Source organism: Erpetoichthys calabaricus, chromosome 1, assembly GCF_900747795.2.
Source record: "Erpetoichthys calabaricus chromosome 1, fErpCal1.3, whole genome shotgun sequence".
Taxonomy (NCBI): Eukaryota; Metazoa; Chordata; class Cladistia; order Polypteriformes; family Polypteridae; genus Erpetoichthys; species Erpetoichthys calabaricus.
In genome coordinates, this window is record NC_041394.2 from 327,608,284 (window position 1) to 327,666,747 (window position 58,464).

At 42.1% G+C, this 58,464-nt stretch overlaps 1 protein-coding gene across 1 annotated transcript; it reads left to right on the top strand.

Moving 5' to 3' along the window:
• Window positions 1–558: 558 nt before the first annotated feature.
• Window positions 559–43,435, top strand: LOC114664683 (oocyte zinc finger protein XlCOF6-like). Its single transcript, XM_051927917.1, has 4 exons — window positions 559–1,203; window positions 5,606–6,047; window positions 14,763–15,848; window positions 42,341–43,435. Exons 2-4 carry the CDS (start codon window positions 5,657–5,659, stop codon window positions 43,063–43,065), a joined length of 2,202 nt encoding a protein of 733 aa, XP_051783877.1. The 5' UTR covers window positions 559–1,203; window positions 5,606–5,656; the 3' UTR covers window positions 43,066–43,435.
• The last annotated feature ends 15,029 nt before the right edge of the window (window positions 43,436–58,464 follow it).

The window sequence follows — 58,464 nt, forward strand, 5'->3', positions numbered from 1 at the left end:
AGCAGCTATGGCGAACAGGGCAGAGGCTGGCTAGCGTGTTGTGGTTAACACCCCTGTTGTTATCAGAGCTTATGAAGCTACTGGAGTTCTGTGTTACAATGTTAGCCCAAAAGTAACTATTTCATTTTGAATACATGTTACTACAGTAACATGCTCAAAGATCAGGTGGATTAGTGACTCTGAATTGGCACCTTCTGTATTATTTTCCAGGATCGTGAATGACGATGGAACACCAGCGGCCTTTAAGCCAAACGGCTTTTATTGTTTGCTCCACCAACAAAGCCAACTTCCAAAAACTGCAACTCTGTACGCCAACTAGCAATATAATAAGCAATGTACAACGAGGGAGATAGCTAGGACTCTCACACTTGATTGCCCAATAGTGATAACCCATTTACACCTTATTAAGATTATTTCACTGCCTTGAGCCAAATGCTTTGTTAAAGTAGAACATTTCCGAGTCACGGCTTTTAAGGATTACACGAATATACGGTTTATCAATGTGTTTATTAAATCCTGTAACACCTGACCTCCAAAGAAACCACACTGGTGAGGTCCGTACAGCTGCTAAGGGAAAGGGCGGAGCTGTGACCAATGAGTTGCATAAGAAGGGACCAGGACAACTACCTGGAGTCGACTCCTGAAGAGCGTTTGCGAAAGTGAGCCTACGCGATTGGTACTGCACTGCCGGACAGCGACTAATATTTGAAGCCCATTTGATCACCGGCGGCGACGTCGTCTTCCGTAGCCATACAACGGGAGTTAGAGACGGCGATTTAGCATCTAGCAAAGCATACAATAAAGAAAGCTTTTAATCATTACTGTTGTCTCTTCAGCAGTCTGCTTTGCTTAGTGCAGTAAAGGGAACTCGTGAACAGAATTAAAACGATCGATGTGAAGGTACAAGAAAGCGCATCCAAGTAATGCTAAATCCAAAGGCGACAGCTTACGAGCCAGACGGGAGCCGGTCTCACCAGTTATATGTCGTCATCAAGAGCGACGGAAGTACAATTCGAAGCGCGTGCGTATTTTTGAGCGGCGTGTCACTACCTGCTCTGACAGTACAGAAAAAAAAAACATTTAACGAAGAGCGACACCGGGCAGCAAGCTGCGAAGTTCAAGTGTCGGATTGTACACTAGTGGTCAGCTTGTGTCGGGCTGAGAGCAGTGATCGAGCGTGGGGAGAATCCTGAAGCTACTGGGGTAAGTTATTGGAGTTCCGGGTTTTCATTTCTTTGCATTTATATAGCGCTTTTCCCACTTCTCAAAGCGCTCATCAATTGCAGGTTAAGGGCCTTGCTCAAGGACCCAACAGAGCAGAGTCCCTATTGGCCTTTACGGGATTCGAACCGGCAACCTTTCGATTGCCAGTGCAGATGCCTAGCCTCAGAGCTACCACTCCTCCTTTAATAAAATTCAATGTGTATACTACTGCCAATAGCCTTCCGTCAGATTTATTTAATAGATCTTCTTATACTTCAGTGGAAGAGTGATACGTGTAGAATAGTTGTTCTTTATCTTTATTTTAGTGCCCATGTCCCACCATGCCTCTTTGACTCGACTCCATTCACTAAACACATCTGAATGTTCAACCGCTACCTTAACGCTCCCCGACACGCACGCAATACATCGACAGTACAGGTTGCTCCTTTTCACAGTTCGAATATAGGCTTGGTGCACCGTGATGGCAGGGATGCGAGGGATCACAAATTACCAGTGGAAGAGAGAAAAAGAATCGTGTCACACTAGGCGAGAGCGAGAGGCACATTGAATGTTTTTCGCTTCACACTGTCACGTTTGGGTCACAGAATTGCACAGAAACACAGGAGATTGTAGAGACAGGAACTTTATTCAAACACGTCAAACGAAATGTCTCTTTCAGAAGTAAAATGAGCTCAGTATGCAGTTAGTTCTCGTTTAAAAGAATAGGCAAACATCATATGGGATCACAACTTGGAGCGGGACCCGCAACAAGAGCAGAGTCTGGGGCTTTTTCAGTATGCATACCGCCACGCGAGAAACATATCACGCGACAGAGCAGCCGCAAGAGAGCCCATCAAGTAAGGGAGCAATATGATGGTAGTATATCAGCGTTTTAAGAGGTTTTTTTTTTTTTGCGTTACAGGACATCAGCATTAACGTGCTCAGAGCCAGGTCGATGCCTGACAGTAAAACTGTAAGGTTGCAAGCTCAAAAAACATCACGTGAGACGAGAGTTCGTATCTTTCTGAAGGTATAACCATTGAAGTGGAGCGTGATCAGTCACTAATGTGAAATTTCGACCCCATAAGGAATAACGAAGTGCTTCCACGGCCCATTTAATCGCCAAACATTCTTTCTCAATAGTCGAATAATTGCGTTCCATTTCAAGTAATTTTCTTCTCATAAAAGTGATGGGTTTTTAATGAGGAAGAGCACCTTGAGACAGGACGGCGCCTAAACCAAATGCACTTGAGTCCGTCTGTAGAACAAAATCCTTAGAGAAATCGGGATTCCGCAAAACCGGAAAAGAAGATAGTTTTCAAATCACAAAAGGAACGTTCAATAATTTCTGTCCATAAAACAGGGCGGTCCTTTCTGCTTCTAGTAAGATCAGAAAGAGGAACAGCCCTTTTTGCAAAGTCAGGGATGAATCTTCTATAATTACAGACAAGCCCCAGAAAAGCACATACTTGTTTCTGCGTTTCTGGACGTGGGTAAGCAAGCAAGCAAGCATCTCTTCCAGTTTTCTAAATTGTGGCCTGAGTAAACTCCTGCCCATTGTATAACCCAGATGAGTCTCAGGCATACCCAACTTACACTTCTTAGGGTTAGCTGTCAAGGACAGCCTGAAGATTTTCTAAATGCGTTTGCCAATCATTGCTGAAAATCACGACATCATCAAGGTATGCTCCGGAATATTCGGAATGAGGACGCAATATCTGATCCATCATACGCTGGAAAGTTAGAGGCGCCCCATGAAGACCAAATGGGAGTCTAGTAAATTTATAAAGTCCGTCAGGAATCGCAAATGCTGTTTTCTCACAATTGCCAGCCTCAAGAGGCACCTGCCAGTAACCTTTCGTGAGATCTAGCGTGGAGATATAGGTCGCCTGACTGAGTTTTTCCAACAGTTCGTTAACGCATTTTGAGATCCGTCTTCAGACTTTGGGAACATCAGCGACTATAAACTCGAAACAAATCAAATCCAGTATCTTACTGGGGTAAGATTCTCAATAAGATTTAGGTATGAACCGGAATGGGCAATATGTCGGCGAGTTTTTTTTTTTTTTTTTGGTTTGTTTCGGGTGCAAACCTCGCGCGTAACATTCCATATTTACCGACCGGTGTTGTAAAGGTGGCGCTGAAGCTAAACGCAGTCACGGGTGCCTGGGAAGGTCGAAAGACAGCTATAAGGGGAGTCCGTGTTGGATCAGTAATGTAGGTGTACCATAATGTTTCCGTTTGAATCTTAGTAACCTCGAGGTTAGGTATAAATAATGGTGTTGTTTTATTATTTAGTGTTTTATTATGTGTATTTTGTTGTCGGATATTTTCAGTTATACTTGAAGTGTATGATTTCCCTGGCAGGCCCGAAATGGTATCTCCCTATGTTTAGGCAAGCCGACCCTGGGAATTGAGAAGCCTTTATAAGTACAGTTGTGACCGCAAGGCGGGGACGATCATTCCGAGAGATTTGAGAAGAAGGGTTAGGTAGTGGCACGGTGGCGCAGTGGTTAGTGCTGCTGCCTCGCAGTTGGGAGACCTGAGGACCTGGGTTCACTTCCCGGGTCCTACCTGCGTGGAGTTTGCATGTTCTCCCAGTGTCTGCGTGGGTTTCCTCTGGGCGCTCCGGTTTCCTCCCACAGTCCAAAGACATGCAGGTTAGGTGGATTGGCGATTCTAACTTGGCCCTAGTGTGTGCTTGGTGTGTGGGTGTGTTTGTGTGTGTCCTGCAGTGGGTTGGCACCCTGCCCGGGATTGGTTCCTGCCTTGTGCCCTGTGTTGGCTGGGATTGGCTCCAGCGGACCCCCGTGACCCTGTGTTCGGATTCAGCGGGTTGGAAAATGGATGGATGGATGGGTTAGGTAGTGTGAGGTACGCCAGGCTCAGAGGTGCCTGGTGGCTGAGCTGCTGGTTGATGTGAAGAAGTGGGTTAGGCTCCTGAGGACCAAAAACGGCTCCTGAGATTATTTTTTTGAGGAGTTGTATTTATGACGTGGGCTGAAACAGAGTCCAGTTTTGTTTTATTTATATATAATTTATATATAATATTAGGGTGTATTTTTACAATTTCTATTTTTTGTCTTCACATTTTTCAAAATTAGATTTGTTTTGTCACAGGATTATTTACATTTTTTGTGCATCCTTTTACATCAGCAACTTTTTTTTTCTTTACCATGGGATAATAAAATTGCCTTTTTTAAACATCTGCCTCTCTTATTACCTCCTCAGTCCTGGTTGGTCCCAAACTACTAGCAGGCCACCTGCTTTAGTAAACGGCTTATGACACCAGGAATTCTAGTTTTCATCCCACATTCAAGAAGAAATGTAGCATAAGTTATTTAATGTAAAAATGGGCCCTATGATGAACTGGCATTCCATTCAAATTTGTTTCTGTCTTGGGTATGGTGCTACTTGGATTGTCTGCATTATACATTTTTTTTTTCTGTTGTCAAAAAAAATAAAAATAATGATCTGGAAAACCATAAATGGAATGTTGGGCAAGGTTGGCACCAGGGAAAAATGTGTAGCCGGGCATCTGAAATTCTGAGAGGGATGGTGACATTTTGGTTGAAACAAGAGCAGCAGCATTACAGCACTGCTGCTGTGTGAAACTTTAGCTTCCCTATCAGTCCCAATAAATGGTGACGTGACAAGAACTCTTCGTTAAAATGAAATTTTTGGAATTCTAAAATTGGTCCCATTTGTTTCTTTAACTGATATTTCCACATGCCACTTATATTCTCTGCTCAAGAAATGTAATAAACTTATATGTTTGAATTCCTGACGCATACAACTGCCATAGCTGATAACTAGATCCTCTGAGTGTCTTCATATATGCCAATGCAGGATGAATGCACTCTCCATGGAATTTGCACGACTATTATAATTAGTAAGCTTATTTTACTTAATAAACAATGCAGGCTCAGAATAAAACTAAATTCATCACTCACACACTTTACTCCATAACTGATACACAAACATTGAGAAATTTCCACAAAGGATTGTTTGAAAAATTCAAAAGCTGCTGTTTTTTCTTCCCTCTGGTGATGTTTAAATGTGGAATGGAGTCCATGTGAATTGCACTAAGCTGACGTCGCTTTTGTGAATATTTATTGTGAGTATTTTGTTACCCCCATTGTATTTTGCGCCTCATGTTGTTTTATAATGCTAGCCCAGAGTTGTAGGAGATTGCCCAGCATCAGCCTGCTTTATTTTCACTACATTTCCTAAGTAGTTTAATATGAAGCACGATGAACTGCTGTTTACTTGTTAAAAGTATGGCAGGCAGAAGCTTCAACCTTAGCTATACCCCTGTAAGAAGCACCTGAAATGTTTAAATCTTTTTTTGCACAATTCTAACCTCTCCTTAATTAAATTAAACTCTGTTCTTTTCAAACAGATGAATAATGCTGTTGCCATTCCAGTGAACTTGTAGAGATATCTGCACACCATGGAGAAGAGAGTCATGACCATTAAAGAAGAGGACTGTGAATGTGAATCTGAACTCTACAGTCAGCCGTGTTTGCACATTAAGTCAGAGGACTGTGATTGGGAGTCAGTGGGCATTACAAAAGACTTGGAGCAGACAGCTATGTGTATTGATGTACAGAAATGTGAATTTAAAGACATCATCAAGGAAGAGGACCATAAATCAGAGTCTATATCTCGGTATGGTTTTCAAGATGAAGAAAGGACTGGAGTAGCCTCCTTGCAAGACTGGCACTGTTCTTTTCAGAGACATTCTGTCAATGTGAAATCTGAATTTTTAATGTTGGACATGGAGAAAGTATCAAGGAGAACAAAGGGAGACCATCCAACCCCTTCAAGTCCTCCTGGAGAAAGTAAGTCTAAAATGTGGCTTGTGTTTCTTACTTTAATAACTCCATTTGTATGTTATGCGTTTAAGCTTGAAAATTTTATGATGCCCATAATTGTGGCGAAAATTGAGAATATTTTTAAAATTGTGCAATTGTGCATCACCAGAAATGGGTAACATTTATCCTTGAATGCTTACGGAAGAGGAGGAGGGTTAAGGAGCATGCACTGATACAGCAAGTTGCTGCACCTGTCACACAACAAACCACCTCATGATCCCAAATTAGGACCTAAGCGCAGCGGGTGACACACTCCATTCAAACTAGTGAGGCATTGAGGTAACTGGGGGATTTTTTCTACGGCGGATTGAGTGCCAATACTGCCACCCAACATCAAGTTTTCCTTATTAGTTGGAGGACCTGCTTGCAGGGCTGGATGCAAGGTAACGTCATACCCAGGACGGAGCAATGGCAGGTTTAGGGCCTTACTCAAGGGCCCGGCGGAGTGGAGTTACTTCTGGCATTTATGGGATTTGAACCAGCAACCTGCTTGCAGGTTAATGTCAGGTTATTGAATGCATATATAAATCTTTGTCACATATATTTTGACAATCTGTTATCTCATTGTACATAAAAGGTGATTGGGCAGTTCTTAATAACTATAGGTCAGCAAGCTTTATGTGTATCATGGGTGAACTAATTTAGGAGCAGTTATTAAGGAAAAGCATCACATACCTAGAGGTGTATTAGTGAGCAGCCCACCTGAACTCAGAGGGGGAGGTCCAGATTCATGAATATGCTGGAATTCTGTGAGGAAGCAACCAAAGCATACAATAAGCAAGGGTGCATATGTTATTATTTATCTGGATTTTCAGAAGGCTTCTGATAAGGTGCCACCTGAAAGGCTAGCGATCAAAGTGAAGAAAGTGGCAGTTGAAGGCACTGTGAGTAAGTGGGAACCAAACTGGCTCAAGCGCAGGAAGCTAAGCCTTAGGGTAATGGTAGGGGGAACTTTTTAAGAAATACCGTATATACTCGCATTTAAGTTCTCCTGCGGATAAGCTGGGGCTTGACTTTACCGTATATAATTTCCAGTATTTTATAATGTTGGTCATATAAGTCGAATGTGGAAAACTCAAGCTGTTGGTCCAAGGGATTACAATATGCTAACGCTCACCTGAGAGAGTAACCACAGAGCACATGGCCTTTTATCTATGTATGGTGCCAACGTGACCACACAGCAATACCTGAAATATTCTGAAGTGACGTTTGCACTGATTTTTGTTTTTTGTATCTCACACCCTCATACACCTTTATCTTAAGAGCATCCCTTATCTACGATGGAGCATTTGATCAGAAGAAAATATGAAGCTGGTTTTAAATTAAAAGTCGTTGAAGTGGCAAAAAACATTTGTAACTGCGCTGCTGCAACAAAGTTTGATGTGTCTGAGAAACTGATGTGAGATTTAAGGAAGCAAGAAGATGTAAAAAAAAAAATATATATATTGTTATGATATTTTTGAACGGGCATATAAGTCGGGTCTGATTTTATGATCAGTTTTTTTGGTTTCAAGACCCGACTTATACACGAATATATATGGTAGGTTACCCCGTGTGAGTGAGTGCTGAGGCTCTTTTTAATATACATACATGTATGTGTTTGTGTGTGTGTGTGTGTGTGTGTGTGTGTGTGTGTATGTGTATATATATATATTTGTGACAGATAGGGGGCGCTCTCGCTCCCTTGAACCATTGAATCAGACACCACATAAAAGTCCAATATCTTGACCTTTTATTATAATAATGTGCACCAAGCACCCTCCACTCCACAATACTCATAAACCAATACAAAATCACTACAATACACAATCTTCCACTCCCAGATGCTTAGTCACCCTGCCTCCCAACTCAGCTCGCTTTGCTGGGGTTTCCCAGAGTCCTTTATAGTCCTTGACCTGGAAGTGCTTCTGAACCTTCAGTCCATGTGACTTCCTAGCACTTCCGGGTCACATCAAAACTCTTCTTTTTCATTCCGGAAATACATCATTTCCTCTGTCCATGTGCCTGGGACGTACTTCTGGGGTGTAGTGAAAATAACAGTCCCTGGGCCTCCCTGCATCGAATCCTGGCGGCCCCATGGTATCTAGCAGGGCTATGTATTAAAACTGCATTGTCCATGATTCCCTGCTGGCATTCGGGGAACCTCCATTCTGCAGGGAGGGCTCCATCTAGCAGCCTGGGGGTGTTGGCCGGGATGAATGGCCGGCCATATCTCAGAATATTATATATATAATTACAGTTGTGCTTGAAAGTTTGTGAGCTCTTTAGAATTTTCTATATTTCTGCATAAATATGACCTAAAACATCATCAGGTTTTCACTCAAGTCCTAAAAGTAGATAAAGAGAAACCAGTTAAACAAATGAGACACAAATATTATACTTGGTCATTTGTTTATTAAGGAAAATGATAGAATATTACATATTTATGAGTGGCAAAAATATGTGAACCTTTGCTTTCAGTATCTGGTGTGACCCCCGTTTGCATCAATAACTGCAACTAAACATTTCCGGTAACTGTTCATCAGTCCTGCACACCGGCTTGGAGGAATTTTAGCCCATTCCTCCGTACAGAACAGCTTCAACTCTGGGATGTTGGTGGGTTTCCTCACATTAACTGCTTGTTTCAGGTCCTTCCACAACATTTCGATTGGATTAAGGTCAGGACTTTGACTTGGCCATTCCAAAACATTAACTTTATTCTTCTTTAACCATTCTTTGGTAGAACGACTTGTGTGCTTATGGTCATTGTCTTGCTGCATGACCCACCTTGTCTTGAGATTCAGTTCATGGACAGATGTCCTGACATTTTCTTTTAGAATTCTCTGATATAATTCAGAATTCATTGTTCCATCAATGAAGGCAAGCTGTCCTGGCCCAGATGCAGCAAAACAGGCCAAAACCATGATACTACCACCATCATGTTTCACAGATGGGATAAGGTTCTTATGCTGGAATGCAGTGTTTTCCTTTCTCCAAACATAACGCTTTTCATTTAAACCAAAAAGTTCTATTTTGGTCTCATCCATCCAAAAAACATTCTTCCAATGTCCACTTGATCTTTAGCAAACTGCAGACGAGCAGTGGCTTTCTCCTTGCAACCCTACCATGCACACCATTGTTGTTCAGTGTTCTCCTGATGGTGGACTCATGAACATGAACATTAGGCAATGTGAGAGAGACCTTCAGTTGCTTAGAAGTTACCCTGGGGTCCTTTGTGACCTCGCCGACTGTTACACGCCTTGCTCTTGGAGTGATCTTTGTTGGTCGACCACTCCTGGGAAGGGTAACAATGGTCTTGAATTTCCTCCATTTGTACACAATCTGTCTGACTGTGGATTGGTGGAGTCCAAACTCTTTCGAGATGGTTTTGTAACCTTTTCCAGCCTGATGAGCATCAACAACTCTTTTTCTGAGGTCCTCAGAAATCTCCTTTGTTCGTGCCATGATACACTTCCACACATATGTGTTGTGAAGAGCAGACTTAGACAGATCCCTGTTCTTGAAATAACACCGGGTGCCCACTCACACTTGATTGTCATCCCATTGATTGAAAACACCGGACTCGACTTTCACCTTTAAACTAACTGCTAATCCTAGAGGTTCACATACTTTACGACTCACATTTTCCTCAATAAATAAATGACCAAGTATAATATTTTTGTCTCATTTGTTTAACTGGTTTCTCTTTATCTACTTTTAGGACTTGAGTGGAAATCTGATGATGTTTTAGGTCAAATTTATGCAGAAATATAGAAAATTGTAAACGGTTCACAAACTTTCAAGCACAACTATATAACATAAGAAGCATGTAAGCATAACAAAATATATATATATATATATAATATATATAGAATCCAACGTCTCTTTCTCTGTCTGCTTTCAGGAGAGAACTACTGAATGGATTTAGATCGGGTTTTTTTTTTTTTTTTTTTTTCTTTTCTACAATTTGCTTGAACATTCTGGTTGATTTTGCTACTTCTGTCATCGCGCTATGTATCATAGTTCGCTTGCAGTACCAATTTATTTGAACAAATCCAAGAGAGAGACAGTGGGCTGGGGGGGGGGGTGCAGTGCCTCCTCACTTATGTGCCAGGCACGGGGTATCTTACATCCACTTAGCTAGCAAACAAGAGAACTACTTCACGGATTTAGATCAGGCTGTTTTTCCTAGAATTTGCTTGAATATACTGGTTGATTTTGCGACTTCTCTCATCGCTTTAACAGTCATAGTTCGCTTGCAGTTGCTTGCACTGTCCTTGCACTGTCCTGTTTCAAATTTACACGGGCGGAACAGTGGGGCATGGCTTGTAATCAATAAACTGGTTAAGTGTGCAGATGATGTCAAACTATGTGGAAGGACAGATCATGCAGAATCAGCTAAATTGTTAACACAGTGAGAAAAGGAGAGGCAGTAATGGAAAATGAAATCAAAGCTGAGGGCATAAGGAGGATCGTAACCAGACAGACTAGAATAACTGAATGACTTTAGCCATTCAAAATACAGGACAAATAAGAAACAAAGTCAAGGATTTGTCTTTTGTTTTTAAAGAACTCAGTCCAATCATGGACACCGGGTGCTACATCGTCTCTGTATTTATCGTGTTGTACTAATGACAACATTTTCATGCCACGCAGGGTTAAGCCCCCTGCAACCAGGGAATGCACCAGCATCAGAAAATACAAAATGGCAATGCAGTAAATAAACTTTATAATAACAATATTTAAACTCTTCCCAAGAGAGGAATACAATTACAAAACCCAACCAGAATGATAGTTTATAAGAAAAAATAACAATTCTTCACAAACAAAATAAATTTTGTCCCAAAAATGGGACAAGAAATACATTTTACAAGCTGATAATTCATAATGCTTGAACAAAGGCTTAGGCAGTTTTGTGTCGGATGAAGCTTAATGTAAACACAGTATGTAAAAAAAATGTAATTCCTTCAAATATTTTTCCAATAAATATTTAAATTGTAGAAATGAAATCCATATGTTTCAAACCCCTCAAATAGAGGAAGAAAGGTAAGAAAATGTGTAAAATAAGGCCCAAAAAAAATAAAACCGATCTAACTCCTAACAATTACCAGATTGGCTCAGAGTGTTCACGCTGCTATCACGTCACCATCAAGTAGACCAAATGAAAAAAAAAAAGGCAAACGATGAACAGGAGCTCCGTGTGAATGGAACTGAATAAACACTGTAAACGAATGAGTCTCGACACACAGATAAAGGTTTGGGGCAGCCACCCGTATTTTGTCAATGGCTGCAAAAGGGTTTAGAAATAAGCAATGACATGCTCTGTTTGAGTTCCAGTCTGAACTGACTTGAGTTGTGAAATGATGGTAGCTTTAAAAGCCAAAACTGGAAATGTCATCTGAAGCCAGAACCTGAAATGACGTCAGTCTGGCCACCAGAACCGGAAGTGACATCGTTGATGTTGAATCAGGTAGGTTTTCCCTTATTTGGCCTGCAGAGACAACTGAAGTAGGTTTAGCGCACTCTGCCACCCCCTGGCCTGGCATGGTAATTACCTTCCACTTGGTCCACTCAGCTTCCTCCTAATTGCACGCGTGTGACAACACCATATACCAGTGTTTCCCAGCCATGAACCAACACCATTTCGTTAAAATTGTTTGTCAGTATATGAATATAAGGCATGACATGGATATTAATGTTGTCATTTCCTACTGCCAGGCCACAAAAGTCAGGCTAGGAATGTTAATGTCCACTATTAATGAATCTAGAAGTGCGAAGTTTGCTGTCTGGTATAATGTTCTAATTGTTGTCCCTGGAAACCCCCATTCTGCAATCTAATTTAATTGAAAGAAAGAATGAATCTAATAAAACAACCTGCTCAAAATTTCATGCAGCACATACTCGGTTTATCAATTGAGCTGCTTTAAACTCCATGGGGAGCCCTCCAACACTGGCATAAAGGTCTGAAAAAATGATTGTAAAACTAAAACTGGTTAAAAATCTTGGAAAGTACTCCCATAGGCAGTTCAGTTACAGTGTGCCCCCTTTGAAGACTCCAAACAATGTAATTTGCTTCAAGACCTTCAAGACACCTGCTGTCTTTTTTTGGAAATGTATGTGCAGCGGTTGGTAAGATTTCCTTCACTGTTATTTATGATTCAGTAAGTTAGGTCTCCTCTTAATGGCGGTGTGGAGAGAAAGTAGAACTGGTGGAAGTGCAGTCTTTTGGTGATGAAGAATGGCTGGATGAGGTTTTCAACCTCTGAAGTTTGTGATTGTTTGTAGTTATGTGTGGCTAAGATTAACCCAGTTTAATACCCTGCTGCAGTGTACCCCTGAATATTGAGTCTCTTACACAATAGAACATTAACCTGCTACTGTAAGCTGACATCATGTAGAATTCTATAGTCACATGGAATTTTTATTAGTCATCCCTAAAAACCATCTGTAATTGCCATACTTGCCAACCTGTACTTAAACCAGTAACACAGACATATACATTAAATGTGCAGCTGGCAGAATATCCTGATACTGTTATCAATTAGTGCTTTGTGAAAGTATTTCGCTAGTTTGTCATGTTATTTACCTGATATTGTTGGAATAGAATATAACTAGCTGTGATGGTGGGTTGTGTGTTTGGGCCCTGTGAAGGACAAGTAACTCATTCCCCATTAATTGGAATATTCTTTTTAAAATTTTAATCAACATAGTTTTATGCAGTTTTGTTAAGGTCATTTAAGGTTGTTTTTAACTACTTTAAAAATATTTTGCATCTTGGGGTGCTTACATTTTGGGTGCTGTTCTGGATACCATTGCTAGTGTCGTTGCTGCCACATGACACCAGGAAGTCGTGACTCATAACATCATCATCCCGACAGTATAATGAATAGCATCACACACTTCAGGGTTGTCCAAAACTCTGGATGATAAACAAATAGACTTTGCAACATTTCTAGCAATTTTTGACTTTAGTCCTTTAAAATGGCTTCATGCGTCTTAGACTAGGATTTGTATTGAATGTATTGGGCTTTGTTTTCTTGATACTTTTTGGCTTTGGTAATGACCCCTGCTTAGGATTTTGACTTTGATTTTTGCAAAGTCCTGATCTGTTATTTTCTGTTACCGCCATATTTTCATCGAGGGTAAAACCAATTTTGCCTTATCAGGACTGGACACTTCTTTCTTTATATATAGCGTAGCTTAGCATCCACTCTCTTTTATTTATATATATGTTTATAATATGTATATGTAGGAGCCATTTTCCTAGTTCTATGAGATTCATGAATGTTTTGCTGGATGACGGTGCATAATCTATGGGAGTTCCCTATAACCCCCATAAGTAGAAATGTCTTGGTATGTGCTTGCCATTTTTTGTACAGTTCTGAGTAAACGTTATTCTTCAGTTAGTGACAGCCTTTCCATGAGTAAGGTGTGGAAGGAATAAGGTTTTAAACCGTGCCAACCGGCCTACGGGCCTTTTGAGTGTGTGAAGGTAAATATGTAAGAAAACAGCACTTAATTTATGCCGTACGTTTAAAGCGTACAGAAGAAGAAGTTAAGAATCTTTAAGTAAAGAAGTAGAAGTAAAGAACTTTTAAATACAGAAATGACTAAAGTTTCTCAAGAAAAGCTAAGTTTAGAGAAGATACATTTTTCCTTTTTTTTTTTTTTGCCTTTTATTCTACGTATGTAACTTTATTTTTTCTTTTATTCTTGTGTGGATTATTTGCTTTTTACTTTCACTAAATATTTTAAAACAAACTTTTGGACTGAGAGATTTCTTTTGACACGTGTTTTACCCATGCTTGATCTGACCTTATGCTTCAGCAGCTACAATATATATATGTATGTATGTATGTATGTATGTATGTATGTATGTATGTATGTATGTATGTATGTATGTATGTGTGTATATATATATATATATATATATATATATATATATATATATATATATATATATATATATATATATATATATATAATTACAATATTCTCTCCTCCACACCTCCCAGCAAGCTTTGTTCTACTCCTCCAGACTCCAGCTCCCTTGCTTGTGTCTCCAGTAGTCCTTTATATAGTTCCTGACCCGGAAGTACTTCCGTTTTTCCTCCCACATGACTTACCAACACTTCCGGGTCAGATGGAGAATCCCAATTCTTTAATCAGCCCGGAAGTACTTTGGGGCTTCTGTCCTCATGACATCCTAGTACTTCCGGGCTGCAAGGGAAGCATGGCTCCCAGGTCCTTTCACAGCTCCCCCAGATGTATTATAATTGTGTATATATAGCTGTAATGGTTTGCTAGGTGGTCACGTACTTACTTTTCAACTAGAAATTTGGGTTTCATTCCCACCCGTTACATCTAACATTTTCTTTCATCTAGCATTTACCCTCACTATTGTTGTAATGCTCCCAAGTTGCTGCAAGTTGGGCCATAATGTCTCTGAATATATTTATTGAAATTTCAGTTTCTTTGCAATAGAAGAAAAATACCAAACAAGAATATTCTATACTAAGATGGACTAAATATTAACAAAAAGTGTGCAAAATGCAGAAGGTCTGAAGGTAATGAAGTTTGGTAATCTATAATTTGTAATCTTTTAACTAGTCAGGTAACTTGATTAGTAAGGTATATTACACTGAACACTTCTATGTAATTTATTTAAACCTGTCTAATTTGTACACTTATGTTTTTGTACAGGGTTGCAAGATAGTAACTGCTTCACCTCACCCTCCTATGGTGATTCCTCTCTTCAGAGCAGAGAACAACAGCCAGCATGTAAGGAAAACGTCAAGCAATTAACATCGGGAACAAGCACATTGCAGTACAGCTCTTTACATGTTGTAAAACTAACAGACTGCCCTGGCAACGCTCAACAGGCGCAAAATACAAATTCAGTGTCCTTGTGCTCCCGTCAAAAGCCGAAAAAAAAGTTTAAAAGAAAATCAAATAAGAAAGATCCACAGTCAAATCATTCGAAACAGAAGCCACATTACTGTTCTGAATGTGGCAAGCGGTTTTCCTGTGCAAGTAGTCTTCGGGTACACACAAGAATTCACTCGGGAGAGAAACCCTATTGCTGTGCTGAATGTGGGAAACGATTCTCTGACAGTAGTAGTATTCGGATACACACAAGAATTCATTCAGGAGAAAAACCATACTGCTGTTCTGAGTGTGGGAAGCGATTTTCAGACAGCAGCCACTTTCAGAGACACATGAGAATTCACACTGGTGAGAAGCCATACAGCTGTTCTGAATGTGACAAACGATTTTCCTGCAGTAGCAGTCTGCAGGTACATACAACAATTCACACTAGCCAAAAGCCTCATTGCTGTTCAGAATGCGGCAAACGATTTTCTGACAGTAGAAGTCTGCATGCACATTTAAGAGTTCACACTGGAGAGAAGCCTTTTTACTGCGCCGAATGTGGGAAACAATTCTCGTACAGCAGCAGTCTTCGGAGACACAAACGACTTCACACCGGGGAACAGCCTTACTGGTGTTCTGAATGTGGCAAACAGTTTACTGACAGTTCTAGTCTTCAGGTGCATACAAGAATCCACATTGGGGACCAGCCCTACTGCTGCTCTGAATGTGGCAAACGATTCACCCGCAGAAGCAGTCTACTAAGACACTCAAGAATTCACACTGGAGAGAAACCATATGGCTGTTCTGAATGTGGAAAAAGATTCTCAGAAAGAGGTACTCTTCGGAAACACACAAGAATTCACACTGGAGAGAAACCATATGGCTGTTCTGAATGTGGCAAGCAATTCTCAGACAGTGGCAATCTTCAGAGACACACAAGGACTCACGTGACAGAGAAACCTAAGAAATAGGAAAAATTGGCAACTTGTGTAAAACTGCTAAACTGCTCAGGTTTTCATGTGATGGTATAGTTTCACCATGGTGGGGTTTGATACTCCTCCACTTTTGTGGGTCTCCCAGAAACATGTTGCTCAGCACACCCTGCACTAGAACAGATAAAGGCCATATGAATAGAGTAACAATTTGAGGTGAAGAGATTGTCTCAAGTGTTACGTCATACTATCTTGATCTGTTGTTGGCCTTACTGAGATAGAAAAAGCACATGCTGTTTGGGGAATAAAATAAATATCAATGACTACAGGCCAGAACTCGTGTGTTACTACTGCTGATTTAGCAAGGGGGTTAGTAAAAATGAATGTAGAAGACAAATATTGATAAGCAAATTTAGTCGGGTAACTGATGCAAGTTAACTGTCTTTAATTTTCAGATGTGAAAAACCAAATTATTTTAAAGGGAGTAAAATAGAATATTTAAAAATGATTGTGTGTATCAATTACTACAGGTATTTGAAATAGTTACTAGAAATGTTTTGCTATTTTTATTAGTGAAGGTACACAATTTGTATTTGTTACAATGTTTTGCGTAAAGTTTTTATTTGTGATTTTATAACTGGAGCACAGGCAGTTTATTTGACTTATTCAGAATAGCACAGACGTGAAGATTGAAACAGCAGTCTTGTGGTTTAAAGCCCTGTGCCTTAAATGAATGTCGCATTACGTATTGTGTCAGACATGTTGACTGCAGTTGCTGATCTTGTCACTTGACCATATGGATTTACATAAATGAAAATCAGTGATCATGTCACATTTAGTACCTTGAGTGCCAACCTTTAACCACAGTTGTGCTTGGACCTTTTTCTGACAGTGGATAACATGCTGACTGTATGAAAGGTTAACAGGTCAGCAAATTCAGTCGCTATCTCAGCCCCTTTTTTATTTCATGTCGTCATTCTGCTGTGATATGTAAAACATGAGACATCAGACCTTCTGTTTGAGGTCTAAAACACTTGTGTTCCTTATTCTTCGGCCCTGCATTATATGCATTGTATTTCCGGATTAGCACTCATTGGTTGTCAGCTCTCCTGCACACACAGCCATCCCCTATGACTAAAGACAGAATTAAATCTGTTTGATTTAATCGAGGAAAGGCACAGAATAGCTGGGGTGAGTTGCTGGGGAAGTCGCATCAAGCAACTGGATTCAAGGTAGTGTGCCTTGGACTTGCTAAGAGTATTTAAATAGAAGCTACAACTGAAAATTGCAGGAAACGTTGAATGTGACCTGGTGTGTAGTTAACACACCATGCAGCTTAAATTGGTAGATTACTGGCTCCGGTGAACTACAAACATATGCCTCCTGTGAAACTAATAATGAATCCCACACCAAAGACCTCTTGGCCTTACCGCTTAATGTACCTTACATTAACATAACAAAATACAAAAACACTTAGCATCACATGAGCCAATTTTGAAAGAAAACAAACTCAATGAATCCAATTTTCTAGATCTAAAAGAATTGTCAAAAATCACTTTCCGTCCAGGATAGCCATCTTTACTGTCTCTCCATAGAAGTGTTGGGAAACATTCAGTTAATCCAGAAAAAAAAAAAAGTGCCTCGAGTCTAAAATCACTTGTTGTCTCCTACCCAGGTGGACGTACTCGGCTTTTACACACAGAAACATAAAGCCATTAAGATTCTTTCTTGCCAGTCCCAGCCAGGCTACTCCTATTCCTGCTCCTTATTTTTGGTAAAGTGCCTTTAAATGGGGAATTCTCAACTTTAGTACTGGAAGGCCACACATGCCTACAGTTTTTGCTCCAATCCAATCTTTTGATACGATATTTATACTGGTAATAACAGTGTTTTCATTTAATTCTGTGGTGGGTTAGTGCTTTCATCCAATAATCAGGGTGGAGTGGTGGCTCTGAGGCTAAGGATCTGTGCCAGTATCTGGAAGGTTGCCAGTTTGAATCCCCATTACTGCCAAAGGAGATCCTACACTGCTGAGCCCTTGAGTGAGGCCATTAACCTGAAATTGCTCTAGGGGTGCTGTATAATGGCAGACCCCAAGGGCTATGTGAAAGTAACAAATTCCTAATATAAGAAATTGTATAAGGTGCAATAAAGAACACAAACAAAATCATTATAAATTTGTTATTTTTTTTTCCTTGCCAAGGACATCATCCAAGTGATTAGTGGCCTGGAACAGGTCAGTCATTTTTCAATCTTTCACTTTTTCTTTTCTATATCTTTCAAATTATTTTACGTAAGCAGACGGTTCATGATGAACACACCCAGGTGTCAGCCAGTCATTTTTGTACCCCATTTTCAATTAGCAGCAGGGGAAGAAAATCAGAAGGAATTCAAAACATTGAAATGGGCTGATCGTGGCTAAATGAAGCGAATCAAGGGAGGGAACGTTAATATAAAATGGGTTAACAAAAATGTTGCTCGTGCAATAATGGCGTCAGCAGCAATAAATGGCTCCTAATTATGAAATTGGAACAAATGTATTCAGTCATGGTGAGCCTCCAAGGCGTACCTTGAGGACCAATGGCTTATAATAATAATAATAATTATTATTTTTATTATTATATGGTGCAGTGGTAGTGCTGCTGCCTCACAGTAAGGAGACCTGGTTTCGCTTCCATGCGTGGAGTTTGCATGTTCTCTGCGTGGGTTTCCTCCAACAGTCCAAAGACATTCAGGTTAGGTGCATTGGCGATCCTAAATTGTCTCTAGTGTGTGCTTAGTGTGTGGGTGTGTGTTCCCAGCGGTGGGCTGGCACCCTGCCCGGGATTTGTTCCTGCCTTGCGCTATGTGTTGGCTGGGATTTGCTCCAGCAGACCCCCGTAACCCTGTGTTAGGATATAGAGGGTTGGATGGATGGATAATAATAATAATAATAAAAAGTGCTTATCCGCAGGCTGTGGGATGAACAAAACTTAACACCGTGGGACTTTACAATAGGTTGATCAGTTTGTTTGTTTTTGTTAAATTGCTTACTTGGGGGCTTTGAGGCACTGATGAGCTGGTGACAATGTTCCCAAAGTAATGTTGCCAGCTTGAAAGGGTAAACTTTATCAATGGAAAGTTACACTGTAAATTAAAAGAACGTTAATGTCAGTGTGCAATGATAAAATTGGATGGGGGAAAATGTATAAAAATCAAATAATAATAAGATACAGGAATAAACCACAAAACACTTAACACAGGGAGCAGTGAGTACATATTAAGAACAATGAGGGTCCTCAGAAGCTCCCTAAACCATTGGGGGAAAGAATTCACGTAATCAACCCACTGGCAAACCTCAAAATTTCCTGTACAGTTCCCTCTATACACCCTGTGGCCACTTATTTGGTTTATCTATCTGGTATCATGTAGGTTATGTAGAATAGGAAACCTATAGAATGCCAAAAATGGGATGTCACAAACATTCTTATGCAAGTCATTCTGTGTAAGGCCTAGGTATTTTACACAATGCCTGGAGAAAGTATGCAGCATATTAAAGGAACACTGACATTTCATGCTTTGCCTAAAAACATCATGCATTCTATACAATATCTGCTTTTGACATGTTGCCAGTAACATAGAATCTCCTTTTTTGCCTCCAGAACAGCCTGAATTCTTGGAGGAATGGATTCAGCAAAGTGCTAGAAACATTCCTTGGAGATTGTGGTCCATGCCAAAACTATGGCATCACCCAGTACCAGAGAACCACCTCTTTCAACCCTCGCAAACATATCCAGTTTTTAATATCTGGAAAAGATTTGGGATTAAATTGCTCAGAGATCTTTATATAGACAATAGCTTTGCATCCTTTGAACAATTACATTCCAAATTTAACCTCCCAGCTACACATTTCTTTCACTATCTTCAAATTAGAAACTTTGTCAAACAGAACCTGCCCGATTTTCCTCATCTCGTACCCTCCACCATGCTGGAAAAAATACTGCTCAACTTCGAGGACTTAGACACCATTTCTGCAATATATAAAATTTTATTAGAGTCCCTACCTTTCAAAGAACCAAGAGGACATTGGGAAGAAGATCTCTTAATTAATATATCAGAAAAGGAGTGGAAGGTAGCAATGCAGAGAATTCACTCGAGCTCCGTATACGCAAAGCATAGAATTATTCAACTCAAAATTATATGTCGAGCTCATCTGTCTCGCTTAAAACTGTCCAAAATGTTTCCAGGGCAAGATCCAACCTGCGAACGCTGCAACCAAGCTCCTGCCTCACTGGGTCACATGTTTTGGGCCTGCACCAAACTAACATCATTTTGGACCAAAATTTTTAAGTGCCTTTCAGACAGCCTTGGTGTCACAATCCCTCCTAACCCATTAACAGCTGTGCTTGGTGTTCTTCCAGATGGATTTGAAATGGAGAAGGACAAGCAAACGGTGATTACATTCACTACACATTTGGCACGCAGACTTATTTGTTAAATTAGAAGAATCCTAACTCTCCTCTGATAAGTCAGTGGGAAACCGATGTATTATATTATTTGAAATTGGAAAAAATCAAATTCTCAGTTAGGGGGATCTTTACAGAATTTTTTCAAAACCTGGCAGAATTTAAGCAATAATATTTTAGAATAAGAAGAAATAATTATTTCCGCATTTCTTTTCCTTCTCCATTTATCTTTTTTTTGCCCTATTAAACTCAATAATTTAGGCATGTTTACAAGCCTTAAGTATTACTCTTTTGGCCATGCTCTCCTTCTCAGGGTGGGGTTTGATTTACTTTCAATTCTATTTTTTCGTAAAAATTGATCTATATGTACGGAATGATTACAATAAAATTAATTAAAAAAAAATCTCGGACATTTTCTCCCAGGTTTTGTTTCCCAACGACAGGAATTTCTTGTACGGAGCAGGCTAGGGCATGACGCTTAATAGCTTCGGTTACCAATGGCGCGACTTGCACTATTCCTCTTTAATGGCTGAAACCGGCTCAGATTAGCAAGGCGTCTCGATTTAAGTGAAGTGTACTCGCTAAGTACCCTTCAAGGTACACCCCCAGAAGTTAAATCAAAAGGCAACAGTGCACGGGACAGGAGAGATCGCGGATCACAACGTGCATGACGTCATCAAAAGCGACGGAATCGGACATCGAGGTGCTGTCGTATTTGTCAGGCGCGGATATTTAACGAGAAAAGCGGTCGGACGCGGATGCCGAGTTTTGGATTGCTCCTTATTTCTCTGTTTGTGGGTTCGGCTGACAAAGAGTTGTGTGCAGTGATCGAGCGATAGAAAGCACCCAAAAGACACGGGGTAAGTGATTGGAGTTTGTGCTTTTCGCTCAACGCCTAGGATACTTTCTATAGTATCCAATCACCATTACTTAAATGGTGTTACTATCATATTTAGTGACCGCGGCCATCATTTGTTAGCTTGACTCCGATTCCAACTGTTTACTGTCCCGCTAACGCGCACAGTCACTTTTCTTTCACTATCCTAACAAATAGTGTAGTAACAAGGAATACTCGTTACTAAAAATAGGTATTAAATCGCTTGATGTAACTGATATTTCACTTATATGTCACAGCGGATCATCATTTTCCATATAGTACTGTCTTCTGCATCTTACTCGGTTACACCCACCACCTGCATGTCCTCTCTCACCACATCCATAAACTTTCTTCCTGTTTTCCACTTTCCTTTCAGCTCTATCCTTCTCCCAATATACCCAGTATCTCACGTTTGCACATGTCCAAACCAGCGCAATCTCATCTCTCTGACTTTGTCTCCCAACCGTCCAGCATGAGCTGACCCTCTAATGTACTCATTTCTAATCCTATCCATCCTAGTCACATCCAGTGCAAATCTTAACATCTTTAACTCTGCCACCGCCAGCTGTGTCTCCTGCTTTCTGGTCAGTGCCACTGTCTCCAACCCATATAACATAGCCGGTCTCACTACCGTCCTGTAGACCTTCCCTTTGACTCTTGCTGATATCCGTCTGTCACAAATCACTCCTGACACTCTTCTCCACCCATTCCACCCTGCCTGCACTCTCTTTTTCACCTATCTTCCACAATCCCCATTACTCTGTACTGTTGATCCCAAGTATTTAAACTCCTCCACCTTCGCTAACTCTACTCCCTGCATCCTCACCATTCCACTGACCTCCTTCTCATTTACACACATGTATTCTGTCTTGTTCCTACTGACCTTCATTCCTCTCCTCTCTAGAGCATATCTCCACCTCTTCAGGGTTTCCTCAACCTGCTCCCTGCTATCGCTACAGATCACTATGTCATCAACAAACATCATAGTTCATAGGGACTCCTGTCTAATCTCGTCTGTCAGCCTGTCCATCACCATTGCAAATAATAAAGGACTTAGAGCCGATTCCTGATGTAATCCCACTCCACCTTGAATACATCCATCACTCCTACCGCAGACCTCACCACTGTCACACTTCCCTCCTACATATTCTGTACAACTTTTATGTACTTATCTGCCACTCCCGACTTCCTCATACAATACCACAGCTCCTCTCGAGGCACCCTGTCATATGCTTTCTCCAGATTCACAAAAACGCAATGCAACTCCTTCTGGCCTTCTCTATATTTCTCCATCAACACTCGTAGAGCAAACATTGCATATGTGCTGCTCTTTCTTGGCATGAATCCATACTGCTGCTCACTAATCATCACCTCACTTCTTAACCGAGCTTCCACTACTCTTTCCCATAACTTCATGCTGTGGCTCATCAATTTTATTCCCCTGTAGTTACTACAGTCCTGCACATCCCCCTTATTCTTAAATATCGGGACCAGTACACTTGTTCTCCACTCCTCAGGCATCCTCTCACTTCCCAAGATTCTGTTAAACAATCTGGTTAAAAACTCCACTGCCATCTCTCCTAAACACCTCCATGCTTCCACAGGTGTGTCATCTGGACCAACGGCCTTTCCATTCTTCATCCTCTTCATAGCTGTCCTTACTTCCTCCTTTCTAATCCATTGCACTTCCTGATTCATTACCTCTACATCATCCAACCTCTCTCTCATTCTCTTCATTCATAAGCCTCTCAAAGTACTCTTTCCATCTTCTCAATGCACGTCTTTCCCAGCTCGGTCCCTCTATCTAGCCCACCGGTCCTTTTCTTCCTCCTTGGTGTCCATCCTTTCATACAACTCATCATATATCTTTTCTTTAGCCTTCGCCACCTCTCTCTTCACCTTGCACCTTATCTCCTTGTACTCTTGTCTACTTTATGCATCTCTCTGACTATCCCACTTCTTCTTCACCATCCTCTTCCTCTGTATACTCTCCTGTATTTCCTCAGTCCACCACCAGGTTTCCTTTTCCTCCTTCCTCTTTCCAGATATCACGCCAAGCACCCTTCTTGCTGTCACCCTTACTACATCTGCTGTAGTTTCCCAGCTGTCTGATAACTCTTCACTGCCACCCAGTGCATGTCTCACCTCCTCCCTAAACTCAACCTTGCAGTCTTCCTTTTTCAACTTCCACCATTTGATCCTTGGATCTGCACTCACTCTCTTCCTCTTCTTGATCTCCAGTGTCATCCTACAGACCACCATCCTATGCTGCTTAACTACACTTTCCCCTGCCACTTTGCAGTCTTCAGTCTCCTTCAGATTGACTCTTCGGCATAGGATGTAATCTACCTGTGTGCATCTTCCTCCACTCTTGTACGTCACCCTATGTTCCTCCCACTTCTTAAAATACGTATTCACCACAGCCATGTCCATCCTTTTCGCAAAATCCACTATCCTCTGACCTTCTTCATTCCTCTCCTTGACACCATACCTACCTATCACCTCCTCGTCTCCACTGTTCCCTTCACCAACATGCCCATTGAAATCCGCTCCAATCACCACTTTCTGTCCCTTGTGTACACTATTCATCACTTAATCCAACTCACTCCAAAAATCTTCTTTCTCACCCATTGCACACCCAACTTGCAGGGCATATGCACTAACAACATTCATCATCACACCTCCAATTTCCAGCTTTATAATCATTACTCTGTCTGACACTCTTAACCGCCAAAACACTCTTGATATACTGTTCCTTCAGAATGACCCCTACTCCATTTCTCCTCCTATCCACACCATGATAGAACAATTTGAATCCACCTCCGATCCACCTGGCCTTACTCTCCTTCCATTTAGTCTCACAATATATCAACCTTCCTTCCCTCCATCATATCTGCTAACTCTCTCCCCTTACCAGTCATACTGCCAACATTCAAAGTTCCTACCCTCAGTTCCACTCTCTTTACCTTTCTCCTTTCCTCCTGCCTCTGGACACGTCTCCCCCCTCTTCTTCTCCTTCTTTGGCCAACAGTAGCCCAATTTCCGCCAGCACCCTGTTGGCTAACAGTACTGGTGAGGGTTGTTGTTAACTAGGGACTCAACTGATCCAGTTTGGAAATCTGTATCATTGTCTGTATATTGATCTGGCAGAATTTTACACCGGATGCCCTTCCTGACGTAACCCTCCCCATTTATCTGGGCTTGGGACAGGCACGAAGAAACACACTGGTTTGTGCATTCCCTGTGGCTGGGTTCTATTTCACTCTTGTTGTAATAACTTCAAAAGTCTGTAATATGGTTGTGTCTTTGACTATCTCCAGTGTATGTACCCCTCACCTAACGGTTTAATAGATCCCCAAGGCATTGCATTTATTAATGTTAATGCAAGATGAAGGTTCTATATGTGGAATATCCACAACTATTGTAATCAGATAGCACCGTTCACTTGCTAAACAAACATGCACTCTCAAAACAAAGCTAAAACTGGACCTGCCATTTTACAAACCATTATACAAACATTTCCAAAAAACTACAAAAGCTGCTGTGTATTCATCACTTGTAGCTTTTAAACATGGAAATTAATCAGAGTGAATTTGTTGGATGAGTGCTTACACTGAGCTTACCTGTCACTTTTGATGTGAACTAGAAGTCAGTTGTCAGTATTTTTAGGGCGCGAGTTAAGTCTGTGTAAGTCCTGTAGTTTACAAAATGATTGAGTGAGGCAGTGAAGTTTCGCAGATAGCGTTGTCTTTTGCCAAACAACAACCAATTGTATTTCTGGCTTGGATCTGGCATTGCACATTAACCTTACTGTACTGTAGTACACTCTCGTGTTTAAAAATTGCATTTTGTGCCAGGTATTGCATACTACTAGCACAGAGTTATATGAGATGGTGCCATGTCTGATGGCTTTATTTTCACTTCATTTCTACAATTTTTGTACACTAGGTAATTTAATATAAAGCATGATGAATTGTTGTGTACTTGTTTAGGAGTAGACATGCTGAGCTGTTTGACTTGATTTAAACCTTAACTGAGATGTTACCATAACAAGTACATGAAAAGCTTGTTTATTTATTTTGCAGCTCTGATTGGATAACATGCTGGCCTTTCCGGACAGATGGGTGCTGCCATAATTCCAAAGTATTGTTAGATACATTTACAAGAGGAGACGTACTAGGCTGACAGTTCCCAAGAATTTGTAGGCACAAGCACTTCGTAAGCTTGTTCAAGGCTATCAAGATCTGAGTAATTCTCCAAATAGAGTAAAGGTGCTGTCATTTACCTTTCCCTTGCCTTCACCTGCAGACCTAATGGACCAAGAGAGGAAGAGCTCTGATGTCATTTCCACATCCAGTCTGAATGTTCCAACCATTCCCACTCTGAGGCATATATAAGCATCAACAAACCTGGACGTCTGCATTTATTCAGGAATCTGCACCTGGTTGGGAGCCTTATGTGCCCACAGGAGTGAGTTTATTTTCTCATCATTGAAGAGACATCAGTCTGCAGTCTATTTTGACCTTCTGTAACTAATAATAATAATAATAATTCATTACATTTATATAGCGCTTTTCTCAGTACTCAAAGCGCTATCCACACAGGGAGGAACCGGGAAGCAAACCCACAATCTTCCACAGTCTCTTACTGCAAAGCAGCAGCACTACCACTGCGCCACCTGTGAGGACTGCGTATCTTGTTGTTTTCCTTAACATCCAATAGGCTTGCCTACTAAATAGGGTTTTACCAAGCTGTTCGCCAACCCTTCACGTGTCTCTTTGTTTTGTCTTATGAGATATATTTTTCAGAGGAGACTTACTACACCATGGAAAAGAGGGTTATGGCAATTAAAGAAGAGGATGGTGAATGGGAAGCTGGCTTCAATTGTCAGCCTACTTTGCCCATTAAGTCGGAGGACTGGGAGTCAGTGGGCATTACAGGAGACTCGGAGAAGACATTTGTTTGTACTGATGTACAGAAATGTGAAATTAAAGACAATGTCAAGGAGGAGGATCTTAATTCAGGGTCTGTATTTCAGTATGGTTTTCAAGATGAAGAAATAACCGGAGTAGTTTCTCTGCCGGACAGGTGCCTTTCTTTTAAGGAAGATTCTGTCGACGTGAAATCCGAATTATTAATGTCGGACGCACATAAAATATCAAAGAGAACAACAGAAAATCAGCCAACCCCGTCAAGCCCTTCTGGAGAAAGTAAGTCTAAAATTCTTACTTGAAAGGTTGCAATGTTGTAATGCTCATTTGTATGGTAAAATGTGTGAAATTGTTTTCATATTCCTAAAATTAGAGGTACAATATAAAACAATTGTATTGAAAATATATTTTGGACATTATGAGCTTGGTTACGTTTTTATTCACCTTTAAATTCAAAAACCTTTATATACTCGCGTTTTTGAAACCCGAAAAATCGATCAGAAAATCAGACCCCGACTTGTACGTCCGTTCAAAAATACGACAGTTCATTTTTTTTTTTTCTTACATCGTCTTGCTTCCTCCAATCTTGCATCAGTGTTGCATTGTTGCAGCAGTACAGTTACCAATTTCTTTCGCTACTTCAATGACATTGAATTTAAAACCAGCTTCATATTTTCTTCTGATCGAACGAAGGGATGCTCTTACGATAAAGGTGAATGAGAGCGCGAGATACAAAAAACACAAATCAGTGCAAACATTGCTTCAGGATAGTTCGGGTATTGCTGTGTGGTCACAATAGAGCGAGAGAGAGAGAGGCAGGCTAGGAGCGCACGCTGATGCATCACATTGCCACAACCACATAGAAGAAAAAGGCAGTGTGCTCCGTGGTTACTCTCTCAGGTAGGCGTTCGTGTATCATAATCTCTTGGACCAATAGTGTGAGCAGGGCCGGATTAAGGTGGGTGCTATTGATGCTGCAGCATTAGGCCCATTCCTGAAATAGGCCCGGATGAAAACAGACGAGTGAGTGTCGAATGCACATGCACCAATAATGGTGAGAAAAAAATAGGCCTTTTATGCGCTGCAGCATCAGGCCCAATTTCGACTTAATCCGGCCCTGAGCGTGAGTTTTCCACATTCGACTTATACGACCCACATTGTAAAATACCAGAAAGTATATGGTAAAGTCAAGCCCCGACTTCTCCGTGGGAGAACTTAGACGCCAGTATTTACGGTAGTGAGTGCAGTACAAAGGGGTTAAAACACAATGGCAGCATTTTACGGACAGCCGTTTTGCAGCATTACGGCAAGTGAAACAGGACTGTGAACACCACCTGAAATCATTCTGAGAGAAACCCTGGCGTTTTCATGCATGGTGGAATGAAGCAAGTAGGAAATGCCCATTTTTTTCAGCAAAGCCCAGCTACTTGACCGGAACGTGACTGGACGGAGCAAAATGTGTTTTTTGTACCCTTGCAGAGGTGACACCAAAAATAATAGTAGCAATAAAACATTAAAAATGTATAATTTTTAAAATTAAAAGGGAATAGAGGGTCATTCCGTTTTAATTAAAAAAAATTCTCATAAAAGTTTTTGCATCACCATTTTTGATTTTGATGACACTTGCCAGATGAAGTGCACTTTCCTTCTAAACCTCTGTAGCATTAGAGTGTTGTACTGTGTTAGCCATTGTGAATGTACTGTAGTGAGAAGCAAAATGACCCTTTTTATTGGCTAACTAGGAAGATGACAATATGCAGCCTTTTGAGGCAACTCAGGCCCCTTCTTCAGGCAGAATGTAATACAGAATCTGGAGTTCCCTGTGTTTATATAGACACCAGGACAGATGCAACATTGGAAAACCTTTTTCCTTTTTACATTTCATTAAGAAGAAGATGTCGCTGCCCATGTGTGCCAGTTTCTTCCTCCGGGTCTTCAATTCCATGTAGTAGCGGTACATTTCAGTGTCTTGTATGTCTGTAGCACTAGGGTGTTGTTCTGTGTTGGCCATTGTTAATGTAGTGAGAAGTCAAGCAAAATTACCCCTTTTATTGGGTAACTAAAAAAAATTACAATATGCAGGCTTTTGAGGCAACTTAGGCCCCTTCTTCACGCAAGATGAAACTTCTAAACCTCTGAAATATTTGTTGTTTAAAAAAAATAAATAAATTAATAAAATAAAATAAACAAAAAGTCCCCTTGAGATGAAGGCACATTTTTTTCACCACGGTTAAGATAGAAGTGATAATTTAGTGTGTTTTCTTATGAGCTGTAACTTTATTCCTATTAAACCTGCACCACTTGGCTATACAGATTGGAAAGCTCAAAAATTTTACTTTTTATTTGTACAATGATGAACTTTGACCTTGGAAAAAGAAAACTAGATTTATGAGAAAGGTACTTTTGGTAGTCACCCAGATGTCATTGTTTTTATTTGCTTCGTGAGCTTAGAGAGTTATTATTCAAATACTTGGAGCACAGGGCATTTACAGGATTCAGATTCAAGGTAGGATTCCTAGCAGCAAAACCTAAACTTATTATGAAAAGATTTTGTTTGTGATCAGAAAAGGGATCACCATTGACTGCCTGCTGTAACTTACAGTCGTAGGAAAAGTTTGGGAACCCCGTAATAATTTACTTTCAGCAAAAAAGATAACAGTGGGATGTCTTTCTTTTCCTAGGAACATCTGAGTACTGGGGTGTTTTCCTGAACAAAGATTTTTAGTGAAGCAGTATTTACTTGTATGAAATGAAATCAAATGGGGAAAAAACTGGCTGTGCAAAAATGTGGGTCCCCTTGTCATTTTGCTGATTTGAATGCATGTCACTGCTCAATGCTGATTACTTGTAACATCAAGTTGGTTGGATTAGCTTATTAAGCCTTGAACTTCATAGACAGGTGTGTCCAATCATGAGATATAAAGGTATTTAAGGTGGTCAGTTGCAAGTTGTGCTTCCCTTTGACTTTCCTCTGAAGAGTGACAGCATGGGATCCTCAAAGAAACTCTCAAAAGATCTGAAAACAAAGATTGTTCAGTCTCATGGTTTGGGGGAAGGCTACAAAAAGCTATCTCAGAGGCTTAAACTGTCAGTTTCAACTGTAAGGAATGGAATCAGGAAATGGAAGGCCACAGGCACAGTTGCTCTTAAACCCAGCAGGTCTGGCAGGCCAAGAAAAATACAGGAGTGGCATATGTGCAGGATTGTGGGAATGGTTACAGACAACCCACAGATCACCTCCAAAGACCTGCAAGAACATCTGGCTGCAGATGGTGTATCTGTACATCGTTCTACAGTTCAGCGCAATTTGTACAAAGAACATCTGTATGGCAGGGTGATGAGAAAGAAGCCTTTTCTGCAATCACACCACAAACAGAGTCACTTGTTGTATGCAAATGCTCATTTAGACACGCCAGATTCATTTTGGAACAAAGTGCTTTGGACTGATGAGACAAAAATTGGGTTATTTGGTCATAACAAAAAGAGCTTTGCATGGTGGAAGAAGAACACCGCATTCCAAGAAAAACACCTGCTACCTACTGTCAAATTTGGTGGAGGTTCCATCATGCTGTGGGGCTGTGTGGCTAGTTCAGGGACTGGGCACCTTGTTAAAGTAGAGGGTCAGATGAATTCAACCCAATATCAACAAATTCTTCAGGATAATGTTCAAGCATCAGTCACAAAGTTGAAATTACACAGAGGTTGGATATTCCAACAAGACAATGACCCAAAACACAGTTCGAAATCTACAAAGGCATTCATGCAGAGGGAGAAGTAGAATGTTCTGGAATGGCTGTCACAGTCCCCTGACGTGAATATCATTGAAAATCTATGGGATGATTTGAAGCAGGCTGTCCATGCTCGGCAGCCATCAAATTTAACTGAAGAGAGATTTTGTATTTAAGAATGGTCAGAAATACCTCCATCCAGAATCCAGACACTTATCAAAGGCTATAGGAGGCATCTAGAGGCTGTTGTATTTGCAAAAGGAGGCTCAACTAGGTATTGATGTCATATCTCTGTTGGGGTGCCCAAATTTATTCACCTGTCTAATTTTATGATGCATATTTTCTGTTAATCCAATAAACAATGTCACTGCTGAAATACTACTGTTTCCGTAAGGCATGTCATATATTAAAAGGAAGTTGCTACTCTGAAAGCTCAGCCAATGATAAACAAAAACCCAAAGAATGGTACAAATCTCCTTCATAAAAATCCCAATTAAGCCTTCCATGTTGAGTTTTGCAACAAAAGATACACACTGACAACCCCGGGTTCACAGTTCAGAAATCAGTTCAGTCTTGATTCTAAATTTTTGAAAAAAACGCCACACTATCTTCAAATCACACACTAAAGCAGGACAGTTGGAATAATAAATCAAGATCTTTATTAAGTAACAGACACAATTAGGTGAACAAGGCAGTATTCGAAAGCAGCAGCCTACGCCAGCACTTCATCTTCATCTTGCTTCATCTGTCAGAGTCCAAGTGTTACGCAGCCGGCAGACACACAGCAGGCCACGTCTGTCACTACAGACATTGTAAGACCTGCACACACCTGTTGGATGTGCTAGTGAAGCATGACTGGAAATGTCAAGTTAACCGAAATGCGGTCAAGACTAAGCGGTCAATAAAGTTCTCATTGCCAAAAAATTCCCAACAATATAACATCTTTACACTTCAGAGCAGGGGTGGGGTGAGCAATATTTGTCCTGGAGGGCCTCCGTGGTTGCAGGTTTTTGTAACAAACCAGATTCTTAATTAGAAACCAGTCCTTGTCAATAACAGGTCTTATTTAATTCCATGGCGTGTCAGTGTTTTAACTCTGCCATGTCAGGTCATACTTATTCTATCGTAGATTTTATCCTTTTCTAAGGATATCCTCCAAATGATTTGAACACTAAAACTAGGGGTCCTCAATCACAGTCCTACAGGGCCGCAGAGGCTACAGGTTTTCAGTCCAGCCAGTTTCCCAAGTAGATCTCACTCCGTGCTGACAATGAAAGTTGGTGTTTAACTCTATGGCTTGTTAGCACTTTCATTCATCAAAGACAAATTTAGTTACGTTGTTGATCAGAGGTCCTCAATTACAATTCTGGTGGTCCGCAGTGGCTGCAGGTTTCCACTTCAACCAATTCTTTAACTCATTCAGGGCGGATGTCGACTTTTGTCGAAATTCAGGGGTAGGGGACGATAATCAGGTGTAAACTGTGACAAAACTCGCCATTATGTTTTAATTTAACTCTCCTTAAAGTTAGCTTCGTTGAGTTGACCGAGATTTCCTGCGCGTGCATGAGTAGTGAAAAGCAAACAACTTCTAAAAAGGCATCAACATCTGGCGATAGACCAAAGTGAACGTGCAAAGTAAAATACTCTGTGGGTGACGTTTTGCGTATCATATCGCTGAATCAGACTCTGAATTGCCGGATTTTGATGCAAGTGATCTGGGGATCGAAAACGAAGTGGCGGGACGAGCATCAGCTGATCGAGGTGCTGAACGTGTTTGTGTAGCTGATATGCCTATGCCAGCGTTTACCTTTGAGGACTGCCACTTACGATGACAAGAGGTACAAACCAGATTGCATCACACTGTGACTGCTACTGCTGTGCGAGGGCAGCCTGCACATTGTGAATTCTTGCTGGTCATTGAGTTGCCCCCGCACCTGCTAGAGACCCCGAACAGATGCCAACAGCAGCCACGGCACACAGCAAAAGATGTTTTTTGTTGATTTATGTGTGAATCCATTGCTTTGTGTGCTTTTTCAGAAAACTGAGTTTTTTGGAAAAAAATATTCAGCCCTCAGAGTTTATTAGAGCCCATTTATTTACTACTAAAGCAATACATTTTTGGGCTTAATTATAATTCTCTTGCCTGTTACCTTTCAGAACCCTTAATTGCCTATTTTAGTTTTAGCAGCTGCATTTAACATTTTAATTGTTTTGTTAATCCGACAATAATTAATAATGAGATCCAGATACCCAGTAAACCAGCAGCTCTCCAGCCAGCGTGCTTCCTTTTAAACCTGTGCATGTTCACCATTAAAAGCGTCTGTGTTTTTAAAAAAAAAAAAAAATGTTTATTTAGAAATAAATGACAGGGGAACTGGAAGGAGCGTTAAGTTTAATTCTGTTCTAGTTCACAAAACGCATGAATAATGCACTCTACAGCACAATTACAGTTGCTCTTGGATGATCGAACACACTAGCCAGGCGTACAGTTTCATTATCAGCAAGGATAATTAGGAAACCAGTTTTGAAGGAAAACCTGCAGCCACTGCGGCCCTCCCAGGACTGTGATTGAGGACCCCTGCCTAAAACAGATGAGTAATTCTGAGAGTTTCACTTTTTTTCTCTTCAGTTTCCTAAGTATTTTATTAAACCAAACCATGCACAATGATCAAACGCAGGTGTAAATGGGAGCGAGTCGGATGTGCATCTTATTGTTAGTAAGGAACATTTACAAATGTTGAAAGCAGCTGTTTAACACTAAAATGAGAAATGAATGGTTTGCAATCTTAACAAACGAGACAACTCAAATGTCACTTGAGCAATAAGTGTTTTATTAGCAATAAATGACTTCTCATTAAGCAATTAGGGTTAGAACAAAAACTTTCAGTCGTTGTGGCCCTCCAGGAGCGACGTTTCTCACCCCTACTTTAGAGCATTGTGGAGGAGGACCGCTCCCACCCCTACCCCACATTTCTATTTGTCTGACTTTCATCTTACAGAAGGTACTGTAGCATCCAAACCAGTTCTGCAACAGCTTCTAGTCCTTGGCGGTCCTCAATTTGAACTCTGTGCTGTCACCCTCTCCTCATCTCTGCTCCTAATAGTTTATCTGTATGCAGTACTTTGTTTACTATTATTGTTTCTTTATTATTACTTGTTATCATTTATTTATTTATTTCATTAGCCATGGTATCTGTCAGACAGGCAATAGAATAATTTTAAAATAGTTCCTATCCCTTGCCCTACATGTACCTTCAGTACCATTACTCTGTATTTGTGTGGGTATGTGTGAGTGTGAACATCTCCTTGCCGGTGCTATGTCTCTCAAGCACGTATCTGTAAAGCCTGCTGTTGTTATTTTCAAGGCGCCTTTCTCACCTCCTGTCTGATTTTATACTTGTGGTCTCTGAAGGCGATTCTTTTATGCCTTTATTTCTCCTCACGCATCGGTTCGTAGCGTGCATTGTTGCAATGTTACTTTTCTTGGTGGTTTATTATATTACGGATGTTTCAAATGTTCATTTTTTCCCCGTGCTTAAAACTCATTAAATAAGTGTTTCTCAACTGTGACTCCGGAACAACTCAGTACGCGAGCTATATTAAGCGTCAACAACGAAGACTCGCTACACCTTAATGAACAAGTGCTGAAACTTATCCCTACAGATGAAGTAACTTTCACCAGCATTGCCTCCTTCGTCACAGATGATCCAGCAGATCAAGTTTCATTCCCCGAAGAATTTCTTAAAGTCTTACTCCCACTGGCATGCTTCCACATAAACTCAAAATTAAAATAGGTTCAGTCGTCATGCTTCTCAGAAACCTCATGCCAGCAAGAAGTCTCTGTGATGGCACTAGACGGACTGTTACCAGCGTTCACCTCAATGTACTGGAGTGTAAAACTATCGCAGCTCCTACCTCACAAACTGTCCTTAAATCCCCAGATATCCCTGACCCCATCAGATTCAAATTTGCCTTTTACTTTTACACGCAGACAATTTCCTGTTAGATTGGCCTTTGCAATGACAATTAATAAGGCGCAGGGACAAACTTTCAAAACGATATGCCTGTATCTGCCAAACCCAGTTTTCAGTCACAGACAATTGTATGTTGCTCTCTCCAGAGTTCCATCTTTTCATTTACTCACAGTCGTATCCTCAAACCCACCCCATTTGGACAACTGTGTCATTCAGGAAGTGTTCACCCATCAATAAATAAATATGTGGCGTATGCTACGGCGCAGGTTGGCTAGTTGTTAATATTAACATAGAAGAAATGGTTAACCTTAGCAAGTGTTGATTTAGAGCCAATGAGGAGCACCTCAGTTTTATTGCTGTTTAGTTGGAGAAAATTGTGAGTCATCCATGTGTTTATGTCTTGGAGACATGCTGTAAGAGTATCTGGAGGGAAAACAGAAGTGGATTTAGTGGATAGATATAGCTGTGTGTTATCAGCATACCAGTGAAATTTAATACCATGGTGCCTGAAGATATTACCTATTGGGAAGATATAAATGAGAAAAACAAGCGGCCCCAAAACAGAACTCTGCGGAACTCCCTGAGTAATGACTGCATTCTCAGATTTAAAGCCCTTTATTTGAACAAATTGCTTCCTATCAGTGAGGTATGAAGAAAACCACTGGAGGACAAGGTCACAGCTCCAAAAGTAGCTAGTCGTTTCTAAAGTATCTGATGGGATATGGTGTCAAATGCGGAGTTGAGGTCAAGAAGCACAAGAATTGATAAAGTCCCATGTTAGCTGCCCGGAGAAGATCATTTGAGATTTTGACCAGGGCAGTTTCTGTGCTGTGTTTAGGATGAAACCCAGATTGAAACTGTTCAAAAAAGTTATTTTTTGAAAGATGGGACTGGAGTTGGGAGGCAACTATCTTTTCGAGAACTTTAGATTATAAATGGAACATTTGAAATAGGCTAATAATTGTTAAGGATATTTGAGTCTAAACCAGGTTTCTTCAGAACTGGAGTAATTGAGGCTGTTTTTAGTGAGAGGGGGACTGTGCCTGTAGTAAGGGAAGAGTTAACTATAGCAGTTTTCATGGGGGAAATATGTGACAGACAGGACTTTACAAAGCTTGTAGGTATTGGATCTAATTGGCATGTGGAAGAATTAGATTTTGTTATAAGCTCTGAGATATTATTTTCAGCGGGTAAACTGAAATCTGAGAATAGGGTAATTGGTAAGGGAATATGGGTGATAGTGGAGAGTATGTCATTTTCTGCAGAAATAGAGGAAGCAAGTTGCTGGTGGATTTTTACAAATTTTGAGTTGAAGAAATCCAAAAAAGTGTAGCAGTATTTAACAGAGAGGTTATGGTAGGCAACATTTTCTGGTGGTGTAATTAGACTTTTCATTGTAGAAAAAAAGAGCTCTAGTATTTTTCCCTCCTGTATTGATAATGTTAGAATAATATACAGTTTTGGCAGAAGAGAGAGCATTTTTGTATTTTAACATACGATTTGAGTACATTTCCTTGTGTACAACAAGACCTGTCTTTTTAGCTAGGCGCTCCAACTGTCGGCCCTTGGCTTTGAGCTGACGGAGATCAGATGTAAACCAGGGAGCAGTGTGAATAAATGAAACAGTCCGTGTTTTTAAGGGAGCTAGTGTATCAAAGGCAGAGGACAGAGCAGCATTGTAATGGTCTACTAATTCTGATGGTGTGGTAGCAGAAGGAGAAACAGGCTGGGATTGTAATAAATCTATAAGGGTCTCTGGGTTTACATGCTTGACATTACGAAATGAAATTACACGCTGAACCTCTGATTTACTGAGAGGTAAGCTAACACCAAATGTGATCATTTTGTGATCTGAGATGGGTAACTCAGTAGGAATAAGATTGTGAGGTGTGATACCAGAGCAGCAAACTAAGTCCAAATATGACCCTTGTTATGAGTCGAATAGTTGACATATTGAATTAAATTCAAACAGTCAAGGATTTCATTAAAATCATTTGTCAGTGCATCAGCTGGCACGTCAAAGTGTATGTTAAAATCACCCATGAGGATGACATTAGTAGACATTGCACACAAAGATGTTTAAACAGTAAAGTTCTGAAATAAAAACACTTTATAGTTTAGGAGGTCTATATAAAACAGCAATTATAATAGGTGAAGGCCCGCAGAGTTTTGCAGCTAACAGTTCAAAGGATGGATATGCTGGAAGAGGTATCGGTGATAATTTTAGGTCTTTGCGGTGTATTATTGCGAGACCGTCTCCCCTCCCCGAAGAACAGGATTTGGAGATGCTGACAAACTCTGGAGGGAGCGCTTGATTTAGATAAAAATAATCACCCGGTTGCCTGAAGGAGCAGATACCGGTCAGTCCTGCTGATGGGTTAAGGACCTTCAGGAGGGGCCCTGTCCAGCTCTCTTAGAGTAATTGCCTGTCTCGTGGAATCTCCTCCATGCCCTTGAGGCTGTGCTGGGAGACACAGCAAACCTTCTGGCAATGGCACGTATTGATGTGCCTGCCATCCTGGAGGAGTTGGACTACCTGTGCCACCTCTGTAGGGTCCAGGTATCGCCTCATGCTACAAGTAGTGACATTGACTGTCGCCAAATGCGAAACGAGTGACAAAACAGATGAGGAGGGAAAAATGTCAGTGGCCTCCCTCCACCTGTTAAACCATTCATTCCTGTTTTGGGGGTTGTCTCATTGTTGCCCCTCTAGTGCAGCAAAGCAGCTGAAACTGATGAACAATCCCCTCTGCTACTTAACTGACCAGATCAGTAGCCCACAAGTTTCACTGACTTGATGCTACACTCTCATTAAAAAGGGTTCCTTTCATTTTTTTTCAGCTGTATATGTACAGTATATAACTCATGTTGCACCTCAATCCTTGGGAACATTATTTTTTGCCACTGTATGCTGCAATACAGTGTTTGGTTGGTATGACAATAAAGCCACTTGACATTTTATGAATTAAGAGGATTGAAAGAGAGTGAGATTACTGTGTTGTTTCAATTATTTTTTTTTCACAAGTTCAGAGCCTTATAGCTCTTAACTCCTTTTGAATAACAACACAATTTTTGTTCAGGTACACTGTACTTTCTGCCCAATGAAGTAAAAAGTAAAGGAGTGAAAATTGTATTTTTTGGGTGCAATGGGAGTGATTGTGTTATAGCGTAGCTTCCATAGCTTTATGTTTACTCCCCAGACAAATGATCCAAAAACAGATTTCTATTAACAAGAAAAAAATGCTATTACATGTAACAGAAACATGTAAATATCAAACTGTTAACATAAATACAGTAGGAAAGATATGTCCACTGCTGTACTGATGGAGATTTTGTGCAGATCTTTAGTGTTTTGAAATGGTCACAAATTCACTGCCCGATGTTGCAGTTTGGATGGTATAATCATGTTTCTTTGGGCACTTTTCTTATAATATTATTTCTGCTGCTTGAGCATGAGAGGGTAGACTGTCAGTGCCTGATCTGTGCTATCAATGTTCCCATTGGATTATTGCAGACTGCCACAGCGCCACGCTTAGTGACTGTCACATTTCCCCTGATACGAACAACCGTTGCTGCATTGAGAACTGCACTTACAGGGTTAACATCTTGCTTGTTCTTGCACAATCATTTTGCCTTTTGGCCATGCAGCTGCTGTCATACCACTGTGAAGCTTCATGCAATTGAATTCACCAGGTATTCTCTGGCAGTTCAGTTGTACTGTGCCATATACATCAGTTTCACAATCTGGATCTGATGACCAATTCACATTGGTTGCAGTTTGTTCTAAAGCTGCCTTTACAGCTTTTCATTTGCCGTTGTGTTTTTGGTTGAGGTTCTCTGCCTCACTCTTGAGTACAGTCGTGACCAATAGTTTTGATACAAATATTAATTTTCACAATGTTTTCTTGCTCAGTTTTTATGATGGTCATTTGCATATACTCCAGAATGTTCTGAAGAGTGATCAGATGAATTGCAATTAATTTGCCATGAAAATGAACTTAATCCCAAAAAAACCCATTTCCACTGCATTTCAGCCCTGCCACAAAAGGCCCTGCTGATGTCACTTCAGTGGTCCTCTCGTTAACACCGATGAGAGTGTCGACGAGGACAAGGCTGGAGGTCATTCTGTCATGCTGATTGAGTTAGAACAGAACTTCAAGGATAGAGGTTCAAATTTCATGATGAAGGCAACAGGGCACCCAAGAAAGTCCAGCAAGCGCAAGGACCGTCTCCTAAAGTTGATTCAGATGCGGGCACCACCAGTGCAGAGCTTACTCGAGAATGGCAGCAGGCGGGTGTGAGGGCATCTGCACACCCAGTGAGGGAGGCAAAGACTTTTAGAGGATGGTCAGGATGGTGTCAAGAAGGGCAGCAAAGAAGCCAAGAAAAACATCAGGGACATACTGATATTCTGGGATTGGACCGCTGAGGACTGGGGTCAAGTCATTTTCTCTGATGAATCCCCTTTCTGATTGTTTGGGGCATCCAGAAGAGAAAAAATTGAGCGGCGCTACCATCAGTCCTGTGTCATGCCAACAGTAAAGCATCCTGAGACCATTCATTTTGGGGGTTGCTTATCAGCCAAGGCAGTGGGCTCACTCACAATTTTGCCTAAGAACACAGTCATGAATAAAGAATGGGACCAAAACATCCTCTGAGAGCAACTTCTCCCAACCATCCAAGAACAGTTTGGTGACACACAAAGCCTTTTCCAGCATGATGGAGCACTGGGCCATAAGGCAAAAGTGATAACTAAGTGGCTTGGGGAACAAAACATCAAAATTTTGGGGTCCATGGCCAGGAAACTCCCCATTGAGAACTTGTGTTCAATCCTCAAGAGGTAAGTGGACCAAGAAAAACCCACCAATTCTGACAAACTCCAAGCATTGATTATGTAAGAATGGGCTGCCATCAGTCAGGATTGGGCCCAAAAGTTGATTGACAGACAGCATGCCAGGGAGAATTGCAGAGGTCTTGAAAAAGAAAGAAGGGCCAACACTGCAAATATGGACTATTAATGTGATTGTCAATAGAAGCCTTTGAAACTTATGAAGTGCTTGTAATTATACTTCAGTATAGCATAGAAACATCTGACAAAAAGATCTAAAAACACTGAAGTAGCGAACTTTGTGAAAACCAATAGATAGATACTTTATTAATCCCAATGGGAAATTCACATTTTCCAGCAGCAGCATACTGATACAATAAATAATATTAAATTAAAGAATGATAATAATGCAGGTGAAAAAAAGACAATAACTTTGTATAATATTAAAAATGTTAACGTTCCCCCCCGGGTGGAATTGAAGAGTCGCATAGTTTGGGGGAGGAACGATCTCCTCAATCTGTCAGTGGAGCAGGACAGTGACAGCAGTCTGTCGCTGAAGTTGCTCCTCTGTCTAGAGATGATACTGTTTAGTGGATGCAGTGGATTCTCCATTATTGACAGGAGCCTGCTGAGCGCCCGTCGTTCTGCCACAGATGTTAAACTGTCCAGCTCCATGCCAACAATAGAGCCTGCCTTCCTCACCAGTTTGTCCAGGTGTGAGGCGTCTTTCCTCTTAATGCTGCCTCCCCAGCACACCACCGCGTAGAAGAGGGCGCTCACCACAACTGTCTGATAGAACATCTGCAGCATCTTATTGCAGATGTTGAAGGACGCCAGCCTTCTAAGGAAGTATAGTCGTCTCTGTCCTTTCTTGCACAGTGCATCAGTATTGGCAGTCCAGTCTAATTTATCATCCAGCTGCACTCCCAGATATTTATAGGTCTGCACCATCTGCACACAGTCACCTTTGATGATCACAGGGTCCATGAGGGGTCTGGGCCTCCTAAAATCCACCACCAGCTCCTTGGTTTTGCTGGTGTTCAGTTGTAGGTGGTTTGAGTCGCACCATTTAACAAAGTCATTGATTAGGTCCCTGTACTCATCCTCCAGCCCATTCCTGATGCAGCCCACGATAGCAGTGTCATCAGCGAACTTTTGCACATGGCAGGACTCCGAGTTGTATTGGAAGTCTGATGTATATAGGCTGAACAGGACCAGAGAAAGTACAGTCCCTTGTGGCGCTCCTGTATTGCTGACCACAATGTCAGACATGCAGTTCCCAAGACGCACATACTGAGGTCTGTCTTTAAGATAGTCCACGATCCATGCCACTAGGTATGAATCTAAGCCCATCTCTGTCAGCTTGTCCCTAAGGAGCAGAGGTTGGATTGTGTTGAAGGCGCTAGAGAAGTCTAGAAACATAATTCTTACAGCACCACTGCCTCTGTCCAAGTGAGAGAGGGATCGGTGTAGCATATAGATGATGGCATCCTCCGCTCCCACCTTCTCCTGATATGCAAACTGCAGAGGGTCAAGGGCGTGTTGAACCTGTGGCCTAAAGTGGTGAAGCAGCAGCCTCTCCATGGTCTTCATCACATGTGATGTCAGAGCAACAGGCCGAAAGTCATTCAGCTCACTAGGATGTGATACCTTTGGGACTGGGGTGATACAAGATGTTTGAGCTCATGCTGATCACCGTCTTTAAAAGCCCTTTTCTTCTGGTTCAAAAGGCCCTTGATGTCACTTGTAATCCATGGCTTGTTGTTAGCATAGCAGCGTACTGTTCTTACTGGAACTACAATGTCCATACAGAAGTTGATGTAGTCAGTAGTGCAGTCAACAACTTCCTCAATGTTCTCACTATGAGATCCCTGCAGGATATCCCAGTCTGTAGTTCCAAAACATTCTCTCAGAGTATTCTCAGCCTCAGGAGACCACTTCCTGAATGATCGTGTGGTTACAGGTAGGACTCTCACTTTTGGTTTGTAGTGAGGCTGAAGCAGAACCAGGTTATGATCTGCTTTCCCAAGTGCAGGCAGCGGGGTGGCGCTGTATGCGTCTTTAATGTTTGCATACAGTAAATCAATAGTCTTATTTCCCCGGGTGTTACAGTCCACATACTGGGAGAAGGCAGGTAATGTTTTGTCCAGCGTCACATGGTTAAAGTCTCCAGCGATTAGCACAAGCACCTCAGGGTGCTGCGTTTGTAACTTAGCAACAGCGGAATGGATGATGTCACTCGCTGACTCCACGTCTGCCCGAGGAGGTATGTACACGATGACAACAATGATGTGTCCAAACTCTCTGGGCAAGTAATAGGGACTTTTATTTATTTATTTTATTTATTTAATTTTATTTAATGACAATACTTGTGTCATTCTGAAAACCTTTGGCCACGACTGTATTAGTGTAATGACTTTTTAGTTTTCTCGTCTTGACAACATTGTATAAATCTGCTGATAAAGTCTATATGCTGTGGGCCACCAGGGGGCACACCGCCACCCAAACCCGACACAGACAGATGTGCAAACACACTTTTATTTTTTTTCTTTTCCCTGTGGGAAACGCCTTCCCCCATTTCCCACGTGTACAGCACAGTCACAGTACATAACACACTTCTCCTCTTTCTCCCTTTTCTTCTTTCTTTCTTTCCTCCTCCACTCCTCCTAGCAGCCTTTGTCTCCTCCCACCCAACTCTGGCTCTCAGAGTAGTGGCTGCTGGCTCCTGTTATAAGGCACCTAGAGGTGCTCATTAACCTACTTCCGAGTGTGGTGGAAGTGCTGCAATCAAGGGCTCAACAACAGCTGCAGCACATGGAGCCCAGCGAGAGTCCCAGGCACCGCTGCAACCCACGGGGGCTGCCACATTGTGCTCTGGGGGAGATAATTCTCTGGATACACTCCCTCCCCTGGACCTTCCTGCATAGAGGCGTCCCGGCCGCACACCACAATACTACATTTTTTGAATTGTTGCTGATTTCTTTCTGAACAACTTTATACCATTTATTTAAACCTCTTTTAATTGTAAATTTGTTTTTGTACAGAGTTTCAAGACCGTGACTGCTTCACCACATCCTCCTTTGGTCAGTCCTCTCTTCAAAGCAGATCACAACAGCCAGCTTGTGGAGCAAATGTACAGACATTAACATCCAGCACAGCCTTGTTGCATGTTGTAAAGATAACAGACTGCCCTGGCACTCCTGAACTGGTGCAAAATACAAATCGAATGTCTGTGTGTGCCCGTAAAAACCCCAAAAAAAGGTGTAAAAGGAAATCAAATAGCAAAGATTCACAGTCAAGTCATTTAAAGCCAAAGCCACATCATTGTTCTGAATGTGGCAAACAACTCTCCAATAGCAGCAATCTAAGGATACACATGAGGGTTCACACTGGTGAGAAGCCATACTGCTGTTCAGAATGTGGCAAACAGTTTTCACAACTGAGCACTCTTCAGAGCCACAAAAGCGTTCACATTGGAGATAAAATGCATTGCTGTCCCCAATGTGGCAGGCGATTCTCCTGCAGTAGCAGGCTTCAGAAACACACAAGAATTCATACTAGCAAGAAGCCATATTCCTGTTCTGAATGTGGCAAACAGTTCTCCTATAGGAGCACTCTTCAGACGCACACGAAAATCCACTCGCGTGAGCAGCTCTACTGCTGTTCTGAATGTGGCAAACAATTTACCTCCAAAGGCAGTCTTCAGATACATGCCAGAATTCACTCTGGAGAGCAGCCGTTCTGTTGCTCTGAATGTGGTAAACAGTTCTCCCAAAAAAGCACTCTGCAGATACACATAAGAATTCACTCGGGAGAGAAGCCCTTCTGTTGTTCGGAATGTGGAAGACGATTCTCCCGCAGATGCTCTCTTCAGAGGCACTCGACAGTTCACACTGGAGAGAAACCACACTGCTGTTCTCAATGTGGCAAGCGATTTTCCAGGGCCAGTAGTCTTCAGGTTCACACAAGAATTCACTCGGGAGAAAAACCCTATTGCTGTCCTGAATGTGGCAGGCAATTCTCCGACAGGAGCACTTGTCGGATGCACAGAAGAATTCATTCTGGAGAGAAACCACACTGCTGTTCTGAATGTGGCAAGCGATTTTCCAGTGCTAGTAACCTTCAGGTGCACACGAGAATTCACTCGGGAGAAAAACCGTATTGGTGTCCTGAATGTGGCAAACGATTCACTGACAGTAGCAGTTTTCGTATACACACAAGGTATCACTCTGGAGTGAAACCGTATTGCTGTGCTGAATGTGGCAAGCAATTCTTCACCAGCAGCCACTTTAAGAAACACATGAGAAGCCACAGTGGTGAGAAGCTGTTTTGCTGTTCGGATTGTGATAAACGTTTCTCCGATCATCTCAATCTCCAAAGACATGCAAGAAGTCATGTGACAAAAAAAGCTGAGAAATAGAAGAATGTAGGAACTTGAACTGTACTAAGTATCACCCTGACTGCTCAGGATTTGTATATTTTCACCATAATGAGGTTTGACATTGTTCCCATTTTATGTGTCTTCCTGGAAGAAGATGCCCAGTACACCCTGCACTGAAAGAAATGAAGACCATATGAGTAGAGCAACATTTTCAGGTAAAGAGATGAACTCTGGTGTGATGTCATATTAGACTTAACCTGTTGCTGACCTCACTGTGACAGAAGAGGCACGACCACATTGACGTGTTGTGTTGTGTGGGGTGGGGTGGGGATGAAGATTCCTTGGTGCAGGCCAGTACTCCTGCATTACTTCTGCTGAATTTTCAGCTAAGAGTATCATTTACACTATCATTTTTAGTTTGTCAAATAAATTGTAACTGTAAATTATGTTTTCATAAAAACATGCCATTTTTTTTAGTTTATCAAAGTTGTTTTTTTACTATTACTTCAGATGTCAGCAGAATATGTTACTTGGCCAGTGGGCTGACCAGACTTTTACACAGATGGTATGCTCTGTGGCCTCTTTTATGTGGTAAATCTATATAGTAGTGGAGTGGTGGCTCTGAGGCTAGGGGTCTGCACTGGTAATTAGAAGGTTGCCAGTTCAATTCCTGTAAACGCCAAAGTGACTCTACTTCATTGGGCCCTTAACCTGCCATTACTCCGTCCTGGGTATGACGTTAATCTGCATCCAGCCCTGTATGTAGGCCCTCCAACCTGCAGGGAAATCTTTAGGGTTGGTGGTAAAATTGGCACTCCAGCCACCATAAAAAAAAAACTCCCATTGTTTCATTCCATCTGAACTAGTGTGGCGCTGAGATGTCACCCATTACATGGCTGCACTTGGGTCCTAATCTGGGATCCTGAGTTAGTTTATCAGGTGGTGGATGCTGCAGTGCGCTGTATCAGCGCCTGCTCCTAACCCCTCTCTTTATCTAGTACAATTTAGGGCCCCCTTTTTGTTCCAGCATAGTCTGAATTCTTGGAAACGTGGACTCGTAACAGTGTACTCCCTTAGAGACTGTGGTCCATGCTGTTTCTGTAGAATCGCACAGTTCTGAAGATTGTTTTGGCTACATGCTAATGTTGTGAACTTCCTGTTCCACGTCCTCTCAACAGAGCTGTGTTGGATTAAGAACTGGGGGCTATGCATGCTATTGAATAAAGTTATGGTCATGTTTGTGGGGCCACCTTAAGATGATATTTGCTTTGTGACTTGGCATATTAAGTAGACTGTGTCCATAGAAGTGATGTTCATATTTAGCAACAAAGCTTATGACCATTATGACACTTGGATAGCATCGAACATTCCTCACACCATGATACTACCCCTGTCAGCCAGTAGCATTAACATGACAATATGGACCCCTGGATTTGTCAGCCAAATGACATTTTTTTGAATTTACAGTTGTCTGGTTTTGGTGATCTCTAGCCAGCTATTAAACATCAGAACATTGGAACATTTTTGATGAGAACAGTGCTGCTCCGCTCCACTAAGTTTGCCACTCCTAAGCACCTAATTCTTCTAAAATAACAAGTTGAGTTTTGAATGTTCCACAAGTCCTACTGTGGTCCTCTTTGTGAAGAAAAACGTTCTGATAGTTGTGTGAAATTTACTCAATACAAATTTGCAACTGTGCCCCCATGTTCTTGTTGAACTCATTTTAAAGTAACCCCCGGGATCTATTGTACTAATTCCTTTCAGAATTTTAAACACTTTGACTGTGTCACTTGTTAAATTTTCATTTGGTTAACTGAAAAGATTCAGCTCCTTTTAAACTTTCCTCTTATCTTTCAGTCAGCCTAGTGGCTCTTCTCTGGAGTCTCACTACAGTCTCATCTCCTTATTCCTAGCGGACAGAAGTGGAGCCCGGTGTGCTCATTTCCTTCTGTACTCCTTCAACTGATGTATTGTGCTTTTAAAGATGTCATCATTCACACCACTGTTATACAAAGCTGTCATTTTAATATCTGTGGCTTCTCTGTTACCTTGAATGAGTCTGGTCTTCTCCAGTGACCTCTCTCAACAATAAAGCCCCTTTACCAATGTGAATGCTGCTCAATCGATCTTTTTTTTTTTTTTTTTTTTTTGTTTATTGCATCAGTCTCTGCAAACTCTTTACGGTGGTGTGTAAAAATCGTAGGAGGGCAACCTGTTTCTGAAATGCAGCCGTCATTATTCATGTAGATCTGCCTTTTCTAATAGTTTGTTGATCAACGTCTAAACCTCTTGACTGCTACAGGCAAGAAGGAAAGTTCAAGGACTACTGCGAGAAGCTGAGAAAAAAATGACCGGGAGATGATCACAAAAGAAAAGAGCAAAGTCGGTGCCATGCTGAGGTCAAGACAATAAAGTCAAAAAAAATGGGGACTGAAGTATCTGAACTCAAAAGGGCAAGGCAAGCATGTAAGTTGAAAATAAATGCAAGGGTTAAAACCAAAAGAAACCTGAAACTAGACCTGCTTGTTTTGTAAACTATCACTAAACAGTTTTTTTTTTTTTTGTTTTCGAGAACTTTATCTGCTGAGGGATATGCCAATAGCAGCAAGAAAGTCGATTGATGAAGCAATGGTAAGCAGAGAGAGAGAGAGAGGTTAGGAGCCTGCGGTGATATAGCGCATTGCTGCACCCACCACATGACAGAAATAATTAAATTGAAGCCTTTTAAATAACAAACCTGTAATCTTGTAGTGGTTTGACATTGTTGATTTAATATATCTGTGATGCTATTGCCCCACCATGACTGTAAAGCAGCAAAGTACAATGTGACAGAGTCCAGCAAGGCACACCCTGAGCGTTGACTCAAGTGGCAATAATTATTTGTCAGAGAGTTTACAGCAGAAAAGAAAATATTTAACAGAATTTTGGACTTCCTGGAAGTTTTTTTCTCTCTTAATTTTCCGTCTTTCACCCGTGCGTTTCAGCCTCGCGCGTGTTATTCCACATTTACCAGTCAGTGGCAGTTGAAGTCGAGGGCGCAGTTGTGAATGGCTGTAAATCCATAAAGACAGACACAGGGAAGTCCTGATTATTTATTAATACATTTATACCCTAGCATTTTTATCTATTTTTTTTTTATTACTAACCTCTATGTTATGTGAGATTATTTGTAGTCATGTCCAATGAAAATTGGTTATTTTTATTTGTTGATTCTTTGTTTTTTGTTTTGTTTTTTTGTTTGGACTTGTGTAATCCCCCCTTGCAGGACTGAAATGGTGTCTTCCAGTTTGAGTGCAGGCGGGTCAGGAGAATTGAGTCGTCTTTATAAGGACGGCTGTGGCCACAAGAGGGGGGTCGGTTTGATCGATCGCGGGGATTTTTTAGAGAGACGGAATTAGTGAGTGCGAGGTGCACCAGACTTAAAGGGGGCTGGGGGTTGAGCAGTTGCTTGCTGCTTGAAGCAGAGCCCATTATGAGCTGAATAAAATATCAGGGTAACAGCCTTTTTTTGTCATTCACTTACTAAGAATTGTTTTGACTCCGGATTGCATTTTTTTGCACTGTACACTTTTTACTGTTAATATTTTCAGAGAACTGTGAGTTCTTTTTAAAATAAATTATGTGGAATAAAACCCATCTGCTTTTTTGTATATCTGTCTCTCTTGTGTTTCTCTTACTGTACCCTCTGTCCCAGGTGGTCCCAAACTACTAGCATGTCGTCCACTCGATTAGGTGGCTTGTGACAGTATCTACCACTCCTTCTGTATATTTGGGGTTTAGTATCTTTCAAGTTAATTTTAAGATAACACGTTATTTCTTGCTATATCGCTCCTCTTTTACACTCCCACATTAAACATATGATTTAAACAGGTTTAGATATGTACTGTACTATTATATACAAACAATAACAAAGGAATACATACAGATATTAATAAAAGCAACTGAAGAAATAAAGCACTGACCTACCACCTACACCAGTGTTCCAAAGTTTAGAGTTACCCAGACGTTTTCATGTTTTTAATAGAAATTGATCTTTTTAATCAAGATAATATTAAATTGATTTTAAAGTTCAGCCAAGACCTTACTAGAGTGTATAATGGCTATGACTGATTTTGACTAATATATACAGTAACTGCAAAGCCTCATTTTCAGCAGCCATTCCTTCATTGCCTTACGGTAAACTCTCTTAGCATTTAAATATGACTAATTAAGGATGAACTAACTGGTTATTAGAGAAACCTTTGCAATAGCATCCGTGAAACCTGTTATTCTGTTCAATGAAGCAAGCATTTCTAAAGTTCAGTTCTGGGTTCAAAAGTACCAAAATGCGACAGCTTTGTCAAGTAACATGTTAGTCTGTTATTGGGAGAAGAAAAATGATCAAAAGTTGCATAAAGTTCATTAGCCAGAAATCATAGTTGATCTGTCATCAAGCCTCAAAGTACAGTAGTTCCAAAAATCAAAGTATAAAGAATCAAAGCACGGGGAAAACGATAAACAGAAATGCACTACTGACAATCGAGGTTTTCTGTCCACAAACTTGGATAGCAGGAAGTGTACAGAGCTGACCTTTATACCTTTGACCCCTCCAGCCTGACCCTAGATATCACCTGTAGTAATGCCATGGCAACTGCTACAACAAAATTACACAAAATGTTGGCATCTATGAGAAAAACAACATTATTAAAAAATAAACATAAAAAGATGATATCAATAATATTCAACAACCTCCAGAAACCTTAAATGAACCAAAAAAAAAAAAACCAAGGAAAACAAAAAACGAAACTGTAAAACATTAATAAAAGCAAATCATAACATACACTACCAGTCAAGTTTTTAAACACCTCCATGTGAAGTCCCGCGTAGTGGGAAGTGTCCCCAGCCTACACTCTGGACATCTGATTATGAACCGAACAGGGTCAGTGGAGAGATGAGACAAAAAGTGAAGGGTGAATGGTGCAAATTTATTTACAAGAGTGCTGTGCAACAGAAAAAAAATGCAGTAGTGTCAGGCGGGCTTTGAGGCACAGTCCTTCAGCACTGACACTTCTTGAGAAATAAATAAAAACAAATAAAAAAAGAAATAAATATGGTGTATTTACTAAAACAGTGCACCCCTACAAAAACTACACACACACTCCAACAATGAAGGTTGTCTTCTTTTATCTCTGTCTCAAGAAGCTCCTCCAACAGGAAAGAAAAAAATGCACAAGAACAAAAACAATTTCACCAAAATCAAAATTTTCCGAGCACCAGATAAGTATATATACTGTGGCACGTGGCTGGGGGTGGCACCCAGCCGGGACGCCCAGGAGGACAGGAGGAGGGCTCATGCCTCCTCCGGACCACGACAGGGCGACCGCCCTGATTCCTTTGGGGGCCACGGGTACAGAGCTGGGAAGCTTAACCCTGTAGGAGCCCGTGGTCACCGCCAGGGGGCGCCCCAGTGCCTGGAGAGCCCTGGACCTCCGCACTGCCACCACACCTGGAAGTGCTGGGGGGAAGAAGATTAGGGACACCCGGAGGGCTTCCGGGAGCACAGCCGGCACTTCCGCCACACGGGAGTGTCCGCGGAGGAGTGTCGGGAAGCACCTGGAGCCCATCCAGGCATGTATAAAAGAGGCTGCCTCCCTTCAGAGAGGGACTGGAGTCGGGTGGAAGTGGACGAGAGTCATGTTGGAGAGGAGTGGAGGTGGCCTGAAGGAAGCAGGCACTGGAAGAAGAAGCCTGGACTTTGGGGGTTTGGTGCTGGAGGCACTGGGTTTGTGCGTACTGGACTTTGTAAATAGCGTAAATAAACGTGTGTTGGGAGAAAATATGATGTCCGTCTGTCTGTGTCCGGGCTGCTTCTCACAGTGGCGTAGTCGGCAGGATGGTCTGCCTGGTTCAAGGCAGGAGCCTGTATTTAAAAATCAGTCTGTGAGCGGCCTGGCGCAGCAGCGGTACCCACACACACACGCCGTGGGAGCGATTCTCCCCAGGGACCGCCATCGGTCCGCAGAAAGGCTATAATCCCCGGGTGCGGAGGAACGACAACGGGTGTTGCAGGGGTGCAGCGGGCTCCAACAGACGCGCTGTCACAATGGACAGCCAGGACGGTATGGCAAAGAGGAAGGCCACACCAAAGCAGATACCGCAGAATGACGGGATCCGGGAGGTAAGTGCCCTGCCTAACAGAGGTCGGCCCTGCGGGGTCGGACTCGCCTCTTGTGTTGCAGGAAGGGTCTGCCCGGGTCCGTGTCCATGGCAGCGGCGTGCCGGTCCACAGACCGTCGACAGTGCAGAGGTTGCAGTCGGGAGTACTGTCAGTAAGGAGGCGCTGCAACCCAAAGAGACAGAATGCCGCCACACCAGGGGGAGAGGAGCCAAAATGGCGGTGGACTGGAAGTCCCTCTTCATGACAAGCATGGGATTGGATGGTGTGTCTTGTGTGCCCGCCAATGACGTTACAGAGGCGGGACCAAGGAATGTCCATCTTGTGGCCAGAAGAGACCCGATTGGGCCAGAGGAAAAGGCCTACAGAAAGCAGCCAGGGGCTGTGGCTGATGAACAGGTAAGCCCAGCGCCGGCTGTCTTTTTGTCCTTGTCTGTGGCTCTATGGGTGCTGGCAGTTTGCCTGCGTTCCATGGAGTCGCTTCTACAGGAGCTGTGTGCCCTCCATGCTGAGGTGCAGAAGCCGGAGGGGAAGGCAGGCGTGTCAGGACAGGCGCTGCAGAGGCGGACAGAACGGCGCGATGCCCGAATCTTTGACCGGAGCGGTACAGCGGGGACGGTAAGTACAACCGACCCCGTACAGCATAAAGGAGGTCCCACCGAATGGATCCGTGAACCCCGTGATCGGAATTGAGTAGGAGGATCCCCTACAGTAGATGCGGCGGCGGGTGCTGCATGTATGGCGAGGGGAGAGACAGCGAGTGGGCTGGCAGGACGCGGGCTGATAAGTGCCCCAGGTCCTAATGCCCTCCGCACCAAGCCAGCCACAGCCTCGAATCGTTCTACAGGGACGCAGACGGTATTGGATCTGTGTGTTTGCCATGCGCAGACCCAGACTGTCAGGGCATCCAAGAGTGACCGGAGGAATCAAGGGGAGAATGCCGGTTCCTCCGATAGGAAGGGGCGTGCTGCTGGGTGCACACGTCCAGAGAAGGGCCGCCCTCTGCGGAGGCAGAGGGGAACCGCAAAGCCAGCGGAGATTGCATGAGAGCAAGCGGTCCCATCAGTTAACCCATCAAGAGGGGCATGGAACCCACGGAGGAGGTGCTGAAGAGGCAAGTCCCGGGGTGCCAGTCAGAGGGGTGAGCACTGCCTGTATGTGACAAAGAGGGACGCCAATTGGTGGCGTTCAGGCAGCTGCTCTGCTCCTGTGTTTCTTTGTTTTGCAGGACCGGACCCTGGGTACGCAGTAGGACACACTTCGTTGGGGACCTGCCCTCACGGGACGGGCCGCTTCAACAGACGGGTCTTTTCTAGGCGATGGGGCAATGCGGCATGCGGCTGGGGGTGGCACCCAGCCGGGACACCCAGGAGGACAGGAGGAGGGCTCATTCCTCCTCCGGACCACGAGGGGGTGACCGCCCTGGTTCCTTTGGGGGCCACGGGTACAGAACTGGGAAGCTCAACCCTGTAGGGGCCCGTGGTCACTGCCAGGGGGCGCCCCAGTGCCTGGAGAGCCCTGGACCTCAGCACTTCCGCCACACCCGGAGGGCTTCCGGGAGCACAGCTGGCACTTCTGCCACACGGAAGTGTCCGCGGAGGAGTGTCGGGAAGCACCTGGAGCCCATCTGGGCGTGTATAAAAGAGGCCGCCTACCTTCAGAGAGGGACTGGAGTCGGGTGGAAGTGGACGAGAGTCGTGTTGGAGAGGAATGGACTACACTCAGTGGAGGTGGCCTGAAGGAAGCAGGCACTGGAAGAAGAGGCCTGGACTTTGGGGGATCGGTGCTGGAGGCACTGGGTTTATGCATACTGGACCTTGTAAATAGTGTAAATAAACGTGTGTTGGGAGAAAATATGATGTCCGTCTGTCTGTGTCCGGGCTGCTTCTCACAATACCTCAACCAAAAATGATCACTAGGAGATACATATACAAAAGAATGTACAAAGCCGCCAAAATCAAAACTGCTCCTCCAATAGCTCAGCAGTGCTTACTCCTACCTCGCCTTTAGGTCCACTGACGACCCCTGTTGGCCAGCAACTCCTTAAATATAACCGGCAAGATTGTCCAGCCTATCCAGGTAGACGCTAGCACGTTCACGCCCCGAGCAACTTTGTATTTAAACTCGAACCCCTGTCGGTCGCGCGCGTAAGCTTCCCCTGGACAGCCAACAGTTATGCTGAGCTCAAGCACACCAGCTGTCGACTCACTGGTAAATAAATTCATTTCTTTACAACATGGGATCCCCATCTCTGCCTCAAACCTGTTTACACAAACAAATGCTGGCTTTTTCTGTCAAGTGCCCCACACCTTAAACCACCTGTGTCTGTGAGGACACCGGCATGTAAAAATGAACACATGCAGTGGAGCCTGTACTGGCTGTTATACCGGCTCCACGTGTGTCCAGACACACCATGCCTCACTCACTGTGCTTACCCGCGTTCCCGCTACAGCACCTTCAACAGACCAACTGTAAGCACACTTCCTTATAACCTTATAAATACCGCTGCTTCAAGTTTAAGGATTCTTTAACTAAAATTTGGTAATGCGCCACCTCGCACCTTCCCACACTCAGTTTTTCTGTTTTTTATCGATATTCAAGCAGTTCAGGTCCAATGAAAAACTGGACTTGGTCCAGAAATGGTACGGAGTAAATAAATGTAGCAAACTTTATTTATGTAGCATCTTTCATAGACAAAGTCAAAAAGGGCTTCACATGTACAAAAAATGAATACATATATTTATACACGTATTGAAGAACAATCAAAAAAACTCATTAGAGTAGAAAACATCATTTATTTAGAACATCTAGAGTGCATCTGGAAAGTATTCACAGCGCATCACTTTTTCCACATTTTGTTATGTTACAGCCTTATTCTAAAATGGATTAAATTCATTTTTTTCCTCAGAATTCTACACACAACACCCCATAATGACAACGTGAAAAAAGTTTACTTGAGGTTTTGCAAATTTATTAAAAATAAAAAAACTGAGAAATCCCATGTACATAAGTATTCACAGCCTTTGCTCAATACTTTGTCGATGCACCTTTGGCAGCAATTACAGCCTCAAGACTTTTTGAATATGATGCCACAAGCTTGTCACACCTATCCTTGGCCAGTTTCGCCCATTCCTCTTTGCAGCACCTCTCAAGCTCCATCAGGTTGGATGGGAAGGGTCGGTGCACAGCCATTTTAAGATCTCTCCAGAGATGTTCAATCGGATTCAAGTCTGGGCTCTGGCTGGGCCACTCAAGGACATTCACAGAGTTGTCCTGAAGCCACTCCTTTGATATCTTGGCTGTGTGCTTAGGGTTGTTGTCCTGCTGAAAGATGAACCGTCGCCCCAGTCTGAGGTCAAGAGCGCTGTGGAGCAGGTTTTCATCCAGGATGTCTCTGTACATTGCTGCAGTCATCTTTCCCTTTATCCTGACTAGTCTCCCAGTCACTGCCGCTGAAAAACGTCCCCACAGCATGATGCTGCCACCACCATGCTTCACTTTAGGGATGGTATTGGCCTGGTGATGAGCGGTGCCTGGTTTCTTCCAAGCGTGGCGCCTGGCATTCACACCAAAGAGTTCAATTTTTGTCTCATCAGACCAGAGAATTTTCTTTCTCATGGTCTGAGAGTCATTCAGGTGCCTTTTGGCAAACTCCAGGCGGGCTGCCATGTGCCTTTTACTAAGGAGTGGCTTCCATCTGGCCACTCTACCGTACAGGCCTGATTGGTGGATTGCTGCAGAGATGATTGTCCTTCTAGAAGGTTCTCCTCTCTCCACAGAGGACCTCTGGAGCTCTGACAGAGTGACCATTGGGTTCTTGGTCACCTCCCTGACTAAGGCCCTTCTCCCCTGATCGCTCAGTTTAGATGGCCGGCCAGCTCTAGGAAGAGTCCTGGTGGTTTTGAACTTCTTCCACTTACAGATGATGGAGGCCACTGTGCTCATTGGGACTTTCAAAGCAGCAGAAATTTTTCTGTAACCTTCCCCATATTTGTGCCTCGAGGCAATCCTGTCTTGGAGGTCTACAGACAATTACTTTGACTTCATGCCTGGTTTGTGCTCTGACATGAACTGTCAACTGTGGGACCTTATATAGACAGATGTGTGCCTTTCCAAATCATGTCCAATCAACTGAATTTACCACAGGTGGACTCCAAGTAAGCTGCAGAAACATCTCATGGGTGATCAGGGGAAACAGGATGCACCTGAGTTCAGTTTGGAGCTTCATGGCAAAGGCTGTGAATACTTATGTACATGTGCTTTCTCAATTTTTTTATTTTTAATAAATTTGCAAAGATCTCAAGTAAACTTTTTTCACGTTGTCATTATGGGGTGTTGTGTGTAGAATTCTGAGGAAAAAAATGAATTTAATCCATTTTGGAATAAGGCTGTAACATAACAAAATGTGGAAAAAGTGATGCGCTGTGAATACTTTCCGGATGCACTGTATGATGAATAAAACGTACAATTTTATTTTATACAATGCCTGTTTAAAAAGTCCTCTCGGGTGTGGCGGGCCAGAGGAAGTGAACTCCACAGTTCTGGAGCTACCACCTTAAAGCCCAATTTCCGTCAGTCTTTAATGGACTTTCGTGGAGAGTTAGTAGACTCTGACCAAAGGACCTACACGATCGACTCAGAGAGTAAGGATGGAGAAGCTGCACCAAATATTCAAGAGCTTGGCCATGCATGGCACAATATGTAAGAACAAGAATTTTAAAATGAATCCTAAAATGAATCTGACACCATGTTAATGCCATTGAAACTGGAGTAATAAGGGAGCTGCTGTTTGCTTTCATTACAAGCCTTGCAGCAGTATTTTGGACCGCTTGAAGACTGCCCAAGACTGAATTGTTCAGATAAGTAAAAAGTCCATTACAAAAGTCCAAACCAGAGGAAATAAAAGCCTGAATAAGCATCTCCATATCAGCCCTAGATACAATAGTCCTCAGTTTGGCAGCTTTTCTTTAAAGAAAAAAGAAAGATTTAGTCAACGGTCTATCATATGGATCAGATCTCAGGGACTGGTGAAAAATAACACCTAAATTATGAATTGCAGGATAAATATAAGAAGAAAAGGTTCCAAACCTCTGCTTAATCTCAAATAAGAAAGTTTCTGGAGAAATAACCAGCACCTTAGTCTTATCCTCAAATTATCAGCTGTCGCAACACTTTATGGCCATCAAACATTCAGTCTGACAAATTGAAACTTGCAAAGGTAAGTGGTAAACTGCCAGAAGTTTAAAAAAAAAAAGTTTAGTCTACCAAAAACTGAAACATAATGTAATTGTCAGAGTTATATAAAAAGGCCTTTTCTTCAGGGAGTAAGCAGTAGCTTAATAGCTTACAGCTTTTCTGCAGCTATGGAAGTGTAATAAACCTTGAAAGCTGATTCCAACTCTTCTTACCGGTATGATAGAAAATTGCATTCTTAAAATTGGTAATCTCTATGTATTAGAAAAGTATTTTAGGCACATAACAAAAGTAGACACTATATTTTACTAAATATTAAGATGTAAGAGTTAGGAGTTAAACAGCTCATGCCTATATATTTTTATTACTCTGTATAAGCCATAGACCACCATTATCTCTCAAAGTTAAAGTCTGGACATGCAAGAGAGTTGAGAAGAGATGGGAACCCTTGATAAGAAATTGGAATGTAAACTCTTGAGTTGTAAATAATGGGGGAGTTCTGGGAAAGAAGGGGGGCGCCTGTAGGGGCTATCAAACAGATATGATGGACAGCCACCCAGCCAAGAAATAATGGTAGATTAATTAGGGGTAGGACTAGAGCAATGAAATGCTAGAAGTTAGATGAGGAAGAATAATGGCTTAAATGATAAGAATTAAAATGCAAGAAAAAGGTGCCTATTGCTGGATGCTCATTGTTCCATCCAAGATGAGTCTGTATGTGGGCCATACAATAAAGCTTAAATCTGTTGTCTGCTCTGAAGTGAGTTTGAGTGCCTTCTTTGGGGGCTTAGGGCACTCCTGCCGTGTCAGCCTGCTTCAACAGTATCCAAACTTGTGTTGACTACTTACAAATCCTCTGTCTGTATAAAAGCAGCGTTGGAACAAATTGACGCTTCACCCTCTGAAGCATTATTTGGACAAGATGGCAATGCACATTGCTATTATAATTGTTGAAAAACGGCAATTAACAAATGAATACAAAAAGACCATTATAACCCATCCCGACACCATCTGCAGTACCATCACATTGAACACTAGTGCCCCCCAGGGCTGTGTATCCTCCCACTTCTGCTCACTCTGCTGGCTCACGATTATATGGCAGCATACAGTTCTAACACCATCATAAAGTTTGCAGGTGACACAATAGTGGTGGGTCTCATCGGCAATGGGAATAAGTCAGCTTCCAGAATGAAGATTGGGGCAAGTACAAAAATCTGTCACTTAATGTGGACAAGATGAAAGAGATAAATGTTGACTTCAAGAAGGCCCATGATGGCCACATCCCATTGCAAATTGAGGGTTATGTGGTAGAACTGGTCAAAAACACCATATTCCTTGGTGTGCGTCTGGTAGGTTATCTTACTTGGACAATCAACACCACCTCTTTAACCATGAAAGTGCAGCAGTGTCTTCACTTCCTTTGGTGGCTGAAATAGGCAGGTCTATCACCCCAACACACCGTCACATTCTACATGGACACCATTGAAAGTGTTCTGACCACCTGCATTACTGTCTGGTTTGGGAATTGTAGTGTCTCTGACCACATGGGCCTACAACTGATAATGCGCACAGTACAGAAGATCCCTGGGACCTCTCTGCCCTCCATTAAAGTCATCTTTATAAAGTGTTGCATCAATCAGATCTTTGCCCTGAGAAACATCATCGAGTAGTGCATAGAGTGGAACACCCACTTATACATCAACTTCATCAGCTTCCGGAAAGCCTTTGAAAGCCTGCACCTTGACACCCTATGGATGATCTTACAGTCATATGGAGTTCCTCCATAAGATGGTCACACTTCTGGTGATGTTCTTACAGTCTTATGGAGTTATTCCAAAGATGGTCACACTTATGGAGATGTTCTACTGTCAGTTTCAGTGCAGAGTCATAATTATTCAGTGTGGTTTCCAATGGAGTCCGTTGTGTGACAGGGATGTATCATCTCTGCCATCCTCTTTCTGCTTGCCATTGACTGGATTGTGTGGAGGAGAAAAGCTGACAAACCTAGAAGCATTCAGTGGACCCTATCATCCCAGGTTGTCGATCTTGACTTTGCCGATGACCTAGCTGCCCTCTCCAAAAAATTACACAATTTCAGAAGACTTCTATCAGTTTTTTTTTATCTATCTATCTATCTATCTATCTATCTATCTATCTATCTATCTATCTATCTATCTATCTATCTATCTATCTATCTATCTATCTATCTATCTATCTATCTAAAATACAACATATGTCTGTCTGCTTTTCATGAGAGAACTACTTCATAGATTTAGATAAGAGTTTATTTTTCTACAAACAGCAAACAGGCCTCAACATTAGTTCCTCTACAACATGAGTGATGTGCATAAATGCCAACCTTAGTGCACCCATCACAGCACATGATGCTCCACTCAAACACATTGAGGACTTTGCATATCTTGTCAGTCTTGATAGGAATGACAGTGCAGTAGAAAAGTACTGTACATCAGAGCAAGACTTGGGAAAACATGCAGTGCATTCACAAGAATTCAGCCCATCTGCAAGTCCAGTCTTCTGTCCCGAATAGATCTCTAATGAAGACCCTTATAAGAAAACCAAGAGCCAGAATGTGGTACCGGAGATCAAGCACTGACACTTAAGATGTCTTGGCCATGTCCTCAGAATGGACCAGAACCTATGGTTGCTATGAGATGGACACCACCTGGGGATCACAAACATGGCCAACCTAAAACAACCTGGTGGCAAACTTTGATAAATGATCTGAGGGAGATTGACCTAACATGGGGTATAAAAGGACACATAGCTCAAGACAGGAGCAGATGGACGCAAATCATAGATGCCTTATGCGCCTTTCGGCATGAAGAGGAATAATAAAAACAAAGTGAAGGCATTTGAAAAGCCTACAGCATTGTGAAGATCCGCTCCCACAATCTCTTTGTCCCACCTCCTTCTGGCAGAAGATACTGTAGCATCTGAACCAGTTACAATAGTTTTTACCTCTTGGCTGTTTGGACTTTGAACTCTGTGTTGCTGCTCTGCCCTCAGATCTGCTCCTGGTAGCTGATGTACTGTATATGCAGGAAATGTGTTACATTTGTTACTACTGTTGTTTATTTATTTTTATTTATTTCTATTTCAAATAATTACTTTCTATCCATTTATTTATTTATAGTATTATATAGTTCTTTACCTGTCTTGCACTTGTCCTGTGTTTATGTATATGTTATATATATATATATATATATATATGGATTTTAGGAGGCCTAGACCCCTCCTGGACCCCGTGATCATCAGAGGTGACTGTGTGCAAAGGGTACAGACCTATAAATACCTGGGAGTGCAGTGGGATGATCAATTAGAGTGGACTGCCAATACTGATGCTCTGTGTAAGAAAGGACAGAGCCGGTTATACTTCCTTAGAAGGCTGGCGTCCTTCAACATCTGCAATATGATGCTGCAGATGTTCTATCAGACGGTTGTGGCGAGCGCCCTCTTCTACATGGTGGTGTGCTGGGGAGGCAGCATAAAGAAGAAGGACGCCTCACGCCTGGACAAACTGGTGAGGAAGGCAGGCTCTATTGTAGGCATGGAGCTGAACAGTTTGACATCTGTGGCAGAGCGACGGGCACTGAGCAGGTTCCTGTCAATCATGGAGAATCCACTGCATCCACTAAACAGTATCATCTCCAGACAGAGGAGCAGCTTCAGCGACAGACTGCTGTCAATGTCCTGCTCCACTGACAGACTGAGGAGATCGTTCCTCCCACACATAATGCGACTCTCCAATTCCACTTGGGGGTAAACGTTAACATTATCAAAGTTATTGTCTGTCTGTATACCTGCATTGTTATCACTCTTTAATTTAATATTGTCTTTATCAGTATGCTGCTGCTGGAGTATGTGAATTTCCCCTTGGGATTAATAAAGTATCTATCTATCTATCTATCTATCTATCTATCTATCTATCTATCTATCTATCTATCTATCTATCTATCTATCTATCTATCTATCTATCTATCTTACACCACAGTCCTGGGGAACGCCATTTTGTGCCACAGTATGCTATAATACTGTGTATGGATGGTATGTCAATAAAGTCACTTGACTTG

What these genes read in the sequence shown, in the direction of transcription:
- LOC114664683 (XM_051927917.1), top strand. Translation starts at nt 5,657, where the DNA reads ATGGAGAAGAGAGTCATGACCATTAAAGAAGAGGACTGTGAATGTGAA. An exon ending in TTCAAGTCCTCCTGGAGAAA is followed by an intron (nt 6,048 to 14,762) that starts GTAAGTCTAAAA and finishes GTTTTTGTACAG; the next exon opens with GGTTGCAAGATAGTAACTGC. An exon ending in CAAGCAATTCTCAGACAGTG is followed by an intron (nt 15,849 to 42,340) that starts GCAATCTTCAGA and finishes TTACCTCCAAAG; the next exon opens with GCAGTCTTCAGATACATGCC.